The sequence below is a fragment of the Neofelis nebulosa genome, chromosome 12 (genome assembly GCF_028018385.1).
Source record: "Neofelis nebulosa isolate mNeoNeb1 chromosome 12, mNeoNeb1.pri, whole genome shotgun sequence".
In the NCBI taxonomy this organism is placed as follows: Eukaryota; Metazoa; Chordata; class Mammalia; order Carnivora; family Felidae; genus Neofelis; species Neofelis nebulosa.
The window spans coordinates 3,604,009-3,664,956 of NC_080793.1; the positions used below are offsets into that span (position 1 = coordinate 3,604,009).

At 61.7% G+C, this 60,948-nt stretch overlaps 4 protein-coding genes and 1 long non-coding RNA gene across 19 annotated transcripts; 3 read left to right on the plus strand and 2 right to left on the minus strand.

The window, feature by feature from the left end:
- Window positions 1-32,265: 32,265 nt before the first annotated feature.
- On the minus strand, window positions 32,266-32,587 carry LOC131491123 (uncharacterized). Its single transcript, XR_009251317.1, has 2 exons — window positions 32,446-32,587; window positions 32,266-32,401 (listed from the first exon to the last, which is right to left on the minus strand). It is a non-coding gene; the product is annotated as an uncharacterized LOC131491123 (long non-coding RNA).
- Window positions 32,588-32,990: 403 nt separating this feature from the next.
- PPP1R26 (protein phosphatase 1 regulatory subunit 26) lies at window positions 32,991-41,296 on the plus strand. Of its 12 annotated transcripts, XM_058693642.1 has the most exons (5): window positions 34,128-34,609; window positions 34,995-35,115; window positions 35,213-35,295; window positions 35,839-35,975; window positions 36,630-41,296. In XM_058693642.1, exon 5 carries the CDS (start codon window positions 37,135-37,137, stop codon window positions 40,633-40,635), a length of 3,501 nt encoding a protein of 1,166 aa, XP_058549625.1. In that variant the 5' UTR covers window positions 34,128-34,609; window positions 34,995-35,115; window positions 35,213-35,295; window positions 35,839-35,975; window positions 36,630-37,134; the 3' UTR covers window positions 40,636-41,296. The 12 variants fall into 12 exon arrangements, with proteins under 12 accessions (XP_058549624.1, XP_058549630.1, XP_058549632.1 ...); XM_058693641.1 differs by lacking the exons at window positions 35,213-35,295; window positions 35,839-35,975 and adding an exon at window positions 32,991-33,736 and having other exon boundaries at window positions 34,562-34,609; XM_058693643.1 differs by lacking the exons at window positions 35,213-35,295; window positions 35,839-35,975 and adding an exon at window positions 33,983-34,117 and having other exon boundaries at window positions 34,562-34,609.
- Window positions 41,297-44,403: 3,107 nt separating this feature from the next.
- On the minus strand, window positions 44,404-49,108 carry PIERCE1 (piercer of microtubule wall 1). 2 transcript variants are annotated; one of them, XM_058693657.1, is made up of 4 exons: window positions 48,951-49,108; window positions 48,056-48,134; window positions 45,463-45,654; window positions 44,404-44,704 (listed from the first exon to the last, which is right to left on the minus strand). In XM_058693657.1, the coding sequence occupies exons 1-3, from the start codon at window positions 49,106-49,108 to the stop codon at window positions 45,466-45,468; spliced, it is 426 nt and encodes a 141-aa protein (XP_058549640.1). In that variant the 3' UTR covers window positions 44,404-44,704; window positions 45,463-45,465. The 2 variants fall into 2 exon arrangements, with proteins under 2 accessions (XP_058549640.1, XP_058549639.1); XM_058693656.1 differs by lacking the exon at window positions 44,404-44,704 and having other exon boundaries at window positions 45,232-45,654.
- A 230-nt stretch (window positions 49,109-49,338) lies between these two features.
- On the plus strand, window positions 49,339-52,696 carry MRPS2 (mitochondrial ribosomal protein S2). Of its 2 annotated transcripts, none has more exons than XM_058693651.1 (4): window positions 49,339-49,459; window positions 50,102-50,227; window positions 50,884-51,013; window positions 51,589-52,696. In XM_058693651.1, the coding sequence occupies exons 1-4, from the start codon at window positions 49,399-49,401 to the stop codon at window positions 52,229-52,231; spliced, it is 960 nt and encodes a 319-aa protein (XP_058549634.1). In that variant the 5' UTR covers window positions 49,339-49,398; the 3' UTR covers window positions 52,232-52,696. The 2 variants fall into 2 exon arrangements, with proteins under 2 accessions (XP_058549634.1, XP_058549636.1); XM_058693653.1 differs by lacking the exon at window positions 49,339-49,459 and adding an exon at window positions 49,741-49,838.
- A 112-nt stretch (window positions 52,697-52,808) lies between these two features.
- LOC131491125 (ral guanine nucleotide dissociation stimulator-like) lies at window positions 52,809-56,527 on the plus strand. 2 transcript variants are annotated; one of them, XM_058693654.1, is made up of 4 exons: window positions 52,809-53,115; window positions 54,677-54,861; window positions 55,315-55,410; window positions 56,290-56,527. In XM_058693654.1, the coding sequence occupies exons 1-4, from the start codon at window positions 53,065-53,067 to the stop codon at window positions 56,525-56,527; spliced, it is 570 nt and encodes a 189-aa protein (XP_058549637.1). In that variant the 5' UTR covers window positions 52,809-53,064. The 2 variants fall into 2 exon arrangements, with proteins under 2 accessions (XP_058549637.1, XP_058549638.1); XM_058693655.1 differs by having other exon boundaries at window positions 55,351-55,410.
- Window positions 56,528-60,948: the final 4,421 nt, after the last annotated feature.

Genomic DNA, 60,948 nt, shown 5'->3' on the forward strand with positions numbered 1-60,948 from the left:
ACACACAGTCATCAGGGAGCCACGGGAGGTGCGGGACAGAGTCTGAGCATCAGGCGGGGGTGGGGGAGGGACGGAGGCAGAGCGTGGGACTCCTGGCAGGCGGCCGTGAGGGCAGGAATGGGGCGTCGGGGCCACAGTGGACGGCAAGAGCCGGGTGGCGGGGCCGGGTTCAAATCGGACTCGCCTCCGTGCCAGCAGTGTGACCGTAGCAGGAGGCCTCCCCTCTGACCTGGGGGTGCTGGGGGACTAGGGCCTCACGCAGGGGTTGAGTACGTGGGACCAGCTCCGCGGGACCCCGATTCTGAGCCCCTTCAAAGGGCGAGGGCCTCCCGGGCTGCCCGAACCCCTCTGCACATTCTGCTGGTGCCGTGTGAAGCATGGCCTCCCAGAGACCCCAGACCCCTGCCAGCCTCCAGGAGACACGCACCGCCCGCCGCCCAAGCAAAGCCCTCCCCTTGTGGCCCAGAGAGGCCCCTGCAGACGTGCTGGGCGCCAGCCTCTCCCTCCGGCAGCTTCCGAAGCGGGCAGCCCCCCTCCAGAGGCACCGGGCCAGATACTATGTTTTCCCTCCGCCGTGGATTCTTTAATGAGACCCAGACGGCCCGGTCCCGCCCGGAGTCACCCTCAAAGACTCACAGTCCAACAGCCAAAAGTATGTAATAAAACAAATTCTGGCCTTTCTTTATGCTGCTTAGAAAAGATTGAACTGGGGCGCCTGGCTGGCTCAGTCGGCTGAGCGTCCAGCTTCCGCTCAGGTCATGATCTCGCGGTTCGTGGGTTCGAGCCCCGCGTCGGGCTCCGTGCTGACAGCTCGGAGCCTGAAGTCTGTTTTAGATTCTGTGTGTCTCCCTCTCTCTCTGCCCCTCCTCCACTCACGCTCTGTCTCTCTCTCTCTCAAAAATAAATAAACATTAAAAAAAAAAAAAAAAGCTAAAAAAAAGAAAAGAAGAGGTTGAACGACCCCAATCAGAAGGCACAGACAGCCTTCAGCACGTCCTGTTACTTCTTTTTTTTTCTCCCACGACCCACGGGGCTCCAGAGCTCGGTGCCCTGAACACGTGGCCTCCCCGAGTCCAGAGCCCCCCACCCTCCTCCTGGCCCCTTGACCGCCCCGCCTGGTCGCCTGGATCCATTGTGGTGCCGCCACAGAGGCACGGGGGCCCGGGACGTCTCCGGGACCCGCAGCCCAGCCTCCAACAGGTTCCTTCTCCCACGGCCCTGCACTTCTCTCCCCGAGGGGGTGGGCGCCGCGTCCCCGCACCCCTCCACGCTCCCCAGCACAGAAGAGCCACGTGTCAAGGTGCCACGGGGGCCCGGCGGACCAGCCTGCCCGCGGCCCTCCCACCGTGGCCGCGTCCCTCACCCGGGGGCAGCCAGCGACTAATTATGCTCCCCGGGGAGGGCCTTTCTGTCTTGTGTCCTTTTTAATGAGGCTCTGGGTCTGAGCCTCCAATCACCGCCTTCCGTGGTCTGTGGGCTGTCAGGCTGCTGTCCTCTGCCCTGCGGGAGGGGGCAGGCACATCTGAGGGCAGAGGGCGAGGCTGGCAGGAGAGGGAAAGGGCAAACCCCCGCCCTCTAGATGGAGGGTCCCTCCATGTGCGGGATGCCTGACACCCGGGCGCTCCTCCTGGCCTCCCCAGCTCAGCCGAGGCTCCCATCTCCTCCCAGATGCCCGGCACACAGTCTCCAGGCCCCCCTCCCCGCCATCCACAGACCGCAGGTCCGACGACACAGGGGCCTCCTCTTGCCCTTCCCGCCACCTCTCTGCGACCCAAACCCAGCGTTCTCTTCCCCATCTCCCCCACGGGCCATGAGCTCCATGCGGGCAGGGGGGTTCTGCTGTGCCCACTGTCGGCAGACCGGCGTTTCTCCAGGGGGACCCTTCCCGCCCCAGGGGACGCTCAGCAAGGTCTACAGACATTCTGGCTGTCACAAGTGGGGACGTGTCCCTGGCATCTAGCGGGCAGGGGCCAAGGATGCTGCTCCACACCTCCCAGGGCACAGGCCAGTTCCAAGACAAAGAATGGCCCAGCCCCAGGGGGCAGCGGAGCCGAGGGGCAGACATCGGCAAGGGACAGGGCACCCAGCACCACAAGCCCATGGTAGGGGCTCAACCACCGTGTGAGGGCAAATGACTGAAAAATGAATCTGTTGATAGCAAGTGAGTGATGAGTGATTCCCTCCCGCCTACACCTCTGCACTCCTCGCCCCTCCCCCAAGCCCCACCCCCAAGTCCAAGCCCCGCCCCCCCAGGCCAGGCCTTCCATGGGGCAGCCTTCCCTCCAGCCTCTCCATTCCCCCGTCCACACCAGCACAGATCACACGTCCCACCGAGGAGAAGGCTCAGCCTTCTGAGCCTTGGGGCCCTGTGCCAGAGACAAGCCACCAACTCCCTTGATCCTCAGTTTCCACTTCTATGAGGCGGCAAGCCTCCGGGGACTGTCACAGAAACGGGCCTCCTATACTGTAAAGTGCTGCGCCTCCTGGAGGAGCGTCGCCACCCACCCCCACCCCCACCCCCGGTCTCCACCAGGGCGAGAGACCCCCCCCCCCCTCCGGGTGCCAGGGCCCACGTGTGCAGCCGGCAACTGTGCCGGGAGCCGGGCAGCCCACGGGCTCCAGCGCGCTCGCTCGCGGAAGGAAAGAGGCAGATGGCTCGTGGGCAGGCTGGTGGCGCCGCCCGCGCGGGCGGTCGACGCAGACTTTTCTGTGCGGCCGCCTCCGCACGCATCGGGAGACGCCACGGGGACAGCCGGCTTGGCCAGGGGACGGGCCTCCAGAACCTCAGCTGTGTCCTCCGGGAAGCCCTCCCGGATCAGGCACCGCCCTCGTCCCTCCCCCCCCCCCCCCCCCCCCCGTGTCCCCGGATGCAGCCGCTCAGCGGACTTCTCCCCTGTGGGCCCCCCCCCACCCATCCCCACCCTGAAGTGGCATCGTGACTTGCCCGAGAGGACATTTATAGAATGAGGCAGGCAGGGACAGGTGCACGGGGATTGGTGGACGGAGGGTGGGTGGCTGAGGGGGTGGAGGCATGGCCGGATGAAGACATCCGTGCCCGGAGAGTGGGCGGGCCGAACGACAGACGGAAAAACGGACAGAAGGACGAGTGGCTGATGGGTGGACACGTGGCCAGGTAAGGTTGCCTGGACCAGCGGATGGACGGACGCACGCGTGGACAGACCAGTTCGGCACGTAGGTGGAGGGATAATCCCGGTGCAGAAAAGCCGGAGGAGAGGCAGGGCCCAGGCGGGGAGCCAAGCCCCCAGAGGCAGCGCCAGGAGCCGGGAGGAGCGGAGCCTGTGTGCGCAGCCCCGCAGCCCCAGCAGCGCCGTCTCCGTTAAGGTGCTGTTGAGGAAGATGTCATCCGAGGCAGAACGGCGGTGTGAGCTGCTCCCCGTGCTCCCGGGCAGCCTCCCGACGACGACGAGGCGTCTCTCATTCACAGTCCCTCCGGAGCCCCGGGCAACCCCCCGCCCCGAGCGCACCCCGCCGATGTGCCCCGCGACGTGCAGACTGGAGGTGAGGCCGCGGTCGAGGCCTCTTTGGGCTCCAGGGGCAGAGAGCTCTGTTCCCGAGCTGCCCTCGGCTCCCCGAAGCCCGAGTGTTTCTGGAAACCTCCGCGCACGGGACCGGGCGTCCAGAGGGTCAGCCCCGCGGGAACCTTCAGTGTGCTAAAAAGAACGAGGGCCATTTTATGGGAAAGAATTGTGGGTTTGAGCCGGCCGAGGGCTTCTTTGCTTGGTGACCCAGTTTCCCCGGGTGCGGGGTGGAGTGGGGGTGTGTCCAGTTAGAACAAATTAAAACGCATGTGTCCTTCCATTCGGAAGGAATCCAGCCCAGCGGGGAAGCGAGGGGCGGTCTCGTCCCAGCATGCCCAGCGCCAAGTCAGCCTGCAGAGAGCAGCAGCTTCTGGCTCGACGACAGAGGCTGTGGCCGATCAGGGCCGGGCACCCTCAGCCCTGCCTCAGCGCCTCTCGGGAGCCTGGTCCGCGCTCCGTCCAGGGCCACGGTGGCCCACGCTTTAGGACGGCCCTCCCTGCTTCCTTGGGGTGCCTCCTCCCGAGATGACAGCCCAGCGAGTTGCTGGCACAGGGTGGGCACTCCCAGCTCGGGCAGTGGTCCCAGCTGGCGCGCGTGGTGGGAGAGGTGACCGTGGCGGAGGCCACGCTGCTGAGCGCCGTGTGTCAGACGCTGCGGGGAGCCCGCACCCGGATCCTGGGGCGGGCCTCACGGGAAAGGCCGTTCTCAGCTCCGCAGGTGGGGACACTGAGGCTCACACAGGACAGACCACGTCAGGAGCGTTTCCATGCATTCATCCGCGGGGGCGGGGCTTGGGTGGGGCAGACGGTCCCCACCCTGCCGGGCTGCATCGGGGGACAGGCTGCATCGGGGGACAGGCGGCACGGCAAATGCACACGCGGCTCTGTAATTACATCGAGGCCACAGGGAGAAAACCGGGTGTTGGCAAAGCAGATGGGCCTGGATCTAAGCCCATCGTGGGGCCGGGATAGTGCCCTGGGGTGGGGGGCGGGGGGACGGACAGAGAGCACGAGCCCCAAAGGCTGGAGAGGCCAGCAGGCATGGGGACACGGAGAGACACGGAAATGGGGCAGGTGGATGCTGGGCGGTGGCAGCCGGGCTCAGGGGGCCCCAGGGCCAGGAAGGGGAGTCCTGGCGGCTGCTGCAGCAGGAAGGGACCGGCTGTGGGGGAAAGGGACACCCTTGACCTGGGCTGGGGTGTCGGTGTCACCAGAGACACAATCCTGGACCCCCCCACTCGGAGACGATGGTGGGCCCTCCCCCGCTGCTCACCCGGCCACATGCTGAGTGCCCCACCCACAGTCCGCCACGGGCCTCCTGCAGGGGGAGGGCCCTGAGCTGCCCAGAGACTGGGACCCAGGCCCCTCTCCTGGGTGCCCTCTCATCTGCCTCCCAGCAAGCCCCCTGCCCACCCCGGGCCCCCTCCCTCATGTGGGAGAAGAGGTCTCCTCTGGACCCCTCCTACTGAGGTTTTCTTTGCTCCTGGAGGACTTTAGACCCAACTTAGGAAAGATGCCCCACAGGCACGTGGACTCGTTCCCCCCCCCCCCCCCCAACCACCAACCACCACCTCCCAGCGGCACCTCCCTGGCCTGGGCCACCTCCAGGCACTGCTGTCTGTGTCCCATCGCAGCCACCTCGAACCCCGAACCCGCGCCCTGGCCCCCTGCAGGGAAAACAGATGGCAGAGGGGCCACAGAGGCAGGGGACCTCTGTGAGTGGCCCCAAGGCTTCCCAGACAAGCCCCACACACAGATGCAGGTGCCTTGGGGCCCGGGAACTGGCGTTTTCACCCAGCACCCAGGTCATGCCCATGAGTGCTGGGGCTGAGGCAGAACCCGGGGAACGCTCGCCCACGCCCACGCCCACGCCCACGGAGGCTGGCAGGGTCCCAGCCTGAAACCACGCAGAGGGCAGGGCCGAGCTGGAGGCCTGCCCTGGGCCTGGGCCCCTCCTGACCAGCACCCATCGAGGACCCCCTGGGCTGCCCTGGCCCACCGCCCTGCAGGCACAGTGCCCCCAGGCCCCCAGATCCGTGTAGACATGCGCCCGCCTGCCACGTGCGCGTGCTCACCCCCCTCCCCGCCCGCTCCCCAGGCCACTCAGCGGCCGTGGGTGGGCTCTCGGCGCCCTCTTGTGGACAATCCCAGGCTGGCCGGTCCCCAGCCGTCCGGGGCAGTGCCAGGACAGCACTCCCCGGTCACCCCACACAAGGGATGGGGACCCAAAGAAGACCCGAGGGCAGGAGGGCGGGCAGGAGGCCCGCGGCAGGGGCGGGGTGGAGTGGCCTCGCGGGTGGTGGAGGGTGGGAGTCTCGAGTTGGGGGTGGTCCCCACGGCCCCCACCCACGGCAGGTGATTCTGGCGTTTCAGGGCCCAGGGGCCACAGGATCATCGTTCACATATTCATCCAAGCCGTGTCTTCCTGGGTGCCCACTGTGCCAAGGATGCCCGCCACCAGGGCCCGGGCTTGGGGGCTCTGCTCGTGGAGTGCCAGTCTGGGGCAGATGTGTGAACCGAGCCATGCGGTCATCCCGGCTGAGACGCTCACGGGGTCCCATGGGAGCCCCAAGGAGGATTGCATCCCATCCGGGGCAGGTCTGTGGGGTGGGCTGCAAGGATTGGAGTCAGGACACGTGGTCCAGCATCACGGGAGTGAGCAGGGAAAGGTCAGTAAGATTCACTCTGGGGGCTTGGGCATGGGGGGCCACGGAGTCCTGAGCAGAGGTGGACGAGGCCAGACTGATGAGTTAGGGAGACGACTGTGGGGGCCTGGGGGAGGGGGCCGTCACAGCAGCCCGGGCTGGTGGGGGGTGACCTGGGGCAATAGGGTGGGCACAGCAAGCCTGGTGACTGGGCGGGTGTGGGGTGAGGGTGGGAGCTCCTGGAGAGCTTTCTAGAAGGGGAAGGGAGCAGTGGGTGGGGCTGGGGCCATTCAGGCGGCTCTAGGGTCTCAGGTGGGCTGGTAGAGGCACCCAGAGCCCTGGGGCCACCGCTTGGGGCCACCGTGGCCTCACAGCCCCACCTCGTGCCGTTGTCACTCTCCCTCTCCGACCCCAAGGAGAGCCCCGAGGGCGACGGCTCTGCTCTGCCTTCCACGCTGTGGCCCCAGCACCTGCCTCCGCGTGGCACACCTGGGAGGGAGGTGGAGGCGTCTTGCAGGGACCCAGGAAGAAGAGGGGGTCTGGAGAACTTGCTCCCGCAGGGGCCCAGCTGTGGCAGCTGAGGCCCCCCAGCAGGTGCGGTCCGATTTCCCTGTTTTCCACGGTGAGGGCAGACGTGGGGCTCCGTCCCCGAGAACCAGCAAGTAGAGGGGGGCCTTCCTACAATCCCTGAGCAGGAGCAGAGTCACTGCGGAAAGCTGGGGGGCCCGGGACCCTGACGAAGGGAAGCCTGTGCTCCTGGTGGCCACAGGACAGAACCAGCAAGGGGACAGAGGTGGCTCAGCTGCCCTTCTCGCTGGATGACTTGGGTCCGCGTGCAGTGGCTTGGAGACGGCACTTCTGTGACCGACGTGGGGCTGAGCACTTCTCAGGTGCCAAGTCACTAAACCCCAGTGACTGTCTGTGGTCCAGGGTCCCACTGTCTGGACAGTGCCTTTTTACGGAAACATCTGAGGTGGGAACAAGGACACGTCTGAGCCCAGAAGCTGGCCGTGTTCCCCAGAAAGGGGTGGCCACCGGACAGGGGAGCAGTCGCAGGGAAGGGGGGCAGCCACGGGGAAGGAGAGCCACTGGGGACCAGGCCAACTCTCCCTCACCCTCACTCGGGCCCCCGCCCTCAGCCTGCACCAGACCAGCCCCCCAAGGGGCCCAGGACCGGGTTGGGGCACGTCACTGCTCTTATTCACAGCACCTCCCCCTGGATCTGTGTTCACTCTTCTCCAGGGTGGGCCCTACGTGCTTTTGGCCTCATGTGACCCCCCTCTCCCAGCCCCGTCGGGCACTAGATGGGACGACCCCTGCCCTCGGGTCTGCTCAGCCCCAGGCCCAGAGAACTTGGTCCCGATGTTGGGACTTGCCAGCCGGGGCCACGGACGAGTGCCCCGGGCTGCTCTTGGCCAGACCCAGGACGCTGAGCCCAGAAGCGAGGCGGCCTCACCACAAGCAGGGCGGGCCAGGCACCCGGGGAGATGGTCCCCACCACACGACAGGCAGGGTACCGGACCCCTCACCCATCCCCTCAGCAGGACACTCCAGCCACCTCCCAAACCACTGCCCCGGAGGCCGCTGAACAGGTTCCGGGGGCCGTGTTGGAAGCACAGAGGCCGCCAGGCTTTGCTAGGATCCATGCAGGTGACAGGCTGTCCTGAGCCCTGCGCCCAGGCTTCAGCTTCCTGTCCCCAGAGGAGCCACACCCAGCTGTCAGCGCTCCGCACAGCCATGCAGGGAGCTCCTCGGAGGGACACACACTGTTGCTGGCGGCTGACGGGCAGAAGACCCTACTCTGTGCTTGGCCAAGTGCCCGGCGGGCTCCCTGCAGGCCCCAGGGTCCGGACCACTGCCATGTCCCTACACACTGGGAAGCCGGTAACCCAAACGGGGTCCGAACTCTGGACATCGGGTTTGCATCAAGTCCAGCAAGTGGAAAAGTGTGGAGTTTGGAGCTGGGTAGAACCGACCCCCTTCCGCGGCCACTCCCTGCGTGACTGTCACAGACTTGGAGTGACCCCGCCTGGCCCCAGCCTGGGCCCCCGTGCCCCCTCCGAAGACCAGGGCAGTGACGTCGCCCACCACGGCGGTGGAGACTGGAGCTCGCTTCCCTGGGGCGTGCCCAAAACCCGGTGGGAGAGGTGACCGAGGGGACAGCCCAGGGCAGGGGTGCCCGGAGCAACCCTGCCAGGAACCCTCTGAGAACATTCGCCATCGTGTGGTGGACCGCACGCCCCGGTCCCCTGGGCCACGCCAGCTGCTGCTCCCCTCCCCCTTCCTCAGGGAGGTGGGGTCCCATCACGATGGATGACCACCTTCTAGAGGCGGACGGTGGACAGGGACCCCCCTGGGTGGTATTTCCAGAGTGCGTTCCTTCCGGCGTCTTCCCATGAAACACCCCCGGGGGCAAACACACCGAGGAGGTCCGTGCTCGGCCCCCACAGCAGCTACAAAGTGCAGGGGTGTACGACTGGCCAGAAAGCATTGGGGACCTCAACCCTTCATCCAGAACCACGTCCCCAAATTTATTTGGCTGGAATTCTTTTCTCCACGCCTCATCTACCAGCATCCCCGGAGTGGGTGTTCTGAGCAGGACACTAGGGAATTTCTGCCACAAAGGGTCTTGGAACAAGTCAAAGAGTCACCCAGAGCTGTTCTGTGACACCCTTGTCCCCACCCCCCCACCCCCAGCTCAGCTCAGCGCGGGAAAGAGCCCAACACTGGCATGTCCACGTGCGGAATCTCCAGCCCGCTCAGGGACAGGAAATCTTTAAGCTAATGAAGCTGCTCATATCCGTGTCCACAAGTGGGTCAGAACCAGACGCTCCCCAAAATGGATTTCCGGAGACAGAGATCGACTGTCTTCCCACAAGCTGGGATGGCCGGGGGGACACAGAGCACGGATTCATGCCGACAGACGGGAGGCTCCGGGGCCCCTGACTTCCCCTCTCAGACTGAGGGACGCCCGTGCAAAGCCTGTCCGTTGTGCAAGCGGGTGTCTGCAGGGGGAAGGCGGGGACCCGCCGGCACTGCCCCCAGGTCACCCTGTGGCCTCGGGCCAGCCCTTCCCTGCCGTGAGCTGGTCCTTGGCCATGGACGCCCAGCTGGACCCTGGGAAAACCTGGAAAAGACAGGCATAAACAAGAGACCAAGCTATGGGGCAGCCGGTGTTTCCTTCTGTGTCAGTTGTAACCCTGAGCAGGTAGGTTTGCGGGGGTGGCACTCGTGTCCGTGTGCCATCTGGACTCGAGGCTCAGACGCGATGAAGCATACTCTCCGGGGAGAACTTGGCCGGAACCCAAGGCCGGAGAGGACAGCGGACGAGCTGCATCCGGGCAGAGGGCCAGGGGAGGACAGCGGAGGACTGACCTACCCCATTGTTGTGACCTGCGTGCCACCAGGCCCAGAATCTGCCCACCCCCAGGAGAAGCAGATGGGCGACGTGGAAGGAGTGGCCCCGATGTCTCCCAAAAGGGGCCGGGAAAAATCCTGAAGGGACACGGTCCCCGTGAACTAACGAGATCAAGTTTCCCTCCACGGGTGGGAAGGGGGGCTTCTGAGCCCCGTTTGTTCACCGGGAAAAGATGTTCTGCCTTTCCCTGCTCCGCTTCGGGGCCCGGGTGCCTGGGAAGGGCGTGCGTGGCCCCAAGGTCCTCCGCACGGTTACCACTATGGCCGATGCTGTCGCGGAAGGAGGGGTTTGTACAGACACTTGGGAGGACTCTGCTGGGTGTCAGAGGCCGATGGGAGTCTGGGCCCCTGTGTGGGGACACGCTCCGTCTGTGGCAGCCTGAGTGCTGCTGACCGAGCTCCCCACATACATGGGGGCCCGGGAGGCGGTGGCGGGGGGGCTGGTGCCGCGAGGCCAGGCACACCAGCACCCTGAGGCCCGGGCTGATCCTGGCCACAGGCCCTGCAGCCAGGACGGGAGGTCCAAGGACTCGATCAAACCCGCAACGCACAGCCCTCCTTCCCCAGACCCGAGGCAGCTCGGGTCTGCCCGGGCTATGCTGTCGGAGACTCACAAGCCTCCTGTGCTCCCCCTGCACCACGGGGCGCGGGACCAGCTTCCAGGGGCTCAGGGCCCAGGAAGACGGTCATCAACCAGGATGACCAACGAGGCACAGGACACAGACGCACACAGGGACGACCGAGTGCAGACACGGGGAGAGCACGGCCGAGCAGAAGCCCGAGAGGGAGGCCCCAGAAGGAACCAGCCCTGCCAGGCCTCTGCCTCGGACTCACTCCAGCCTCCGTGGCGTGAGGACACCTTCGTGCTGTTGTCTGAGCCGCCTTCTGTGTGACGGCCGCCCCGGCAGTCAGAAAACCTTCCCAGTCAGCCTCTCCTCCAGCTGCTTTCTGGGGACCCAGGTGCCCTGAGAGGTCTCCACAAAGCCGCTGGCATTTCTCCCCATTGCAGAGAATATTCTGGAAACGGGCCCCGGGGTCAAACAAGGCAGGTCCTTTGGGACCCGATGCTCCTCTCTGGGGCAGAGCAGGCTGCCAGGCCCTGATGGAAGTATTTCTGCCCCACGGTGCCTGGGACAGTGCCCTCCTGGTGGGGACGCCCAGTGCTCGGTGCTCCCCTCCTCGGGGGCTCCCCCACAGCGGAGCGGGGCCCTGGCTCGTCCCAAACCCCTGAAGGCCAGGAGGACACCACTGCAGGCCACCCTGTCTCCAGCCCCTGCATCGCCTCCTCCCCAGGATTTCTTGCCCCCAAACCTGCCCCCGGGGGCTGCAGAGCTGGGAGGGAATGAGCTTTGTCGGCCCAGGTGCAGACGGCGGGGAGGGGGGGGGGGGCTCTGGGGTTCTGGGCAGGGTCTGGGAGGGACAAGGCAGAGGGACCCAGAGAGAGGAGCCCACGCAGGCTTCCCCGTGGCTGAAAGGTCCCACGGGGGCACCCGCTGCCCATGGTCACCCCCCCCCCACGGCTCTGACTGCCTCCCCCAGGAAACCCACCCTCCCCATCATGTCACCCAAGGCCCCAGCTGTCTAGCTGCGGCTCCCCGCCAGGACTGAGGATTGAAAGAGGTGTTGGCAGCGAAGGCTGCCCGGGTGTGGCACATCCCAAGCGTGCCCGAGGTGTTAGCCGAAATAGAAATCCCCCTGGGGACTCCGGCCCCAGCCTTGCTGAGCCCGGGACCCCTCTCTCCCAGCTCACCTCACTACCTGGGAGCCCCGCTTCCTGCCCCCCCCCACCTCAGAGCTCCCTTTGGGCACCCCAGTCTGTGAATCACGTGGCTTCTGGACTGGGTCAGGTGCCCGCTCTCCAACCCCTACCGCCTTTCCCCACCGGAGGGCTGCCTGGAGGGGGCAGAGGTCAAAGATCCGGTTCTGGGATCTGCCTCCACCCCGGGGGAACACATCCAGACGTCTTGTCCCCAAGTGCCCGCTGCTCGGGGATGGGCCACCCCCACGGGGTCTCCCCGACTCCGCGAGGCAGACAGAACACAGCCGTGGGGGGGGGGGGGGCACTATCCACGCAGCGCTGTCCTACGGAAGTGGAAGGGAGCCCCATCCACTCAGCCACAGCATCCAAGCGGTTGTCGGTGCCAGCGTGTGACCGCTACACACGGGACTCAGGCGCGGCTTTGCAGTCCCTCTGCTAGGCGGGTAGAGGGACACGTCCAGGCGCGTTGCGGGCTCAGTCGCCACGGGGGGAGGGGGCGCTGCATTGGATGCGCAGAGCAGCGGGAAGGGCCCAGGAACCCCCACCTCGCCCGCGTGGACACGAATACGAAAAACCGTGAAGCCACTTTTCTGAAAAGAGGAGCGTGGGGCCATCGCCGGGAAGCGGGGGTCTCCGCTCCACTTGGAGCCGGCATCTCTTCCAGCGCTGGGCGCCCGGCTCGTGACTGCCCCCTGCTGGACGCGCCCCTCCCTGCGCCCGCACCGCTGCCTGCAGAGGGTCCTGGGGTCCCAGAGCCCTGACTTCTGCGGTTGGTGGCAGCTCCCGAGGTTGGGGGGGGGGGGGGGGGGGGCGGCGCCCTCGGGTGAAGGCGATCAGAGGGACACGCCTAGGACAGTCGAGCCCTGGGGATGAGACGGGCTCCGTTAATCAGACTGGGTTGCGTATTTGAAAGCTGCTGAGAGACGTAAATCTTGGCACTCCTCGTCACAAGAGAACAGATTCTAGAACTGTGGGAAATGACAGATGGTAATAGACGTAGTGTGGTGGTCATTTTGCAATACATACTAATATTGAGTCATTGCATGTTGGGCGCCTGGGTGGCTCAGTCGGGTAAGTGTCCGACTTTGGCTCAGGTCATGATCGCGCATTTGTGGGTTCGAGCCCCACATCGGGCTCTGTGCTGATGGCTCACAGCCCGGAGCCCGCTTCGGATTCTGTGTCTCCCTCTCTCTCTGCCCTTCCCCTGCTCGTGCTCTGTCTCTCTCTGTCTCTCTCTCTCAAAAAAAAGAAAAAGTTAAAAAAAATAAAATAAAAAAACGAATCATTGCGTGTGTATACTTGAAGTCAATATAATGTGACATGTCAATTATGCCTCAATTTTTTTTTAATTTTTTTTAACATTTATTTACTTTTGAGAGTTAGAGCACGAGCAAGGGAGGGGCAGAGAGAGAGAGAGAGAGAGATGGAACCGTGAGGACATGACCAGAGCCAAAATCAAGAGTCAGAGGCTTAACTGACTGAGCCACCCAGGCGCCCCATAATTTTTAAATCAGTAGTCAGTGCAAAAAAAACATCCATGATGGGCAAAATATCCAACGGTAAATAAATATGGGATCGGACCCTTGCTTCCCCCTCGCCCAGCCCTGGTGGTGACTGAGGTCCTTCTCACCTCAGGGAAATAAACCCGGGTGGCCCGGGGCTCTCCCAGCCCTCAGAGATTTTTCTGGAAGAAGATGGTGTATTAACCTGTTTGAGCGGCCATAAAAGACACCACAGACGGGGCAGGGGTGGGGTGGGGGGGGGTTGCTGAAACTACAGAACTTGATTTTCTTACAGTTCTAGAGGCCAGAAGTCCCAGATCAGGGGGCTGGCCACTGTGGGCTCTTCCTGGCACACAGAGGATACCTCCCGGCCACGTCCTCGCATGGCCCTTCCTGGGTGCACACACGCAGAGGTGGGGTCCCCTGTCTCTCCCTCTTCTCGTGAGGACACCAGCCCTGTTGGATCACCCTCACGACCCCCTTGAGGCTTCAGTGCCCCCTAAAGGCCCAATATCCCAAAGCAGTCACCCGGGGGTAAGGTGACTTCAACTTAGGAATGCAGACCAGCAGCCGGACCCCAGAACCTGCCCGGACCCACCACCGCCTGGCAAAGGCGTGGGTCAAATGTGGGCCCAGTAACCCACCTGCCTGCACGATCTTCAACAGCCCCGCAGCTCAGGCCAGGCTCCCCTGCCTCTCTTCAGCAGCCAGGCCTCAGGGCCACCGGCCTGGCCATGTCCCACCCCACAGGGTCTCCCGGATTCCAGGCCGGCAGCTGGCCTCTCCCCACGACAGCTCTTTCTGCGCCCACAAGGATCCCAATGGTGGCCTCTGAGCTGCTGGACATTTGATTTCCGTGACCACCCCCCCCCCCCCCCCCCCCCCCCCATGGAGGAGCCTGCGGTCACCCAGGGCCCGTGGTCATCCTGGGTATACACCCAGGGGTAAAGGCGGGACAGCCCAGATCACACAGACCTGCTGCCTCTGTCCGGGCCCAGCTCGCCCTGCCCTGCGGGCCCAGCTCACTGCAGAGATGGGAGACCGGCCTCGGTTTCTCCGGGTGCCTCCAGCCAAACCGAGCTGACTTCTTGGGAGCTTCTGCAAGACTTTCCAGCTGCATCTTGTTACAAAAGTGGCCTGGCCTGGGGTGCAAGGAGCATTCAGCTTAAAGCTTTCTCTCTGGAGGCACAGCCGAGGGAGGGAGCATCTCTCTCTCTCTCTCTCTCTCTCTCTCTCTCTGTCTCGTGCTTTCCTTAATAATTGAAGACAGACACTCATCCAAACACTTTTATACAAACGTTCAGAGCGGCCCTATTCACAGCGGCCAAAATACGAAAACAACCCCCAACGTCCCTCAGCAGGCGGAAAGATCACCAAAACGGGCCCGTCCACACAGCAAAGAACCACTTCAGCGTGTGAAGTTCTAACACACGGCGCGGCATGGACAAACCTCAAAACGCGACGCTGGTGGAAAGACGTGAACCGGAAAGGCCGCATGCCACATGACCCCCTTTGCACGAGGGGGTGCAGAACAAGCCAATCCCTAGAGACAATTGATGGGTGGTTCCCGGGGAGGGGAGGTGCCACCATAGATGTTCCAGAACCTGAGACAGAAGGTAGTTGCCCAACATCGTGAACGTGTTACACGTCACCAAATCGTGTCCTCTAAAGTGGTTCCTTTTATGTTACGTGACCTTAACCTCAATTTTCTTGAGAGTGCTGTCACCCTTGCAGGGTGCTCTGAGTGGCAGCAGGGACCCAGCTTCGCAGGCTGGGGCGGTTTAAACATCTGGAAAGTTCCAGATTTTCTGGGATACCTTGGATGTCGCCATTCATTCCTAGAGCTCCAGAGCGGGTCCTTCCTGTCCCCCAGACACAGAGGACAGAGGCGTGTGTTCCTTCCTTAGGAATTTTCGCACGACGCTAACATTCCAGGCTTGGAGAGGTCTTAGGGACTCATGTGTGGCAGTGATAAAACATGGCCTCCAAGTTTGCGACTCTCTTTCCTTTGAGTGATGGGGTCTCTGTCCCTCTCCCCGAGGAGGGGTGGGGCTGTGGCTTGCTTCCTCTAGCACAGGAGGGGCAGAGGGGCCACAAGACCCGGGCAGCACTCACCAGCGCTCTGCAATGCCAGCTCCCTGGGCCGGCTCAGTGGGGAGGCTCCCTCTCGGAGCCTGGCCACGGCCGGGAGAGCCCCAAGCCACACGGAGGGGCCGAGAACAGGTGCTCACCCACAGTGTGAGGGTGCAGCCTTGGGACTCCTCCCGTGCCGGCCCGCTCCCGGCAGGGCCCCAGACGACACCCGACAGGGGCAAAGCCACCCCAGATTCTGGCCCTGCGGGCCCCATGGGCGAGGCTAAACTGTGTCACACAACAAAGGCCGGAGTGATACGCCTCACAGGACAGACGGCCACATCCTCCGCACGGTCCTTTACTGACTGACGGCTGTCTTATGGCTTCCCATTTGAACGACCTGCAGCTGGTTTGCTCTCTTTTTTTAAAAGAGTTTATTTTTATTTATTTTTGAGAAAGATACAGAGGGCAAGCAGGTGAGGGGCAGAGAGAGAGGGAGAGACAGAATCCCAAACAGGCTCCACGCCATCGGCTCGAACTCATCAACCGCGGGATCATGACCCGAGTCGTAATCAGCAGCCAGACGGCTGAGCCGGCCAGGCGCCCCTGGTTCTCTTTCTATCTAAAAACTCACGTCTTGCGAATGTCTGAGCTCAGGCGTGTAAAGACTTGGTGAACAGCAGTTTGCTCAGGAAGCACAGACCTTGCTAGAAGCCCTACAGGTCAGAACTTTCCATTGCAAGGAGCAGAAACTCGACCCAAACCAACTTGCCCCAGGAAGGAAGCTTCTGGCAGGGCGGAGGCAGCCTCAGCCTGGGCCCAGAGACCAAGCAGAGGCATGAGGCGTTTCTGCCTCCCTCCCTCCCTCCTTCTGTAAATGAGCCTTCTCCACGTGGCCACAGGGTTCCAGGATGACACCGTCCCACATCAGCCACCTGGAAGGGGATGGTCTCCCGCTTCACGTGTGCACACACATGCACACGGGCTCACGTGTGCACACACATGCACACGGGCTCACGTGTGCGCGCACACACACACACACACACACCCTGGGTTTCACCACCTTCCCATACTCGAGACTTGGCCATCTACCCTAAGGACCACTTCTGTCAGGAAGGACGACAGACCTTTTTAGAAAGACACCTAAGGGAGGGAAACGCCTGCACCGAAATACAAAACTTCCTGCCCCAGAGGACATTTTTCATTTTCGCTCTGCAGTCGGCTGGTGTGGAGCCTGGAGAGGGTTCGTCTCAAACGCCCCGTGCTCCTGGGGGAGGGTCCCTGTGGGCCGGCACCCCGGGGTGCGGACAAGGGAACGCCACAGCCCAGCCGCGACAGCAGGGACGCGGTTCCCGCTGGCAGTTCGGGTCCCGCCCCTGCCTCTTCCCCGAGGCTCCGGGACCCCCTCCTCCATTTATCCTGCAAGTATTTATTGAGCGCCTTCTACATGGGACGTGTGCCGATGCATCAACTGAAACGTGCCTTCAGGTTGCAACGTTTAGGCCAATTAATTCTCCTGTTGCCTTAAATCAATCAGGATAGACCAGCAACCATGACTTCCAAGTTCCGGGAGGCTCCGAGAGACGGTGGGGAGCGCTTTCCTTTATAATAAAGATATTTTTACACAACATTATAAAGCTTCATATAGTTCTCTTGCCCAAATTCAGGCTGCCCATCTGCTTTTCCTAAAAGACGCCCCAAGAGTGGGTCCCCACTTCACCGCGGGGCTGAGTGACTTCCTGCCTCAGGGTCCCTGGGCACTGGATGCTGGAGGTGGGCGGCCACAGTGTCCGTCCCCAGACATGGCCACGAGTCCCCGGGGGGGGGGGCCCACCTCCCTCGAGAACCACAGGTACAGAGGGCACGCCTTTCTTAGATCTTGGCTCTGTTTTTGAGCCCGGTGAGAGGGACACACGTCCGGGCCATGCGGTGGGTCTTTGTAGGTCACTGGACCGAGCACATCTTCGGGGAGAAGTCCCACGGAATGGGACGCTGTCACAAGGCAATGACGAATGCCAACCTTGGCAGCCGTCTCCCCAGCACATTTATGCGCTCATTCTCCCTCATTCTCTCCGTCAGTACTGGGAGAACTCTTCACGTCCCCGTTTGGGGCGAGGTTTGTCATTGCTGACACATTTTCGACAGCTTCTTCCACCAAAGATGGTTTGAATGAATTTGCTGCGAGGGACATTCCAAGCCGGGCCTTTCGTGTGGAATATAATCACCAAGGAGCGTTCCTATCCGAGAGGGTCCCTGGGAGCAAAGATCGATCAAAGATCGCCCCGACTTGAGGGGGCCCGGGGCCTGGGCCTGAGCCGTGGGGAGGGGGGGGGTCACACCTGACAAGGCTGCCCTGGCTTGAGGTCTCCTGAGTCCGGGGGTCCTTCTGGAGTTCAGCCCCCCTGAGGGAGCTGCCCTCCCCACCTCCCCTCTCCATCCGGGCGGAATTTCTCACCTCCAATTCCACGGGGTCCCAGGGGCCATCCAGAGCCAGGGGCCCACATCTGTCTGCAGACCTCGATGATCTTTTAGCCCTTTTCGTCTGAGAAGTGTCAGCACGGAAAAATCATTGGTTTTCCCTCAAGGCTTTTACACAAACAAGCGTAATACCAAGCAGCAGGAAACGAGAAGTCCTTGGTTCTTTTTTCTTTTTGAAAATAAGAATCTAGTAAAATTTGCCCTCTTAGTTCACTCTACTGGGTGGGTTTGTTCAGATTATTTGTACTTAGGGGCGCCTGGGTAGTGCCCAGTCAGTTGGGCATCCAATTTCAGTTCAGGTCATGATCTCACAGTTCATGGGTTCGAGCCCCGCGTCGGGCTCTGTGCGGACAGCTTAGACCCTGGAGCCAGCTTCGGATTCTGTGTCTCCCTCTCTCTCTGCCCCTCCCCAACTCGTGCTCTGTCTCTCTGTGTCTCTCAAAAATAAATAAACATTAAAAAATTTTTAATAAGCTATTTGTACTTAATAAATAAACTTAATAATTGCTCAAAGTAAATAAGAATCAATGTAGAATTATAACGGGATGGGGCGGAGGTGGGAAACTACATCGTGCTTAAGGGAAATTTGCCCCAGACACAAGCATCCGGAAAGATTGAAGGTACAAGAACAGGGAAAAGATAGCACAAAATGCTAACTGAAGGAAAGCTGCTGTAGCCAGAGTAACATCAGAAAAATAAACTTCAAAACAAAAAGCATTACTAGAGATAAAGAGAAACAGTTTGTGCCTGACAAAACAACCCATTTATCAGGAATATGTAACAATTCCAAATTTTACGTACCTAATAAAATAGCTTCAAAATACATAAAGCAAAACCTTTCAAAGAAACAAAGAAAAATAGCCAAACCTATGACCAAATGGGAGATTTTAACATATTCTCTCCCAATAAAAAGAACAACGAGACAGAAAATCAGTACGGATATCAATCAACGTGACGAACACAATTGACTGAGATTTTGTTACTTCGTACGAGCCCAGAGCACACGTCCCTCTCAAATGCTCCCAGAGCATTTACAAAAATTGATCATCAAGTCTCGAAGAAAAGCAAAAGGGCTGATAGCTCGCACAGTATATTTTCCGACCGCAATGAGCGCAACAGACTGTATTTTCCAAAAATGGCTGCAACGGTATTTCTGTTCCAGGGTTTTTCCAGAACCTTGGCCTTTCCCATTAAGAGAAGAACTCTGAACCTGGAGGGTCTTTGTGGCTGCTTCAAGGACAGGAGCCCAGTGGACCCGATGCCAGGAGACACCCAAGGTGGACACCACTTCTGGTGGGCTCTCTCTCAGAAAGGTCTGGCCCGTAAAACCGGCCAGGATGCCGCGAGGAAGCTGAGGGCACACGCAGGGGTCCTGGGAAGGTGTCCCACCCCCAGAGCCCCCAGCGGCTGTCCCATCAGGCGCTAGACATGTGGCTGGGCGGGCCCTCCGGTGATTCGACCTCAACTTTGGGTCCCGCCCACAGAGCTCCAGCCAAACTTCACCAGCAAAATCAATGCCCTTGTTGTTGTCGTCGTCACTTGAGTTCACTGTTTGGGGGTAGTTTTTCAAAAGTAACGTGTAACCAAACCAATGAAACTAAGCTGGAAATCTTTTTTTTTTTTTTTTAATTTCACAAATGTCCATACTTGGAAGTTACTATCAAATTACTACAAAAATATTTTTAACTGGAGGTGCCTGGGTGGCTCGGTCGGTTAAGCATCTGACTTGGGCTCAGGTCATGATCTCGCGGTTCGTGGGTTCGAGCCCCGCGTCAGGCTCTGTGCTGACAGCTCGGAGCCTGGAGCCTGCTTCGGATTCTGTCTCCCTCTGTCTCTGCCCCTCCCCTGCTTGCACTCTGTCCTTCTCTCTGTCTCAAGTATAAATAAATGTTAAAAATGTTTTTTAAAAAGTTGGGCACCAGGGGCACCTGGGTGGCTCGGTCAGTTGAGCGTCCGACTTCGGCTCAGGTCATGATCTCGTGGCTCGTGGGTTCGAGCCCCGCGTCGGGCTCTGCGCTGACGGCTCAGAGCCTGGACCCTGCCTCGGATTCTGTGTCTCCTCTCGCTCTGCCCCTCCCCTGTTCACACTCTGCTCGCTCTCTCTCAAAAATAAATAAACATTTCAAAAACCTGAAGAAAAAATTTGTTAATTTTAAAATTGGGGAAAAGGTTCACTCCAGAGGACACGTGGCCACAAATAAGCAACAAATCGAGACTCGGCATCTTTGTCATTAGGAGACGCAGACAGAAGCCACGGCAAGACGCCACCACCTACCGCGGTGCATCGTGACCAACACCCGCACACGCGTGCTCACGGCCCCGGGGCAGAGGACGGGGCGGGCAGACTGGAGCCGCCACTCACTGCTGGGAGGAACGCCCACCACTTGGCGGCCCCGTGAAAACTTACCCTGTGACCCAATCATCTCACGAGCCAGCCGTGGTCCATCCAACCACTGGTTCCGCCACGCTGAAAAGGAACGAGGCACCGGCAAATGCAGAATCGCGGGTGGGTTCCTAGCGCATCATGCCACACTCAAATGGCTGCGTAATCGCCCCAAATTAGCATGTCCATCAACTGCCGAATGAATGGCGAAGACAGCAATTAAGCAACTGAGACAACGGGGTTGGCAATAGAATAGGGAGCCCAGAAGCAAATCTTCCTAAGTGGGTACTTGATTGATGACAAAGCCGGCCCTACAGAGCCCTGAGGAAGGAAGCGTTTCTTCAGTTAGTGGCTCTGGGCAGAGAAGCGTTCGTGTTTTTAAAAATATATGTAATCCATAATTCATACCCCGTGCGAACGCGAAAGGCAAAAACACACCGATTTTAAAGGATCCTAGAAAAGAACAGCTTCGACCCCGGAACAGGCAAAGGAGAAAAGGGTCAATCGTGAAGGGAAATACTGAACATTTCACCTGCGCTGAAACTGAGAGCTTCTGTTCGCGAAAGGACGCCCCGCGGGCAAGGAAGAAACAGGCGAGGGAGATACAAACAGTTGCAATGTCTGCGACCGGGATCAGCCACTCCCCGGTTACTTAAAGAAATTTTATAAATCAGTGAGGAAAAGACCATCAGCACGATGAAAACGGGGACAAGAGACTTGAGCGGGGCCTGAATCCAGGGGAGCATCCGACGGCCACAGACCACGCGGGAGAACACCGCCCGCCTCGGGGATCGCAGGGGTGGGGGGACGAAAGCCACCGTAACGCCTCGCGGCAGGCGGAGGGCCTCCGGTAACAAGCGTCAGCAAGAACGCAGGTCAGCTGGGACCCTTGCGGCGCTGGGGGGTGTGAGTGGCGTGGCCCGTTTGTGCAGAAACACCTGCCGTGTTTGCCCCAAAGGTGTGCGAGCGAGCATGCCTACTGGGGGGCGGGTACCAGAATATTCGCGTTCGCCCCATAGGAGAAGCATGAATGTGGTGTTCACAAGACGGAACGCGACCGGGGGCACCCGGGGGGGCTCAGTCGGTGGAGCGTCCGGCTTCAGCTCAGGTCACGATCTCCCGGTTCGTGGGTTCGAGCCCCGCGTCGGGCTCTGCGCTGACAGCTCGGAGCCTGGAGCCTGCTTCGGATTCTGGGTCTCCCTCTCTCTCTGCCCCCTGCCCTGCTCACACTGTCTCTGTCTCTCAAAAAGGGAATAAACGTTAAAAAGATAATAATAAATACATTTGGTAATGGCGGGAGAGGACCGTACAAGTACGACAGGCAACTGCTGGAGGCTGACCATGAGACGTCACTACCCTAAAGCACTAGGGCTGTTTCCTGCTCCGACTCTCCCACCACCCCCCTGCCGTCTGCCCTACTCCCGGGACCCCTCAGCCTCCTCAGCTTCTCCCTACGCATGTCTCCCCTGGTCAGGTGTGCGTTCACCCTGGGAGAAGTCAGCCAGCATCGCGCTTAGTGAGAAGATACTCGGAGGTGGGCGCTTCCTCGAGGGTCATCTCAGGAAGCACTCGTGGAGGTGGGGACAGGCGGGGAGAGGCGGGAAGTCAAGAGAGTGTGTTTCCCTGAGCGGGGTGGGCTGCAGCCCCCTCTGTGCTCCAGAACTCTACCCTCCGGGGGGTCCCTATTTCCATAAGCAATGCTCCTTGGCAGCTGACTGGCCTTCCCAGTCTGGTTTCTGCACAGAGGAAGCTGGGCCCCCAGAACCTTGCCCGCAGCTCGAGCCGTCTCAGGCCACACGGTGGTGCTTCTGACAATACAACTGCCTTTAAAGACGTGTGCATTTCCTACGAATCTGACTTCAGTCCTTCCCATTCAACAGTGGTCCTGCCTTCAGTTCGTTTCTAGACAGGCCCCTCTCCAGCTGGGGTGGGATGTGAAGGTCCCACGGGCAATAGCCTGAAGATTCTTAGACTCTCTCTCACCTGCCGGGGAGGGTCCACTGGCCACTGCCTGCAGTCCTCCCCGAGGTCCTAGCAAAGGGCTTAAGCTCCCTGTTTGATTTGACCCTGACCCCGTGCTCATTTCTTCCACTCATCACCCTCCACCAGGTCCCACCTTCTGAGTTACCACGGACGGCGGTTGGCCAGCCGTTGAGTTCCTGTGCGACCACTTTGCTGCCAGCCACAGTGCTCTCTACTGCCTTTCCCAACGCCCCTGATAGTTCTGCCATCTTCCCAGGCTTTGCCAGTAGTCGCCTTGGCACTTTCCCGTGTGCTGCCTGCCGCCCGGTCCCCAAACCAATGCCACGGGCTTGAGGTTTGTGAACATCAGCCCCCCGTCTCTGGATTCCCCTTCGTGTTTCAGTCGGCTAGTGCTGCATAACAAAGGATCCCAAAAGTAGCGGCTGCAAAATGTGTACCTCATGTACCTGCACGGTCAGCCCTTGGGCTCCGTTCAGGAGAGAGCCTTGCACCCTGAACAAACTCCCCGTCATCGGAGCCCGAGCCATTTGGGCTGGGCTGGGCTGTTCTGTAGGTCTCAGCTGCTCTCTTGCACCTGTGGTCCGTTGGCGGGCTGGCTGGTGGCCAGACGATCGTGGTGAGGGCCTCGGCTGGGACAGGTCCCTCCAGGGTCTGTCACCCTCAATCCCTGCCAGCCTGGGCTTCCTGCCACAGGGGTCTCGGGGCTCCAACATCAGCAAGAACGGCAAGCCCCAACGTGCAAAGGCATTCAAGCCTCTTCTTACGTCCTGTTTCCAGATGCCCATCAGCCCAAGAGAGCCACATGGGCAAAGTCACCAGCGAAGGAGCAGGTGTATGAGATAGAAGCAGCCGCGGCCCTTGCTTGCGATCCACCACCCTGGGGTTCTGGCTTAAGCGGCCGTGTAGACGTGGGCGGGCGTACCTCAACGGGAATGGTAAATGGTAGACTGGAGCTGGTCCAGTCGGGGGCATTTTCAGTCCCAGGTACTTGCTGGGCATCTAATGCTGGACCTACTCCCCATTCCCAAGTGGCTTGCCCTTTATTCCTTCCAGGGATTGGCCTCTCCCTGCCCCCACCCAAGCCCCTCAGCCCTCTAGGCAGAGCTGATTTGGGTAAACACCTGACCCAAGGACAACCAACCCACAGAGTGGTCTGTGACCTGTGGCTGGGCGTCTGGGTTGGAAAGATGACCCCTGCCAGACAGACTCCCTCCCTAGGGTCTGAGCTCGAGCACCAGAGACAGAGCTGTTGGCTGTGGGGGAGCCGGGGGCCAAACGTTTGGGGTGCAGCAAAGGCACGTGGTCGGGTGAGCCATGCCGGACAGGTGCCCTCGAGAGAAGCTGGTCAAAGTGAGCGATGACCTGGGACGCTGGCCCAGAGAGGGCGCAAGAGCTGCCTTAGGATAAAGCCCAAGCTCCTGTGGGCCTCAGCCCTCTGTCCCTGTGGGGTCAGCCCTTGGGCTCCGCACCCTAAAGGAACAAACTCCCCGTCACTGGAACCTGTCTGAACAACGCGGTGTTCCTTCTTTCCCCTCCTCCTCCTGGAAGACAGGGGTGGTCTCCCAGCGGTCCCGGACCTCACGGCCATCACCCAAACTCGTTATCCAAGCAGCCAGCCAGCTGACCTTTCTAGAACACAAACAAGAACCTGCCATCTCCCTCCCCAAACACTCCTATGTCCATAGACCTCATCGGGCATCTGATGCTGGACCACCGTGCTGGAAATTTCCTCTCCACGGTCTGTGTCCACCGTCCTCCCTCCCCAGCCTGGGGTTCCAGGCTCCCTGCCCTCGTTTGGGCTCCACCAGGGGGGCTGGAAGTGGGTGATTCACTGCTCCTCCCCAGTCTCCACACCCCTGTCACTAATTGAAGGTTTACTACTAAAGCGATGTCACACGGTTGTCTCGGTGACCGAGGGTGGTAGGGACTCGTTGCCCTAGGGCACCCACTGGCCATCGCCCATGGCCCCACAGCCACAGACCAGCTGTCTGGGGAGGCCGGGCCAGTCTCGGGGGGTGGGGGCACACTCTTGTCCTGTGTCCCCACAGCCCAGCCCTGTCCTGCAGGGGCTTTCTCCCGACTTCCAACTGACCCTTCCATGGCAGAGTAGATGAGAAATGGTTGCCCATTGTAGGTGCTTTTAAGCCTCTTTTTAACAGACCTGCTACCTCTCAGATTTTCCACCAGAAGCCCCCATTACTTTTTGGCAATGCAATACAAATATTTTAGCAGACTAGACGTTAAATCGTTTCCCCCCCAAGAAAGATGCTCACTCCGGACCATGGCCTTCTGGGCCCGTGAGAGACCCCACAGGGCACACGGCCACGCTGTCCAGATGGATTTCACTTTTGCGAATACAAACAGTAATCCAGGGGGATTTACTTTTCGGGAATTACTTTTGGGAGAATGGTGTGAGTCACCAGGCAGGCTGTGGGTGTCAGCTTGAATGCAGGGCTTGGCAAAATCACCCGGGACTGGTTTCCCCGAGGGGGCCGTGACGGCTGCTGGGCGTTGTGGGAATGGGAGCCAGGGGCCTCCAATGCAGCCTGCTGAGTAAGCGGGGTCTGGTCTGCAGGACAGGGACTCACAACAGATCATCTCCAGCGCCGTGGGGTCGTTTCACGTAGCTGCAAGGGCGGGTGAGCATTTGGGAGGCTGGCTGCACCCCCAGCTCGTCTGTGCGCCTTGGGTGTCCAGGCGGCGAAGGGGTCCTCTGCACAAAAGAAAGGCATGGCTCGGACAGCGATCCGGAAGGGTGGGTGGCTCTGTCCCTGCTTCTGACCCCAGGGCCATCCTGTAAACCTGCAGGGGAAGCCATTCCTCACCTGGTTGGTGCCTCCGATCTTAGAAATCAAACCCCGCCTGTCTCCCCACCGTGGGAAGGGCACCGACTTCCCTTGGATAGTAACAGCCCTTTGTCCTGTTTTGCTGCCACCTGCAGCCCCAGGGCCTCAACCAGGAGCCCACAAGCCAGGTTGTCAGTAGAGCCGGCCCCTTGCTCTCCCAGAGGCCACAAGGCACTCTGGAACATCAGGAGCCAATCCAGCCTTGCCTGAAGCTGGAGCAGCCTTGCTCAGAGGAGGCCCGGTCCCCTGGGGCCAGCTCCTAGCCTGGAGCCCCACAGCTGGAGGGTCTCACCCTGGTCGAGCATCAGAAACCACTGGGAAGCCCTGAGCCCCTCGCCCAGAGCTTCTGATCTGATTGACCTGTTATGGGTCAGGCTGGCCAAGGGCAGAGCCTACCGTGGGGGAGATTCCCAAACAGGTCTGCACACGGGAACCCGGGGGGACAGCAGTGATATGTGGGGCTCGTGGCCCCCCCCAAACCTGAATGTCCCTGCCCCTCTGCCCCGGGGCCCCAGTGGGGCTGCTGGAGCCAGAGCTCAAAGGAGGGAGGGAGGGAAGGAGGGACTTTAGAACTTCCTAGATGTTTTGGGGACTTTAGCCTCGGCTCCTTTCTTACTGTCCCTGTGACTTCATTGCCCTGTGGGCCTGTAAGTTCTTCATAACTTGGGGGTGGGGGGGGGCAGGGTGTCTCTCCTTTAGCGGCCCGAACACCACTCTGCCAGCCCCAAAGAAGCCCCAGGAAGGGGGACCCCAGCGTCTCTCCCTGAGGGGTCTGCCCAGCACACGGGGGACCCTCTGGCCCCCCCAGCCTGAGGACACAGGGCTCGTGTGCCCCCACCGGGACCACTTTGGGAAACAGCTGGGCAGTGTCTTCTAAAGCTAACATACCGTATACAATTCCACCCCAGGCGTGCACGGCTTACAACAGCCCAGACGGAAAACAGCCCGTCTACCGGCAGCCGAGCCGGTTATAAAAACGGTGGCATTTCCATGCGCTGGAAAAGACACAGCACAGAAAGGAACCCACTTGTGACACGCGCAACGTGGGTGGGTCCCCAAAACATCACACCAAGTGAAAGGAGCCAGGAGTAAGAGAATAGCACCGTGAGATCCTATTTATACGACCTTCTAGAACCTGCAGAATGACAAAAGGCGGCCGGCGGCTGTCTCTAAGAAAGTACCCACCGGTTTTCAGCATCGCGCGTTCCCACGGGCGGCGGCTGAGGGTCGCGGTGGCTCCAAGTCTCTGCCAGCCCCTGTGTCACCTCTGTCCTCGAGCGTAGCTGACCCCGGCTGTATAGAGCAGTGTCGCCCTGAGGTTCACGGGGATCTTTTTTACAAATCTGCATCTAATTGTGGCCCTCCTTCATCAAAACTCTCCAAAATCCTTCTGGCCAACTCGGGGACAATTTGAATAACGACAACAAAACTGACAGTAACTCAGTATGACACGTAAAATAGGAGTCACGAGTCCAGGGGCGCCTGGGGGGCTCCGTCGGTTGAGGGACGGACTTCGGCTCAGGTCATGATCTCGCGGTCCGTGAGTTCGAGCCCCGCGTCGGGCTCTGTGCTGATGGCTCAGAGCCTGGGGCCTGTTTCAGATTCTGTGTCTCGCTCTCTCTCTGTGCCTCCCCCGCTCATGCTCTGTCTCTCTCTGTCTCAAAAATAAGTAAACATTAAAAAAAAAAAAAAAAAAAAAGAGTCACGAGTCCCTACTTGCAGAGTCACGTCGAAGGGAAAGACTTCCTCCTGCAGAACGAAAAGTGGTAAAGACAGACGACGGGATAGACAACCGCCGTCTGACCAACGTCACGGTCTAGTTTCTTCCTGGCGAGAATCATCAACGGATGCCAACACCGGTGGGCAAAATTACGATGAGAAGCAGGATGTTTACGTCGTCCCGAAGTTCGGCGTCTCCCGCTCCCTGAGACTTGCTCGCGGCGAAAGGGAAAACTACGATTCGCGCCTGACGCCTCCCTGCCCGAGCGGTCGGCAGGGACTGGACAGATCGACACCTGTGTCTGCTACGGTGCAAGCCCGCTTCTGTGATGCTTCTGATCACAAGGACGCGCCCGAAAGAGGAAACAATCCAGGGCTTGCCAGGAACTGACCTCTTCAGAACCGTCAAGGTCACAAAGACAGAAAGCAAGAAAGGAACGGAACCAAAGTGAGCCGGAGAGGCGTGCAGTTAAGGCAACGAGTGGCCTCAGGGCGTCCGGGGCCACAAGAGCCTCTCCTGTTTGTTGCCAAGGACATCGCGGTGACAGCGGCTGTGGTGCCATGGTGAATTAGCCTTCCTTGTTCAGTGAGCAACCTACATACCTGTACGTGGCCACCCTGCCCAGTTCAGCAGCCCAGGAAGGGAGAGGAACTCTGATCCTGCCCCTCTACCGCTGGAAGCTCCTCGGCAGCTTCTCACTGCATTCCGATGTGCCCGGATGTGCCCGGCTCCGAGCTCCCCCAGCCTTAGCCACACTGTACTGGCCAATGTCACCTCACCGATTCCCCATCCACTGTGGCTCTTGGGGAGCAGGGCTGGACTCTTACTTTTGCCGCATTGCCAGGCTGTGGCACCCGGGAGACACCAAACAATGCTTCCTGAGTCCATTTTCACTTTCTGCTAGTACCTGCTGGGTTCCCAGGGACAGCCTCCACTCGATGGGGCATCAGGGAATCACGCACACAGACGAGTGCCGTCTGTGCTGGGATGGAAGGTGCCGGGCCGCAGGGAAGCCTTCCCCCGGGACAAACCACTGAACTGAGGAGACACTGGAGCCATGTCTCTGCTCCTTAGGGAGTGCCTGGTGCCACCTCGGGGCTCCCTGCCACCGCCCCCCCCCACACACACACACACACGCACCCAGCGCTTTGTGCACAGGCCAGGGAAGGTGTGGGGATCCCGCCCAGCCTTTTCTGAGACCCCACGTCCACGGGCCAGCACCCGAGCCCCCCACTCCCCCCAGCCCCTGGCCGCCACCACCCTACGTTTGGGCTCTAAGACGTCCCTGAAGATGACGGGCTGCTCACTTGAATGAGTTCCCTGGCTCTGCTGTGCTCAGCCCGGGGCTCCTGGGTGGAGGTGGGGAACGTCCCCTCGAAGCCCGCGTGCCCCCTTCCCTGCAGCCCTGTGCGGAGCGCAGAGGAGCAGGTTTTCATTCCAGATCCCAGCTGAGGGCGAAGGGGGAGCTGACACCTGCTGGGCATGTCCTTGCAGGACTCCTGACTGCTGTCCATCAACCCAGCCTCGGGGGTCACTTTGGGGGAGAGTGTAAGGCACTGGGCCGCGTGAGCTTGCCCTGGCCCGGCCCCCCAGGACACACGGGTCGAGCCTCCGGAACTTTGATTTTTTTTTTTAATGTTTATTTCTGAGACAGAGAGAGACAGAGCATGGACAGGGGATGGTCAGAGAGAGAGGGAGACACAGAATCTAAAACAGGCTCCGGGCTCCAAGCTGTCAGCACAGAGCCCAACGCGGGGCTCGAACCCACGAACCGTGAGATCGTGACCTGAGCCGAAGTCAGATGCTTACCCGACTGAGCCACCCAGGTGCCCCCAAAATAAATTTTAAATCTGACATTTCCTATGCTGCCCGGACCCCCTGTGGGCCGAGCCACAGCCCGAGGGACACTCCCTGCCCGTGGTCACCCCCTGCCCAGAGGTGACCCACGAGCAGTGGCCTCTGTGCATCAGTGTAGAGGCCGGGCCTCTCGCCTCCACTGGGCCGATCCCCGCTGCGTTCGCAGCACAGCCCCACCGCGCGGTCTCGGGAGCCCGTCCCGGAGTCCCCCGCACATCCTTCTCCTGTCCCAGGGCTCGTCGGGTCGGAGGCGTCAGCCTGCCGCTGGCCTTTGTCCCTTTCCCTTTTCTCAGTATGTTTTTCCTGCCCGGAAGTCGGGGGGACCCATCCTGGCCCTGAGCCCCCCGGTGCCAGCGGGCCCTCTGAGGAGAGGACAGGAGAAAACTCCCCAACACCGCCTGGTCAAGGTCTTCATCCACTTTATTTTCTGCCAAGAACCAGAGCAAGAACACCATTTTTTCTCTCGAATCCAGAATTGGAAACTATCCTGCTCTGCCTTGAATGAATCGGAGGTGACGTGTCCTCGTTTCCCACTTAGAATGTACACCGGGTCCTGTGGAATAATTGCGTCCCGGGAGGCTTACCTTGTGCCTTCACTTAGGCCGTCACCGTATAAACAGGCGGTCTTAGAGTCGCGCTGGTCTCTGCGATGGTGATTAGCAAATGGGGGAAAATTCACGCCAGGACCATCCTAAGCACCTGACAGCCAAGCGATAAACTTGAAAGAAGCCACTAAAAGCCATTTCTCAGGTAAAAGACTTTTACGGTTGTTTGGAAGAAACAGAATTGCCACAGACGGGACCAGGCGGGCTCTGGGTGGAGCGCGTACAGCCTCACCTGTGGACGTGAGCATTCACCCCCTGCGTTAAATGTCCTAAGTTCTGCACGCGTGAGAGCAAAATTGCTCACGACTTAAAGATGAAACGAGCGTGGAAGAACTTGGCAGGAATAATCCAAGCCGCCGCAGCCCAAGCGTATGAGTCTGTATCCAGCCACCTGGTACGCCGTCACCCGGAGGCGGACGCACCTTGACCCGCTCTGGGGGGGTGCAAGGGCAGACCTCCTTCCCTCCCAGTGACCCTGCTGCTGGTCCTCGAGGCTCTTTTGCTTTGATGAGCCAAGAATAGTCTTTGTAGAGACCCGCCTGTAGGAACCGTGTGAGCCCGACCTCAGGCCAGAGTGTCAAAGTGGGGCCGATGCATTTTCCGTTTCACGCAGGGCAGGGACACAGCAGCACTCGGGCCCACCACCTGGGTCTACGCCTGCATCCCCAGGGCCTCCGGGGACTGTCAAATGTCCTTGAGTTGGGGCGGGGTGGGGGGGGGGTGCCTCCTTCCACATGAGTTCCTTTATGAGACCATCATTAACTCTTGAAAGGAAAACAGCTGAATAAAGGACCCCGGCTTCTCTACCAGCACCGACCCTGGTCTCCGGGGTCCCCAGCCGTCTCCCTGGAGGTGTATGGAGAGTAACAAGAAGTTTCCTAGAGATTCTCTGCTCCCTTCACAGAAGGGCAAATGGAGGACCAGAGGAGAGCGGTGACGCGCGTGGACCCCAGGGCCTGACCAGACGCCCCGCCACCGCTGTCCCCGTTCCCACCGTGGCCCACCTAGAGGAGAGCACAGCTACTGACTGTCCTTCCAGAAGCGCTGGGCCAGGGCTGAGCAAAGCTGCCAGCGGCCCCTCCTCCCCTGGGGGGACAATGGGGGGGGGCCTGCTATTGCAAGAACACTGGGGAGGCAGCCCGTGGGCTGATACCGGGGGACCCAAACCTGCACAGTCAGGAGCCTGTCTAGAGGGGTAATTCGAGTCCCCAACACCGAAGCCCACACCTCTCATGACAGGAGAGTTCTGGTAAACACAGATGTCTCTCTTCTCATTCCTCCCATGGAGACCTGACGATTTGCAAGAGGTTAAGCTTCCCAAAGTTAAGAACATGTGTGTGTGCATGCATGTTTGTGCGTGTGTGTGCATGTGTGTGAGCATGCATGTATGTGCATGTGTGCATGCCTTGTGTGCATGTGTGCGTGCGTGTGCATGCCTCATGTACATGTGTGTGCGTGTCCGTGCCTCGTGTGCATGTGTGTGTGCATGTGCGTGCCTCATGTGCATATGTGTGTGCGTGCCTCGTGTGCATGTGTGCGTGCCTCGTGTGCATGTGTGCGTGCCTCGTGTGCATGTGTGTGTGCATGCCTCATGTGCATGTGTGTGCGTGTGCATACCTTGAGTGCATGTCTGTGCGTGTGCATGCCTCGTGTGCATGTGTGCGTGCATGCCTCGTGTGCATGTGCATGCCTCATGTGCATGTGTGTGCGTGTGCATGCCTCGTGTAGGTGTCTGTGCATGCCTCATGTGCATGTGCGTGCGTGCCTCATGTGCATGTGTGTACGTGTGCATGCCTTGTGTGCATGTGTGTGCGTGCCTCATGTGCATGTGTGTGCATGTGCATACCTCGCGTGCATGTCTGTGCGTGTGCATGCTTCGTGTACATGTGTGTGCGTGTGCATGCCTCATGCGCATGTGTGTGCATGCCTCGTGTGCATGTGTGCGTGTACATGCCTCGTGTACATGTGTGTGCATGCCTCATGTGCATGTGTGTGCATGTCTCGTGTGCATGTGTGTGCACATACATGTGTGTGCACGTATGCATGCCTGTGTGCATGCCTCTGTGTGTGTGCATATGTGTGCGGATCCATGTTTCTGAAGGTCATGCCTTTGGACAGAAGTGCAGAAAGTACTTTCCCTTTCAAGAGGCCGCTTCTTCCCCATCATACACTTCAGCCTCTCCTTTCCACAGAAGGCCTTGACTCACGCCCCCCCCCCCATGTCGTAAACAGTTCTCTTATTTTGAAATGTATCTATTAAACTGGTGAACCCCTAGGAAATCTTACCCTGGTAAGAGCTAGCCTAGGCCTCATCCCAAAGGCAGAACCCAGTCAGGAAGTGATAGATTTGGCTGCATACACATTTAAAAATCTGTGCATCACAAACAAAAAGTGAATTCCAAAGGTAAAAAGACAAACTGAAAAACCGATGTGATGCACACTAGCACAGGGTAGACACGGGCTAAAAGCCTTATTGTAAAAGAGCTCTAGAAGAAGAAAGAGACACACAGCCCAAACAAAACAAAAATGTGCAAGAGCACACACAGGCAACACTCTAAACGGCCAATAACAGCATCAAAAGATGCTCAACGTCGCCAGCAAAGAAATCCAAATCCAAGCAACAAAAGGCCTATTCCCCAAGCCTGCCCGAGAGGAAACGGAATGTGCAGGGTGGCCAGCGGCCAGCAGGAGACAGAGGGCCATTTGCCCCCCCGTGGCGGACACGGCATCGCCGATTCCTCTGGAATGCATCCTGCCAAAATGCGAGGTAGTCTTTGTCCCAGCCCAGCGGCGTCTATTCTAGGAAACCACCCCGAGTAGATACTCAGGCCACTTCCTACACAGCAGCTCCCCCAGCTCAGCTACCCCGCAGTCGTCAGGGTCCAGGAGCAGATGACCCTCCTTCTGACGGATCCTCAGGTCACCGGCAGCCTCCCGCTGCGCCACATGCCTGGGCCATTCGCCTCCTTCATCCAACCCTCTGACATCACAAGAAGGGCGAGCACAGTAATAATAATAATAATAATAACTTATTATTAGTTATTATTGTTACTCTCTTTTTGCGCCTAGTTCATAAGCTAATTGGTCACACGTATAAGAGAAAACACAGTCTGTGTAGGGATCAGTACCACCCCTGATTTCAGGCATCCACCGGGTCTCTGAACGGACTCCCCACGGATAAGGGGTGGGGGACCACTCTGTCACCAAAGATGTTCATCACGGCACATATTTAAAAACCGTGGAGAGGGGCGCCTGGGTGGCTCAGTCGGGTAAGCGTCCGACTTCGGCTCAGGTCATGATCTCGCGGTTCGTGAGTTCGAGCCCCGCGTTGGGCTCTGTGCTGACAGTTCGGAGCCTGGAGCCTGCTTCTGCTTCTGTGTCTCCCGCTCTCTCTGCCCCTCCCCCGCTCGCTCTCTGTCTCTGTCTCTCAGAAATGAATAAACGTTAAAAAAATTAAAAAAGAAAAAAAGAAAAAAGTTTATTAAAACAACTCACCAAAGCATTAAACAATGTTTTAATGGGTTTCTTGACACTTGGTCCCCGAATTCCCCAGACTGGAAAGACTAGAAATGCCCCCCCCCCCCCCCCCCCCCGCTTCTTCCCTGTCAGAAAAAGCCTCTGGTTTTCGTCCTGTCAACCCCCTGGAACTTACTAGACAGAAAACGATCCCCAGTTCACCCCAGAGGCAAGGAGTGCCCCAGGGGGGACCTGCACACACATGGTAACTGTGTCTTCCTTCCCTTCCCGGGGTTCCACCCGCCCCCCCCCCCCCCCCCCCCGTCCCCGGCCTCACCTGAGCAGCACCTGGAACACCAATGGCCTTGAGCAAGGACTCAAACATCAGCCCAAACCGCAGGGGTACAAGGTCCCATGGCCCGAGCAGAGCGCAGAAACAGAACTTGACTTAACCGTGGGGCTCTTGGGGCTGGCTCCCCTCCCCTCCCCCAACAGGCCACCAGGAACACCTTTCACCCCGTGTGTGTGTGTGTGTGTGTGTGTGTGTGTGTGTGAGCCCGCAGGAGGAACGGGGCTGCTGGTGTCCACTCCGCCCCCCACCCCACCCCACCCCACAGAACCCCAACCCGGGAGGCCAGGCCCAGGGCCCACACTCCCAGGCGCCCAGACCTGAGTGACTGAGCCACGCGTGCCTGGTGGGCTCCTACCTGCCTCTTCTCCCTGGGAGGGGTATCTGCCTCTCCTCAGCCTCCTGGGGCTCCTGATCTGTTAGCTGGGGGGAAGGAGTAAGCGCGCACTGCGAGGAGGCCACGGCCCAAACTAAAGGCGCAGGCAGCTGGCGGCCTGGGCAGCTTTCCCGGACAGGAAGCCGGCCCCGGAGCAGGCAGCCTGGGGGGCCCTGGGGCCGGGCGGCCGGACGTCGGGCTCAACCGTCGCGCGCGGGAAGACGACGAGGACCGCGCCGCGGACCGGGCGCCAGGGACACGATGGACGCTCGTGGAGGAACTTCTAGCAACGCTGCAGCCGGTCACCACGGCCCCGACGTCAGGACGGAGGAGCCAGCGAGCGCCGGCCTCCGGCCCGCCCCTTCGGCTGCCAACCTTCCAGCGTTTACGGAGCGCGCGCCCCCCGCGCCGGCACCCCGGGGACAGGGCGGCCCCCAGCGCCGGCCCCGCCTCCGGCAGGGCGGGCGTGGGGGGGGGGGGGGTCACACGTCAGCCACCCCGAATTCCCCGGCGCGGGGGGCGCCCCGGGCCGGAGCGAGCCCGGGCGCGCGGGGCGGGGCGCGGGCGGCGCGGCCGGACGCCGGGCGGGGGGCGCGGGAGTGGGTGTGGGGGCGCCCCGCAGCCGGCCGGCAGGTGGGCGCGCGCTAGCGGGCGGGGGTCCGGCGGGCCGCGCGCCTCCCCCGGAACTCGGCCGTGCCATTCCCATGATGCCCAGCCACCGGGCACGGCTTCCGGAGCGCGGCCGCCGGTAGGTCCGGGGAGGGGGCGCTGCCGCCGCCCGCGCCCGCCCCGCCCCGCCCCGCCCCCGGCGCGCCCGCCCCCCGGCCCCGCGCGGGCACGCCGCCTCCCCCGCCCTGCCCTCCAGTCCCCTCCCCTCCCCTTCCCTCCCCTCCCCTCCCCTCCCCTCCCCTCTCCTCCCTCGCTCCCCGGGGCGCGCGCGCGCGGGCGGCGGGCCGGGGGGCGGCGAGGCCGGGGCGGGGCGAGCGCGGCCGGGCCGGGGGGTTGGGGGGGTGGGGAGGGGGGCGGGCGCCGGGCTGCCGCCTGGCCTGGGTCGGGGAGCGCGTCCCCGAGGCGGCCCGGCGGCCCTCGGAGGCGGCGGCGCGCGGCGGGCGGGCCCAGGTGCGCGCAGGTGAGGCCCCGCGGCGGGCGCTTCCGGCCTGGCCGGGCTCCCCGCCCCGAGCACGGCCGCGGGCCCGGCCCTCGGGCGGAAAGGCGACCCCGCCCCGCGCCCCGCGCCCGGCCGCGGCTTCCGGGAGGGTCGCGGGGCCTCGGCGGGGCCTCGGGCCGCCAGCGCATCCCCGGCGCAGACCTGGGCGGAGGCCGGCCCCGCCCCGCGGGAGGTGCCCGGGCTCCCCTGGCCGAGCGCCCCGGGGCCGGGCCCGCTGGGAGGGTCTCGGCCGCTGCGCCCCCGGACACAGGCGGTGGCCCGGCAGCTTCGCGGGAGAAGAGGTCGTGGCGACCCTGTGGACCCTCCTCTCCTGGCAGGCCCACGCCCACTTGCCCCCCCCCCCCCCCCGCCCCAGGCCCTCCTTCTGGGCCTGGTACCCTGACCCTCACCATCCTCCCCCACGAGGGGAAGCTGCCACCTGAGCGGGAAGGACAGGAGCTGAACCACTCTTTGGTGAGCCGAGAAATGTGCTTGGGGGCATTTGGTGCAGGGAACCAGACTGTTCAGAGGATAAGCCAGGTTCTGTCTTCCGCGCCCCCCTGGGGTCTGGCATCCACACTGAGATGCCCGGGTGCCCCCCCCCCCAACGCGCTTCCAGCTTTGGCACTGCGTGGCTTTGGGGTGCAGGGCTGGGTGGCCCCACTGGCCACCCTCCAGGCCTGGTTTGGGGCTCTCGGGGTACAGGGTGGCTATTTGACAAAGCTTCGGCTCACAGTTCTCTCCAAGTATAGTTTTGGGGAGTTTTTCCGAATGATTCATCTTATGTAGTTGATTGTTTTAAATACGCAAGCTGTCGCTGGAGATTCGCTGTGAGTTTTTTACCTCATTCTCGCACTAGGTGATTTGACAGTTCAGAAGCCTCCTCACTGGGAGTCTGAGCTCTCTACAGCCGTGCAACCACGGGAACACGGTGAACACGGGGAGACCAGTGTCTGTCCTTCCCCCAGCTATGCTACGTGGTATGGAAATCACTGCAGCCCAGTGCCTTTGGGTCCGTTGCTGCGCCCGCTTTTAAAAATTGTATTGCGGCTTAAGTAGTTAACATTCTTGATATAGACTCTTCAGAGCCCGAGGCTGACGCGAACATCTCATGATCTCTGTCATTTTGCTGAGGCAGCTGGAATAACCCCCACTGCAAGGTGGGCACAGACTCCCCTAGCCAGTGAAAGAGCCCTCTCCCCACCCTGTCGTCCCCACCGGTCTGTGACCCCGGGAGCCTTCCGGGAGGGTGATGTTACGAGAGAGATTTGGGGCCGCAGTGGGATGCCGGGGCCTGAGAACTGGCAGATAGCTTCACATACTTCCTCTGGTACCAGATCTGTAGCCCAGGATAGTTGTGAATTAGCTGTGATTAACTGTCTTTGGTCTCAGGGTTAAGTTTTTCCAAAATTCAATTTCAAGCCCTTAAATTAATGCTCTTTCTAAAAAAAAAAAAAAAAAAAAAAAAAAAAAAAATCTGTACTAGCTGAAGTTTCGGCATCTGAATTAGATGTTTCTGATTTTCTTTACCCTGTGGCAGTCAAAAGTCTATTTTAAAAGTCGGTAAAGGAATGGGAAGGGGGGAGGGGAGGGGAGGAAGACCTAACCCCTGAAATGCTTTACAAACATTGGCTCCTGTGTTATCCCACCGAACCTGGCCTTGAGAATTTCAAGTGATTGCAATAAATGCTTTTACGTAATAGTTTCACTTTGGGGACACACGAATCAGTGACAGTGAACGGCTTGCTTCCGAAGCTGTTGTGCCCTCTGGTTAAGTTGCACCTGTTTGGGCAAGTCTGTGCCTAGGTTGCCGGCCACGCTTTTCTTGGAAAGGACTGTGGTGTGTAAATACAAGATGATGTGCTCGTCGGGACGGAGGCTCCTGGTAGAGAAGGGTCCATGTTAAAAGCAAAGCAGATACACAGGCCGGTTCCGGTCTGTCCACTGGGGTTCAAAGGCGGTGACAGCCGTGCCCGGCACTATCCTGGGGCGGAACTCAGTTTCCCTGTTGCTGTAAATGCTGCAAAGCTGTCTTGCATCACAGATGTTTTGCATTCTAATTGGGGGGGGGGGGTGGTCAGAAATCAGGGATCAGAAAAACAGGTTAGGAATGACCAGTTAGGTGACGTGTCTTGTATTTTCTAAGCGACTCTCTACGGTGCCCGTCACATCCCCCTCTGCAGCGGTCCCTGACCTTTAGCGGAAGGGTGCTTTGCAAAGAGGTCCTCAGAACCGCTCCCAGGACCAGCCCAGCGGTTCCGCTGACGCAGCCACCCTTGGTCCGAGATGTGGGAACCGGAGTAACCACGCAGGATGAGAAAGGGCGCGTGACAGCGTGTGGGACGGCTTCTCTGCCGATTAGCAAAGAATGATATCAGCCCATGAGACTGCCTGGCAGTTTTTAAACAAAAAGGCTGTAGGCTCTGTGGCTCTTTAAAGACTGTCTGGGGAATTCGTTTTTTCATTGCTCACGGCACATAACTTTTTATTTCAGGGGCTTGTTTTCCACATGGAGAAGGAAACTATCCGCGAAGTCACCCTGAGCTTACTTTCACACAGTCATTCTTTTTAACCTGCGGAGACGCATACGCGCACCTGATCCCGTCGGCACCTGTTGGCAGCCTTTTGCGGCAAATAACACCTCGCCTCCCGCGCAGAGAAGACGGAAGGCCGAAGCAGGAACGCAGGACGGGAAGAGACGCTTGCGGGGGCCTCGGTGTGAGCCCGGTGCCCATGGCTCGGGGGCGGGTCCTTCCGCGCCTCCCCCTGCAGCTGCGCGGACCGAGGCCCAGGAAGCATGAGTGACCTCCCCCCCGCGCCCCCGGCTCACCCGGCACCGGATTCTGAGCCGCCTCTCTGGACTCCAGCCTGGCGTGCCGTTTCTCCGTGGCCGCGTGCGCCAACAGAGTTGCGATGACCCCCCCTCTTTCCTCCCAGGATGTGAAACGGGCAGAAAAATAAAGAGTCGCCTTTCCGCACGTCCCTCCCCGCCTGCTAGAATGTTTCTCATGAACGCCCCTCCTGTGGTTGCTCTCCAGTCGAAATGGGAGGCCTTTGGCACACCCGGGGGCTTTAGGTTTCCCGGGGGCTTCGCAGAGCCGCACGAGGGCGTCGCGAGGGCTTCGGTGAGTGCCCGAGTGCGGATGGTCATTAGCACGCTGCAGAGCCACGAGGCCGCTCTGGGCATGAGCAATGAGCTTGCCCTGCAGAGAAGCCAGAGGGCAGAGAGAGGCCGGGACGCCAGGCTGGCCACCAACCCCGCGTTTGCCGCCTGTGGGCTTGCTGCCGATTTTGCCCCCTCCAGGGAGGAGGAAGCTGCAGCCTTTGGCCCCCTGGTGCTGGATTCGGACAGCGACGATTCCGTGGACCGGGACATCGAGGAAGCCATCCAGGAGTACCTAAAGGCCAAGGGCGGGGCCGCCCAGCCGTCCGGGGCCGCGGACGCGGACGGGGGGAGGCGGTGCAGACCAGAGGTTCCCCGGAGTAGCGCCCCGACGGCCCCGTGTCCCCCGAAGCTGGCACCCAGCTCAGGGGGCGCCCCTGGCAGCCGCGGGCGCGCCGGCCGGGACCGGGGCTCCGCCTCCCCGGCGAGCGTTAGCAGCGATGACTCCTTCGAGCACAGCATCCAGGCAGAGATAGAGCAGTTTCTGAACGAGAAGAGACAACACGAGACCCCAAGAGGTGACGTTTCCGTGGACACAAAACCAGAGCCCGGCGATAATCCGGCCAGACCGGCGTTTAGGTCCAGCAAAGAGCTGGCGGTCAGGGCACACCGTGCACCGGGTGTGACTGGAGCCTGCAGGGATTTTCTCTTCCGGAAACCCCCCAGGCTGTCGAGGGTGAGCACACGGCCCCGAGGCCTCGGGTCTAAGGCGGCCGGGGAGCCCGCGGAAGCGGCCCGGAATAAAGGTACCGTCAGGAGGAGCGCGGGCCCCGGGAGGAGGGCGAAGCGACCCAAGAGCACGGCCCCGGTGCCCGAGGCGTCCGGCTCCAGCAGTGACGATGGCATCGAGGAGGCCATCCAGCTGTACCAGCTGGAGAAGAGGAAGGAGGCGAGCGGAGACCCGCCGCAGAGAGCGCCCTTCGCGGAGGGGAGGGGGCCCGACCCTCCCCCGCGCGGCACAAGCCACTCCACAAAAAGTGCCTCGCCCGAAACCCACAGGAAAACACCAAGCAGGAAGAAGCCGGCGGCCCCGAAGGCCGTGGACCTCCGCCCAGGCGGCCCTGCCCCTGACCCCCCCTCCAGGCCCCCCAGGGAACCCAGAGCTGCCGAAGACGAGCTTGCCGAACGGCCGCCGTGCGGGGCAGAAACATCCGCCGAGCTGATGTGCGCGGAAGCGATCCTGGACATTTCCAAAACGATCCTGCCAGCCCCCGTGGGGGGCGGCGAGAGCCCCCCGCCTGCCAGCCCGCTCTCCTACCCCCTAGCCCTGCCTGCCCGCTCCGACGGGGACAGCAGCTCCGTGGACAGCAATGACAGCATCGAGCAGGAGATCCGGACGTTCCTGGCTCTGAAGGCTCAGTCGGGGGGTTGGCTGGCCACAACGGAGAGCCGCCCACAGTCCACACAGAGCCCACCACCGTCGCCTGGCCCCGGGGTCCCTGTCTCCAAAACGCTGGGCCTGTCGCTGAGCTGCAGAAGGAAACGCAGGGGAGGCAGCAATGCTGTGCGGCCGTCCACACCCAAGAAAACAAGAGAGACGGTGCAGGAGGGGGCCCAGGCCGCAGACCACGGCCCCGGGAACGCGCAGCCCGGCCGGGCCCCCAGGACGGAGGGCGAGACCAGGGGCCAGCCCCTCTCCTGCAGGCCACTGGAGCTGGGCGAGCAGCACGGTGGCCCGGACGCGAGGGGCGGCGGGTGGCCCGGCCACGGGAAGGCGGCCGCGGTGAGGAGCACCGGGGGGAAGGGGAGCTCGGAGGACAAGAGCAGCTCACTGGACAGCGACGAGGACCTGGACACCGCCATCAAGGACCTGCTTCGGTCCAGGCGCAGGCTCAGGAGGAGGTGGAAGGACCCCAGGGCCGCGTGCAAGAGGAAGGTCAGGTTCAGCACCACTGAGACCCAGTGCGTGGATAAACTCGGGGGCTGCCAGAAGGACTGGAAAGACAAGAGCCCTCCTCTGTTGAAGAGTTGCCTCTCCAAACCCAAAAAAGACAGCAGAGAGAATCAGGTGAAAACAACTTTGAGCGTCTCCTGCAGGGAAACGGAGAGAACGCGGGCAGATGGCACGGGGACCGCGGACGCGCCTCCGGTCCTCCAGTCAAGGAGAAAAGCGTCCGAAGGGAACTCGTTCTGCGGTGACGCAGAAGCCTGTGAACTTCAAGGTGCGGGCCCCAGCCCTGGGCCCCCGCCCGATGACAGCAGCTCTGTGGACAGTGATGACAGCATCGAGCTGGAGATTAGAAGGTTTTTGGCCGAAAAGGCCAAGGAGTCCGGGAGCGGTTCAGAGGCCCTAGGAGGGGGCCCCGCCGCCCCGGGCACACGGAGCATGCCCAGGCCCGAGCTGCCGTGCCAGAAGGTGTCCACTCCCGCCCTGGCCCTTCAGCCCGGTGTGTGCACACAGAGCCAGCGGGGCAGGGGTGGCCCTGGGGGCACGGGGAGGGCCTTCCTTCCAGGCGGGAGGAGCGGCCCCCTGGCGGAGCAGGCCTGCCTCCCTGCGGCCCTGGCCAGGCGCACCGGTACAGCCGGGGCCCTGTCCGCCAGAGGGTCGGCTGCCGGTCGGAGACTCGTTTGCACTCACAGAGATCAGAGCCCGCGAGGGGCCGGGGGTGCCAGAGAGCGTGCTCTTGGCCCGCCGCCCACTCACGTCGAAGCTGGCGTCCGGATGGAAAGCCCTGGTGCGGCCTTTGCTGTGACCACACGGGGCCGGAGCCCGCGGACTCACAAGCCGGGAGCGGATGGCCTGGGGGGCCCCCAGACCGGCCTCGCCCTCCCGTGGGCCGACTTCGCCCACCAGAGTCGGCTGCAGAGCGCGTGGGCGCTGAGCCCAGAGGGCAGAGAGGCCGTGTGGAGAGGGGGCCTCGGGGGCCAGAGAGACCAGGGGCCGGAGGGCCAGGACCCCAAGAAAGGCCTACCCTTCGCAGGCTTCTCCTCACTGCTGTCCACACAGTTATTCCACTTCGGGAAGAGTGTCTCCTGGGGGGGGAAGCAGGCGGGAGTCTTTAGCCCGCCCCTGAGTCTGCCCCTGCAGGGCCCGTCCTTCTCGGCCTTCAGAGACACGCCGGCTGGCCACAGCCCCGTGTCCGGAGGCTCGCGCCTGCTCACGAAGAAGGAAGGCGGACGCTGGCCCAGCCAGAAGTCACAGGCTGCGTGCACCCTGCACGCCAGGAGGAACTCGGGCTCTGAGGACGACGGTTTGGACCTGAGGTACAGGCGGGGGGCCGTCGGTGGAGAGGACGAGGCCCGGGAGGCCGTGGGCAGCGACTCGAGCGAGCTCAGTGACACGTCCGTGGAGGAGGGCGGCGGCCCGGCGGCCAAGGGCAAAGCCCTCCAGCCCTGAGGACGCGTGCTGGCTCTGTGTCCTTGTGGGAAGCGCGTCTGTGTGTGCCCGCTGCTCGCGAGCCTGGGCCCGGAACGGGAAGGCCCCCTGCGCAGCCCCGTAGACGGGTAGGCCCGCCGGGAGCGGTGGTGTTATTTAACAGATGTGTCCTGGAAAATAGGGTTTTTGTAGCCTTTTTGTAAATTATTTAAAGTGCTGTAAAAAGTATTTTTGGAAAATGCTGTTGTTTGGTTTTGTAGGGCATTCCTAACTGCCGCTTTCTGTGGTCTGTGTGCAAGGCTTAGATTAGCGGCCACTTGGCTTGGCCGTCACAGCCAGGGCTCAGGTGACCCTGACCGCCAGTGTGGCCGCTGGAAGGGTCTGGCCGTGCCTGGGAAGGCAGCGGTGGACGCCCGCCCTGAGCATCCCAGAAGCGCCCCCGGAGGCTTCCGTCGGGAAGCTACTGGACAGCTCTCGTGACCTGAAGGCCGCCGGTCCCGCGAGGCCAGGGCGAGTCCTCTGAGCGCTGCGGTCACCGCCTCCACGGGAGAACATTTCAAAGCACAACGGCCAGCAGGCGGGCGGACCGGCACCCGAGCCTGTGTTGTTTAACGTCCAGCCCTGTTCAATTCCTGTGTGATTCTAACAGCCCAATAAAGCCCTTTTCGTATGGGAGCCACTATTCCTCGTCGTCAGTCACGGTCTGGGAAGGTGACGTCCCCTGAGAGTGCCCTCCTCCCCGTCGGCACTCGGGAACACACGAGGCCAGGGCCGCTTTCCTTGTTGTGGTGCCCAGACGTCTGGAGAGCCCAGGATGAGGCCCAGCACCCTCCAGGGACCGGGGCCTCGCCAGGGCGTGCCCACACACTCACTCATTCACACTCACACACACTCACACACACGCACTCAGCAGGTGTGCCAGGCGGCTTCCCCAGGGCCCGCCTCCCCGAGGCACGATGGGCCGTTGCCTGCGCTGTTGCGAGTGGGGGGGAGGCCTTGCGGAGGGGGGAGAGTGTGGCTTTCCGTGCCTTCTGCTCAGAGGGTGCCAGGGAGATAGGAGGGGCTGCTGTCGCGTGGGGTGGACGCTCAGCGGTCACGACGTTGACGTGCAAAACGTCCGGCAAACGTTTTTGTCTGCGGCCCTGAGTTTTACGACTCACTGTTGCATTCAGCTGACGGACCTGGACAAGGTTTGCTTTGCAGCTGAGTTTAGTATTCAGACGTGCAAGTGAATTTTCTACAGGCTTGTGCACCCTGGGGTTTAGCGACGGCCCCTTCTGCACCCATAGGCTGGGGAGCACCCGTGGGCCCTCAGCCTGCAGCCCGCCCTCCGGCCCGCCCGACACCTGCAGGGGTCCGTCCGCCAGCCCCGTGGCCGGCTCTTAACTCGCTTTGGTGCCCCCCCGGAGAAACAGTTCGTGTGATCCATGCTTTACATTTAATTTTGAAGAAGTGCTTTTAACACTTGGAAACGAAAATCAGCTTGTTTTGTATATAGGAACTGGGTTTTTTTTTTTTTTAATGCAAATGAGTCCAGCCCTGTTTGTAAATCTGCTTAAGCAGCTCGTCTTACCCAGAGTGGCCTTTGTGGGACGGGATGGTGACTAGAGGACCCTCCTGTGCACTTAGCTCTGAGTACCCCCTGCCCCTGCTGCTTGCTGTCTCCTCCAGGCCCGGCACCCTTCACGCATGCCTCCTTCCTGCCCCCGGGTTCCCGCGGCCTCTGCGACACTGACCCCCATTCTGCGTGGGGCACCACTGTTCACACACGCCTTGTTCTCACACACACCAGGCACAAGCCTGCTTGGGCTGGTCCCTCCCAGGGACCCCGTGCCCTAGGTCAACTCTAGCGCACGCTGGGGCCCAGGCCAGAGGTTCCCCCCGCACCATCTCTGGGAAGGGGGCCGTGGTGGGGTGAGTGTGCGGGACCTGACGCCACAGCCGTGAGTAGCAGTGTCCGGGGAGCTGCCGCACGGGGTGCCGAATGTGCACCCACCTCTGCGGGCAGGGGGACCGTGTGTTCCCAAATCAAGCCTCGCTTCCAGGGGAAGGAGGGGTCTGTGTGCCTGGGGCCAAAGGTTCACTCATTTAATGCAAAGAAGGAGAGAGGCCTAATGGGCACAGTGGGAAGAGAGGTAGGGAGGGGAGGGAGGGTCCCGGGGGTTCAGACGTGAGGTCCATCAGGAGAGGGAGGGTCTCCTACAGCCAAGGCTCACTCCCTCCTTTTATGGCTCAACATCTGAATTCTCGGCAGGTTTCTGGAGCTGAGACACAGTCGCCTCGGGAAATCGGGCCCTAAGTTTAAGTTCTAGCGCCTTCTCTGCTCATATAAAAAGATGAAAAGTATTGCGCCCTTGCTCCCCGCCCCCACCGCCCTCCGAACTAATTTCAGGGCCTGTTTAAGGGACCCAACATCCACCCTGCAAGCCACCACCGGGTTCGCTCCAGGGAAGGCGGACCCGGAGCGGGAAATAGTCTGTTATTTGCAGAGTCTTTGGGTTTCTGCCATTCGGTGCCCTGGACAGACGTTCCGCCCAGCGTGGACGCATTTCCTGTGTGTTTGGAACCCTGTGTTCTCACCAACTGCGACCGAGAGACAAAGAGTTACTGATGCGCATGGAAATACGTGTTCAGAGCGCGAAGCCGCTGCCCTTCACCCCACCCGGCAGCCAAGCAGCGGGGGCCTAGTGACGCCCCGGTTCTCTGCGTCGCGTCTCGTGGTGGAAGGAAACAGCCCGACCCGGCCAGGCCTCCTCGTGGGTCAAGACAGGCTTTCCTGACATCACAGTCAGGAAACTCAGAGATGCTGTGCTGGCCTCTTCCCTAACTGTTCTGACGCGGAGTGAGGACTTTGAGAGATGTCAGGATCGCGGCCAGGGAGGGACGGGGTCCTTCCCGTGATTCGGGCACCCGGCCCCCGCGCGTCCCCGCGGCCTTCCGTGAGACCGTCCACCTAAACGCTCTGCGTCTGCCCTCAACACATGAAGATTCCTGGTGGAAGACGTGCCAAAAGAGAAGTTTATAGGCACTGGAGTCCCCGTAAGACTTGTGTGCAGCGTCGGGGCCAGGGCTGCGGGGTCCCCTGCCGACGGCCACGCCTCCCCAGACGCACCCAAGGCGGGCTCCGCGTCGGGCAGGCCTGGGACTCGCCCCAGGTGATGACGTCAAGGTCCTCCGAGAACCCAAGCCAGCAGACAGGGGTGCACCAGGACGAGGACGCGGGGAGCCTGAGCTGGAGACGCTCCCGCTCTCGCGGGAAGACGGGCACATATGTTCTATCAAAGTTATTTCTGGTTTCCATCTTCCCAGATATTCATTCTGCTTACAATGCACGTAGAGTGTAGCTTTACCTCACTAGCATCTCTGACAGAGCAGTTTATCGGCCGTGACGCGTCGAAGCACCCAGCACCTGTTAGGATGCCCAGGTCTGGCGATGTCGGCTCCCCTGGCACCCCCAGCCGGCCGCAGGGGCGGCCTCTCCGAGCGTGGCACTCACCAGCTCCGACCAGGAGGAAAAACGGCTATCTTGCCAGCTAACTTTGCCCTTCCCCGGAGTCCCCAACCTGCTTTTCATAGCTGCCGAGGCAGGAGTTTGTTCTTTTCGGGGAGTTTAGAAACTTGTTAAAAAGGCATTCTTTGTCTTGTGTTTATTTCAACAGGGGCTCAGCACAGAAGCGTCCCCAGGATTTGGGTATTTTTTAGTGAAGGGTCGTGGAAAGTAATTTTTGGCCTGATGCCTGGAGAGCCCACTGGTTTTGTGGCTCAGAAAGATAACGCACAGACCCTGGCTTCAGGCTCAGCTTCGCATCTTTTTATTAAGAATATCGACTTTCTCTGGAAACCACTTCCGTTCCAAATGGGACATTAAGCCTGTGGCCAAAATGTCTACTTCTGTGTATTAATAATCAAAAGGTTTTAATGAAGAAATAACCAGTCATGGCGTTTCATTCCTTCCCACTCTGACGGGACCACGATTTTTGTAAAGGAGATAGCATCCGTGGAACGTAACCGTGGCCTCTGTCTAGAGTGAGTGCCTTCTGGATTTCCCATGATGAACACGTCCTGCTCTCATACCTCAATCGATCGAGGACTGCAGAGAAATCAACGTGCACGCACTGTCATTGCTACCCCACCCAGAAAATGCGTTATTCCCTGCCTGCCGGGATTTTTCTTAACGTTTTACTGAACATTGGAAATGAACACAAAGGGACAAGTCACACGGACACATCACCCCCTCCAACCGCGAGAGGCGCTGGCCAGGCCCGTTCCACTGATCTGGCCTCCCGGCCCTGCCCCTCTCGGTGGCCGCAGGATGTTCCCGGGGACTCCACGCCGGCCAGCATGCATCAGGGACAGGGGGCTGTGTTCCTGCCCTTCTTCCCCGCATGGCCCCTGTCCGCCCTCCAGGCAGGGCATCCCACCCTCCCGATTTCCACCAAGGCGCTTTAGAACAGGAAACCCACTCCGGGATCTGTCTGGAGTGTGAAACGGCTGCCGAGAAAGACACGGGGGACAGGGGAGGGGGGTGGGGGTTACCCAGGCCTTCCTCGTGCCAGGCCAAAACTTGGGTCCCAGGACGCCCATGGTCCTGTTCCCTGATTACAGGTGAGTCCAGAATTCAGAATGCTGCGACTTTTTTAATGGAAAGTCAAGCCACTAACATCCTTCCCAGCTCAGAAGTAAAACGAGCACATAGGACGTTACTGCCCCGTCCGCATGTTTTCCTAATGTAAAGAGCAAACATTGTCAGGGAAAGCAGTGAAGTCTGCACCTTCACGATTGGGCAAGTTACGGGAGACGGGGGGCAATGTGTCAGGTCATTGCTGCTGGTGTCAGGGGACCCCTGACCTCTCAATCGCAGATGGAGGGCCTGTTGACGTTGTAGCTGGGGTGGAAGTTGAAGCGGTCGTAGGAGGTGATGTAGTTGTCGGGACCCGTCACAACGCTCTTCTCCACGCAGACGTTGAAAGTGTTGTTCCGGAACATCCCACCGGCTGCAAGTTGTCTGGAAAACTTGCCCAAATTTGGGTAAAATACTTTCTGGAAGTGGCAAGGGGACATAAGAATTAATGGGGTGTGCAGCTGGTCATTGGGCATTTCTGGAAGAAGAGCAAGAATTTGTAAGAAAATGTCGTCTCCGCCCCCAGGAAGCAGCGACGTCAGGGTGGGCAGAATGGCCCAGGCCGTCCCTGTTTACTTTTTTTTTTTTTTCCAATAATTTTATTGATTTATTTTGAGAGACAGAGAGTACACGCTCAGGAGGCGAGGGAGTGGGAAAGAATCCCAAGCAGGCTCAGCGCTGGGCCCGACTCGAGGCTCCGTCCTGTGAACCGGGAGATGGCGACCTGAGCCGAGATCGAGAGTCGGACGCATCAGCGACTGAGCCACCCGGGAGCCCCCAGACCATCCCAATTTATAGGTGACGTCTGGGAACACTTACTAATAGCTCGCTACGCACAGACTGAAGGACCGCTTACGGGCCACCTGGGCGTAGCACAGCCACTGCTGGCCCCAAGCCACCCCAGTTCTGCTCGGACCAACCGTGCCACCAGATACGCATCTGGACCTCTCTGAATGTCAGTTTCCTCTTCTGCAGAGAAGAGACAAAGTCGACACGCGTGGGTTTCAGCCCTGAGTGCGTACGTGAATCCCCTGTAGAGCTGTAACACGCTTCTGATGCCCACGCCCCACCAGTGCAGGGGTGCGGGGGGGCACTGCCTTAGTGGGGTGAGGGTGTGGTGAGGACCACCCCCAGACAAGCCCGAGCTCCCGTGTGCAGGCGCTAGGGTGGTGGGGATTAGTCCAACAGCACAGCATCATCGGGTGACCCTGGGGCGCCCGGGCCTGGGGCTCTGGCAGATGGCTCACCCTGGACAGGTGAGCTGTTCTTTAGCTAGCCTCCTGTCAAGATCGCTGGCTGTTGTGTCTCCTTGGCAGGAAGCGGGGACAAAGAGAAATGGCTTCCGTGCATGTTTTTAATAGACTGTCTTTTCTCGGGGCAGAGGCTGTGGGCTCCAGACAAATTGAGTGTGGAGCGCGGAGTTCCCAGATAGCCATCACGGCCCCCTCCCCCCCCCCCCAGGGCACAGACGGCCGCCCTGAGCGTCACTGTGCCACGTTTCTGACAGCTGAGCCGACGTCCACACATCCACACGTCACTGAAGTCCACAGCGTTCAGTTCATCAGCGTTCACTTTTCGTGTTGTATGCTTCAGCGGGATACCGTTACAGTATCGCAGAGAACAGTTTCCTCGCGGTATCATTTTTCTTTTCAATTTTTTTCCAATGTTTATTTTTGAGAGAGAGACAGAGCGTGAACAGGGGAGGGGCAGAGAGAGAGGGAGACACAGGATCCGAAGCAGGCTCCAGGATCTGAGCTGTGATCACAGCGCCGGACGCGGGGCTCGATCTCACAAACCACGAGACCGTGACCTGAGCCGAAGTCAACCCTCAACCGACTGAGCCACCCAGGCGCCCCAAATGTTTATTTATTTTTGAGACAGTGAGAGAGAGACAGAGTGCGAGCAGGGTGGGGGCAGAGAGAGAGGGAGACACAGAATCCAAAGCAGGCTCCAGGCTCCCAGCTGTCAACACAGAGCCAGACGTGGGGCTCGAACCCATGAATCGGGAGGTCGTGACCTGAGCCAAAGTCGAATACTTCACCGACTGAGCCACCCAGGCGCCCCTCTGGAAACTTTCTAGACACATGATCTCCCAAGAGCTCTATACCCCATGTAAAACACGTAAATAAGCGATATAACCAGACCTTTTAAAATGATGACTATTTTGAAGGAAAAAACCACACTGTCACCCCAAAATGGGTGGCCCTACTGTCCTGGGTATCCAGGGGATGCTTATGCTGGTGCATCTGACCCCTCACCTGGGCCCAGGAGGGACTTCAGGGGAGTTTTAGAAGGCAGTTCTAGACCTCCAGACTGTGAAGTCAACCTCAAAAAGGGGGTGGGGGGGTGCCCAAAAGTACACGGATCCCCAGATCCACCAATGTGCCTTGTCCCGTTGCAACCTGTGGTTTTTCGCCGGCACTGCCTCTTAAGGTCACGAGTTCATTAACATCAGGCATTATTACAAAAAGGAAGCAGCCGATCCCTTATTTGCTTCCAAACTCACTGCCTGAAGGTGCCGGGTGGGGGGGGGGGGGAGGGGGTGGTGTCTATGTAAGAGGAGCCAGCCTTTGGGGACGTCTTAAGCCACTCTACGTGCACTGTTCTCATCTTTAAAACACTTCGTTGCCAAATTCACTTAGTTATTCCTACCCGGCCCTGTTTCAAAAAGATTTGAGGTGCCCCCTCCCCCTTTGTGATGTTGGAACTTTGGGCCCCTCTGGACGGCCCCCCCATGTGTTGCCCTTTTGAGAAATCCAGGGTTGCAGCCTCCTCCTGGAGATGCCCCCCGCCCCCCACATACACGTGCTTCCCGCTTACCGGCATCTCATGCACAGTGGGGGCCCTGCTCCCGTAAGCTTGGTTACTGGTCCTGTACACGGAGACAGGCTCCTTGGTCCTGGCAGATGAGAAACACACTCTATTTTCCGTGCATTTATTCTAATTCTGCCCAAGCTGCGGCCTTAAAACATCTGCTTGATGGAGCTCTGTCGGGAACGCCCCAGGCTGGCAATGCAGCCGTGAGCGTGGGCTCCCTTGGCCCGCAGGTTCACCCTCCCCGCCTCCTCTGCTCACCTCTGCCCTTACTCTCCCCCAAGGCAGGCCAAAGCCCTAAAGGCAACCCTCGCAGGGTCTTGGCACCTGCCGTCACTTCCTGGACAGGCAGGGAGGTCAGGAGCTGCGGCTCAGCTGCCACACCCCCGCTGGGGGGGACGGGGGGTTGGGGGTCGTCCACTCCCGGGTCTCTGAGAGAAAACACGCCTAGGGTCTCTGATGCTGACCCTGAGTTGAACTGAGTGGCTGGGTTCGGACATCAGCTCTGTCTCATGCCTCCAGAGCTTGAGCGAGATACCACCTTTCTGCACCCCAGTTGTCTGTCCTGGGACAGGATAACAGCCCCCGGTCCACGGGACGGCAGGGGAGACTAGGTGAGGGAGGGCAGGGGTCTACCAACGTCCCAGGGTTAGCCATGAGCAGCTCAGGCGTGCCGGTGGCAGCGCCGCCCAGCCCGGAGAGGTAGGACTTATCCCGGCCACCCCGGCCCCTCCTGCACTGCCTGCAGGCCCCTCGCTTGTGCTTTCGGAGGACTTTCTCGCCCATTTGGTGGTAACAGCTGGGCGCGGGGCCAGGCCGCGGACTCGTGTGTGCGGGCCTAGTGAGCGGAGCCGCCACCCAGCCCCAGCGCGTGCCCGGTGGCCCGTGACTCCGTCCTCACCCGTAGCCCCGAAACCACTCCGGGTTGTTGAACCTGACCGGCAGATCCCCGTCTATGCGGTAGTAGTCGCTGGTTCTCTTCGGGGGCGCGGGGGCCGGGGCCTCGGGGGCCGGGGGCTCCACAGCCTCCGCGCACTCTCGAGGGTTCGCCTCGGACATGAGCCTGACCTCCGCGGCGTCGGTGGGAGAGCGCGGGCGTCCGCGCGGCTTCCCGTTGCCAGGCGACGGCCGGGTCACCTGACTGGGCGGTCGGGCCTTAAAGGCGCCGCGCCCACGGCCTTCCCAGCCGCTCCCTTACTGGCCGGGGGACCCCAGGTCTCGGCCTTCACCCGCAGAAGGCCCGCTTCCAGCTCCACACGCCGTTTTACCGCGTGCCTGGGTGTCCCCGGCCCCGGACGTCAGGCCCCGCCCCCTCCGCCCCGTACCCGGCCTCTAAATGCAGACTCCAGATGCGCCTAATCTTATGGGAGTCCCCCTGGGAGACGACGGGTTGTGTTGGACTGGCCCGAGGTGAGGAGGGCCCCCACGGGGACGGCGGCTCGTGCGGGGTGCAGGGGGCGAACTGGGGGGACAGGGCCGGGGGACGCGCTCCCCTACACCCCGCGCTCACCCCGACCCCGCCGGGCCGCTCCATCCTCCCGTGTCCGTGGCGTCCGGGCGGGCGGCGGGCCGAAGTCGAGCCCGGGGCTCACGCGTCGCTGGCCTGCGCGGCCTGACCCCGAGCCGAGCGGCGGGGAGCGCAGAGGCACCTCCGGGCCGGCAGGCGGCGCTGCGGCCGGGGCGCTGGCGGCGGCGGCGGAAGGAGCGCCGCTCCCAGGGCTCGTCCCTGCCCCGTCCGCCCTCCGCGCCATGGCGCCCGCCGCGTCCGTGTCCCGCCTGCTCGGCGCGGGTGAGCGTGCGCGGGGGCCGGGGGGCGCGGGCGGGGGGCTCCGGGGGGGTGCGGAGCACAGGGCGCGGGCGGGATCCCCGGGGACGCGGCGGGACGGGTCCGGGCCGGAGGGCAGGGGCGCGGGGTGCGGGCGGGGGGTGGGGACGGGGGGCGGCGCGACGCCTCCCAGGCCTGCGGGTCACGCAGCGCCCGCCGCGCGGGGACCCAGGCCCCCGCAGGGACAGCAGCCGGGCGCGCGCGCCACCAGCCTGCTCTCTCCCCAGGAGTCTGCGCCGGGCCGCTGCGGCCGCGTCTGCTCCAGAGCGCCACCCCGGGGCGGGCCCGGCCGAGCGGCAGGACCCTGGCCAGCGCTGCGACCCCCGCCGTCAGGGAGCCCGAAGGCAGCATCGGTAAGGTCGGCTCCTCTGCGAGCCTAGGGTGTTGAGGGGACCGCGCCTGGCCTCCCCCGTTTGGGGTTGAAATCGTCTGCCACGAGGAGTTCTGAGTGCCCTGCCATTAGGTGTGAAGGCCCGGAGGGGTGCGGACCCAGGAAGGAAGGGGCAGCCTGCCTCCGTCTCCTGCCCCCGGCAGCCCCGTGTGCTGGGTGCACCCGCACGTGCACTTTCAGTGGCCTGAGCTCGTGCCTCGCTGCCCTGCCCTATCATCCGCTCTCATCTGAGGATGGGGCTAAGGCCACTGTCCTCCCCGGGTGGGGGGAGGGAGAGCGAATGGTGGCCCATGTGGCTTGGCCCCTTGGGAGGTGCCCTCTGGACCGCTGAGCCCTCCCTGGACGCCTGATCGGGACCTTCCTCTGGTGACTGGGAGGCACGCCCAGGACCGGCCTGGGCCCCTCCCCTTTCTGGGTATAGACTTGACCAGGATTACCCAGGAGCAAAGCCAGGGTCAGAGCCTGGCTGCAGCCCCAATCTCCTGGAAGGGACCCCGTGGCCTCCGGCACTTTGGTCAGCTGGAATTACCGGCCCTCCCCCTCTCCGGCCGTGTTGCCTCCCTTCCGGTTGGGAGCAGGGGGGCCGCAAGCCACAGCACCCTCTCCTCCCCACCCCAGATCTCAACGACAGGATCCTCAACGAGCCCCTCAAGCATTCTGACTTCTTCAACGTCAAGGAGTTGTTTTCCGTGAGAAGCCTCTTCGATGCCCGGGTGCACCTGGGGCACAAAGCAGGCTGTCGGCACAGGTGACAGACACGGGGCCCGGTGTGGTGGTGCCTGCGGGGCCCGGGGACCCTCCTGCCTTGGGATCCTTGGAGTCCAAGGCCCTTTTTGCACTGGCGCGTTTCGTCCTCTTCCAGACGGGGCCACTGAGCCCCGGGGAGGAGCAGGGGTTTATTCTCAGACTCCGCTTTGGCCCCCATGCTGGACTGTGTGCTCAGGGGCACAGGGTGGAGGCTGGCGAGGGAGACAGCGGTGGTGCATTCACACGTTCAGATGCGTGTGCGGCGTTCCTTCCGGTGGCATCCCCACGTGATGGCGTGTGGGTGCGGGGAGACTTGCCCGAGGCTTGCTGTAGCCCAGGCCTGTCCTGGTCACCCCAAACCCCACCCCACCCCCACTGCCTCCCGGCCATCACTCGCCAGACAGGGGCCCCCACTGCCGTCGTGGTTGCGGGTTGCAGACTGCGCCGTCCCCGGGGACGGTTGCCCCAGAGGGTCCTCCACGGAGGGCCCTGGCGGGTGGTGGGCATTCAGACCAGAAGGCGCCCAATTGGCCAAATGGACTTTGCTCACCCTTGCCTTTGTGGGGTCTCTGGCAGGTTTATGGAGCCGTACATTTTTGGGAGTCGCCTGGACCAGGACATCATTGACCTGGAACAGACGGCCGCGCACCTGCGGCTGGCGTTGAATTTCACGGCCCACGTGGCCTATCGCAAGGGCATCATCTTGTTTGTGGGCCGCAACAGGCAGTTCTCACACCTGATCGAGACCACGGCCCGGGACTGCGGCGAATACGCCCACACCCGCTACTTCAAGGGCGGCCTGCTGACCAACGCCCCGCTCCTCTTGGGACCCAAGGTCCGCCTGCCAGACCTCATCATCTTCCTGCACACGCTCAACAACGTCTTTGAGCCCCACGTGGCTGTGAGAGACGCAGCCAAGATGCAGATCCCCACCGTGGGCATCGTGGACACCAACTGCAACCCGTGTCTCATCACCTACCCCGTCCCCGGCAACGACGACTCTCCCCCGTCCGTCCACCTCTTCTGCAGGCTCTTCCAGACGATCATCAACCGGGCCAAGCAGAAGCGGAGGCATATGGAGGCCCTGTATCGACTGCAGGGCCAGGAGGGGCCGGAGGCCCGGGGCGGGGGCCCGGCTCACCCGCCCTCCCTGGGAGCACATCCCGGCGACAGGTCCTCTCCCTTGCCCGAGGAGAGCGGCAGCCACGCCTGTCCCTGAGCCAGGAGCCCCTTGCCTTCCCCAGCCGCGGTCCTTAGCGGGTCCTGCGGCTCTTGACCCCGAATTGACCTCTTGACCCTGCTGCTAGTAACGGCTCCTGGCAGCCGCCCCCCCCCCCCCCCCCCCCCGCTCCGCCCGGGGCTCCACTCGAGACCCATGGGTCCCAGCGGGTGCACAGAGGGCCAGCAGCCAGCAGTCCGGAAGACACGCTCGTCCTGGAGTCCGGAAAGCCTCGCTTACACCCTAAATTCAGTCCCTTGTGTGTCGGGAGGCCCTCCCACCGAGTCGCCCTTCATCGTCTCCCAGACTGTGCCGAGGTTGGGCTGTGTCCTCCACGGTTTCTGGGGCTGTTCTGGAACCGGAGGCCGCAGGGCCAGCCACCTAGAGCATCCCATCTGGCAGGGGGCGGGCCGGGCAAAGCAGACAGCAGGATCCCAACGGAAATAAAGCTTTCACTTGGACGGATGCGGCTTTGGGGCCTGTGGGTTGCACAGTGCGGTTTATGTGCCTCTGCTCACCAGCGTGGCGTCCGTCAGACCGCCGTGGGCTCCACGGAGCTCACGGTACTCTCAAGCTTCACGTGGATGTGAGGGGTGGAGAGGGCTCAGCCCCTGGGGACCCGCCCATCAGTGAGTCCGCCCCGCGGCGCACACGCTCTCTTGTGCACGGACACCTGCCCGCCTGTGCTAGCCCGCGTCGCGCAGAAACACACGAGGGCAAGAAGAGGGGGCCTGGTGTCCACCCGGCCTCTTCCAGGGTTGGGGCAGGGGTGCGTGGTGGAGGTCCCTGCTGTTTTCCGTTTTCCACGCTTCGTGATTTACAAGGTGCGGGGAATGGGGCGCCCGCTTGCCCACCTGAAGTACGAAAATGCAATTTATGGGAAGGTAAGTGCAGGGGTCCCCCTGGGGCTTTCACCAGCAAGTACTTCCTACTGAGTTCTGACAGAAGTGCTTGCCCGCCCCCCCCCCCCATCCCTTGGAGCTCCAGAGAGGCCAGCTGTGGGGACACAAGACCCTCAAAAGTGAGCACCATATAGAACTATGCGGTGAACAGGGCCTTCCTGGGGCCTGTGTGGGGCCCCTGTGAGGCCTGCCGGTGGCAGAGAGCCCATGCCAGCCTCCAGAAACAGGCCACGGGGGGGTGGGGTGCAGCTTGGGTCGGCGCAGGACCGTGAGGGACACGGGAGGCGGCATTGGCCCCTTTTCTGTCCCGGGTTTAGGGGCTGAATGGAGGGCACTGGTCGCCACCCCGCCGTGCCATGGGAACTGCGCCAGCGGCCTGCCTGGCCCAGCCATCCTCTGTCCCCTGAGGGTCCCCTGGAACCTGTACAGTGAGGACCAACAGGGCTACCAGGAGTTGGGTTTTGGTTTTTGTTTTTGATTTTTTGGACTGTTTATTTTTGGGGGAGAGCGTGAGCAGAGGAGGGGCAGAGAGAGAAGGGGGGGCAGAGGGTCCGAAGCAGGTTCCACGCTGCCAGCACAGAGGCCGACCTGGGGCTCGAACCCACAAACCACGAGATCATGACCTGAGCCGAAGTTGGACGCTCAACCGACTGAGCCACCCAGGCGCCCCCTGGGGTAACAGGAGTTATGACTGGCCACCGCAATGCTCCCCGTACTGGGAGTGCTGGGGGGTATGGGGCAGGCAGGGTGCCCCCTCCTGAGTGGATGCCTCAGGGGACACGCAGACCCAAATCATCAGGGCACCTTCAGGGCAATGAGGACCCAAAGAAAAGGCTCGGGCTTCTAGGACAGCAGGGGTGGGGGATTGAGGGCCGCTTCTAAACTGACATAAAGGTGACCCTGGCAGGAGGGCACCTCCACGTTTGCCACCCTGGAGACGAACCCCAAGAGAGCCCAGGAGCGGCCAAAGGAGACAGTGAGTGTACTCGAGGCCGAGAGAGCTGGGGGACCGGCTCCTGAGTCAGGAGAGGAGGGGTCGCCCCCAGCCCTTCCCCCCTGCCGCTGCGCTGGCTGACATGCCCACCGGACCTGACACGGGGTCGTGCCCCGACCAGCGGGGGTCTCGAGGGAGCTGACCACGGGGACCAGAGCAAAGGCCTGGGAGAGCCGGGCTCAGGGTGGGTTTGGGACCAAGGTGAGGGTAAGTGCCATGCCACCAGTGAGGGCCAGGAGCTCGGGGTGAGTGTGGGTACGGAGGGGGCTCCACAACCAGGCCCGGAGGCGGCCACGGAAGGCCACCTGCCCAGAAGCCAACCAGGTGACTCCCCATGGTCCCGCCCACGGCTTGCGCCTTGAGGGGCCATAGTCCCCACCCAAGGAGTCTGGGCTCCTCCCTACCCCCACCCCCACCGTCCAGTCCCAGCCTTGGCCAGGTGGGAGTCACCCTTCACGTGTTTGTAAGATTAGCGAAGCCACTTCAGGACGTGGACAGGATTATTTTTACACTGTATTTTGAACTGTCCCTCCTTTGTCCAAAACCTAGCCCAGTTGTGAAAATGATCCAGCCCTGCCCCTGGATGAGACCCAGAGGGTGTGGACGGCCAGTGCAGACACCCTGAGGCAGCTGGGGGACCCAGGGCAGTGCTCTCTCCTATGTCCCCGTCTCCCTGCGCACCTCCCAAAGGAACGCCACCACCCAAGAGGCCCGAGACCTGCCGCTCAGAAAGGGTGAGCACGGCCCCCGCGCAGCACAGCGGCTCCCCGCCCCCTCCTGGCACCTTTTTGAGTCTCAGGTGTCTCGTGGGAACCCTGGGTGTCAGGAGGACCATCCCACATGGGGTCGTGTCCCGCTGTTGGGACACGTCCCCCACCCGGTGCCCGGCCCGTGGAGGGGGTTGCCTGGGGCTGCCGTGCTTCCTCTCTGCCTCCGGCCTGGGTGTCCCGTGCCTGGGGCGAAGCTGCTCTCGCCCTCGATTCCATACGGGGGACCCATCCTGGGGGTGGCCAGGGAGGGGTCCCCGACCCCCTCGGATGTCTGTAAGGTGCTGGCTGGGCTTCGTTCACTCAACAAGTGGGCACGGAGCCCCTTCTAGACGTTTCGCATACCCCAGACCAGACTCTACCCTCCTGGGCTTCCGTTCTCGTCCAGAAGTCAGCCAGTAACCCTAGACATCATAGCAGGTACGGTAGATGTGATGCCCTCATGGCCTCCTCTAGATACAGATGCATCCTTCCTTATTCTGACGAGGACGGCGGACCCCAGGACCAACTGAAAAAGTGAGCGGACTTGGGAGCTGATGGGAGGGCCCCCGTCTCCAAGGTGGGGGACATCGGGGGCGGGGGCGGGGGCGCTGGGCAGAGCCGTGGCTCCCACACGAGCTGTGATTCCTGCTGGAGGGCCGAGGGGTGGGGGCCTCTCCTGCAGGAGGAAAGGAGTCAGACAGCCGTGGCTGGGGTCCTGGGCCCTGGGGAGCAGAAGAGAGGCCGGGGGCTGAGGTTGGCCCCTGAGAGAGTGGGTCCCCCCCACAGCCCACCCCAGCCCTTCCTGCCCGGCCCCGACCCGGGGTCCCATACGGAGGCGTGGGGGCCACCTGCTCACCCATCGACCTCACACGTCAGTCCCCTGAGTCCAGCTGCCTGGACTGAGAATAGTGTTCCTGAGAATAGTGTCTGTGGGGAGAGGAGACCCCCAGGCGCCTCGAAGGCAGTACGGCAGCCATGGGTGCAGGAGCTGGGGACGAGGGGCCATGAGAGCCCACGCAGGCTGGGCGGGAGGATGGGGCCTGTTCTCTCCTCCTCACACACTTACGCAGCACCTACTGTGTGCGGCCTGGGCAGGGACAGGGCAGACACGGCAGCCCTCCGCCGTCCTGGAGTTTACGCCGTAGCCAGGAGGCCCCCGGACAGACAGAGGGGAGGGGCAGGCCTCCCTGAGGAAGGCAGGGGTGCCCACACCGTCGATGGAGGGCTCCCTCCCGTGGGGACGGCCAGGCCCCCGCCTCCTGACCGGACCTGCCTCTGCCTGGACGGCCAGTGGCGGTGGGGGGGGGGGGGTGCTCAGGTGGGCCTGGCCTCTGGATGGAGGACCCGCAGGGGGCCATGCGGAAGGAAAGGCCGGGCCGCTGACTCTGCTGCCTGCCCCCCCCCTCCCTCCAGTGCCATCTCCCCCATTCTGGGCACCTGGCTGGACCCGTACTTGGAGGACTTCTGTCAGCCCCCAGACGGGTCTGTGTCCCATCTGGAAGCAGCAGGGGGTGAAGGCAGAACGTTGAAGACGGCCGGGCAGGGCTGTGATGCGTCCGGGCCGGCTGCCGGTCGCTGTCTTTGCAGAGCAAACTCAGGAGATCGGCAGAAAGCTGGTCAGCGGGGACGCCTACTCCCTCTTCTCGACTGAGGGGCAGGTGCATGAAACCACCAGCGTGGGCCAGTGTGGGCTCAGGACGAGGGCAGCCACCGAGGGGTTTCCAGATCCAGGGACTGGAGATGGCCAGGAAAGTCGTCCTGTCCAGATGCCACCCAGGCCGCCCCCAAAGCCCTCGTTCTCCAGACTCGGCCTGAGGAGCCGGAGTCCACGGAGGCCGAGCTGAGGGCCGGAAGGCTGGCGGTGGATGCAGATGAGTGTGTGGGGCCGGGTGCTGCTGGGCCAGGCAGAGAGGAGCCCCCAGAGGCTGGTGTGGGACCAGGAGCGAAGACCGGCCCCTGAGCACCCAGTGGGGGACCGCGGTCCGGAAGAGGTCCAGGTGTGGGTTCCTGGGCAAGAGCTTCTGGAAAAGGCAGCAGGATATTCCTTTCTTCGGGAACGCCTGTCTGGAAGGCAGGCATGTTGATCTCCTCTTGCGTCGTCTCTGGAGCGAGCGGCAGTTCCGGCCCCGGATCCTCTCCGATCGGAAGATGGAGATTCAGCTGCAGAAGCAGTAACGGAACTGAAGCCGCATCCAGAGCCGGCGGCATTTCCATCAAGAGCAGGAGTCCCTCCTCCAGACCAGGAGCCGCCTGCACCCAGCGGCGCCCGCCTTCTGCTGCGGCTCCAGGAGAACCCGAGCCAGGGCCCCACCCGCTGGGAACGTAGACCCGACCTCTGCGCTCGATCTTGCAGAAGACCTGGAGCCAGCTGGGCACCCAGCAGCCCTGCAGGGAGAGCCTGCCCCTGGCCCCCTCCGTCCCTGCCCCTGCAAGATCCTGGAGCCAGCTGGGCACCCAGCAGCCCTGCAGGGAGAGCCTGCCCCTGGCCCCCTCCGTCCCTGCCCCTGCAAGATCCTGGAGCCAGCTGGGCACCCAGCAGCCCTGCAGGGAGAGCCTGCCCCTGCCCCCCTCCGTCCCTGCCCCTGCAAGATCCTGGAGCCAGCTGGGCACCCAGCAGCCCTGCAGGGAGAGCCTGCCCCTGGCCCCCTCCGTCCCTGCCCCTGCAAGATCCTGGAGCCAGCTGGGCACCCAGCAGCCCTGCAGGGAGAGCCTGCCCCTGGCCCCCTCCGTCCCTGCCCCTGCAAGATCCTGGAGCCAGCTGGGCACCCAGCAGCCCTGCAGGGAGAGCCTGCCCCTGGCCCCCTCCGTCCCTGCCCCTGCAAGATCCTGGAGCCAGCTGGGCACCCAGCAGCCCTGCAGGGAGAGCCTGCCCCTGGCCCCCTCCGTCCCTGCCCCTGCAAGATCCTGGAGCCAGCTGGGCACCCAGCAGCCCTGCAGGGAGAGCCTGCCCCTGGCCCCCTCCGTCCCTGCCCCTGCAAGATCCTGGAGCCAGCTGGGCACCCAGCAGCCCTGCAGGGAGAGCCTGCCCCTGGCCCCCTCCGTCCCTGCCCCTGCAAGATCCTGGAGCCAGCTGGGCACCCAGCAGCCCTGCAGGGAGAGCCTGCCCCTGGCCCCCTCCGTCCCTGCCCCTGCAAGATCCTGGAGCCAGCTGGGCACCCAGCAGCCCTGCAGGGAGAGCCTGCCCCTGGCCCCCTCCGTCCCTGCCCCTGCAAGATCCTGGAGCCAGCTGGGCACCCAGCAGCCCTGCAGGGAGAGCCTGCCCCTGCCCCCCTCCGTCCCTGCCCCTGCAAGATCCTGGAGCCAGCTGGGCACCCAGCAGCCCTGCAGGGAGAGCCTGCCCCTGCCCCCCTCCGTCCCTGCCCCTGCAAGATCCTGGAGCCAGCTGGGCACCCAGCAGCCCTGCAGGGAGAGCCTGCCCCTGCCCCCCTCCGTCCCTGCCCCTGCAAGATCCTGGAGCCAGCTGGGCACCCAGCAGCCCTGCAGGGAGAGCCTGCCCCTGCCCCCCTCCGTCCCTGCCCCTGCAAGATCCTGGAGCCAGCTGGGCACCCAGCAGCCCTCAGGGGAGCTCCAGCTGTAGAACTACCCTCAGTGCCAATGCCTGATACACATTTTCAGCCCGATGCCCCTCCAAACACTCCTTCCTCTCCCCTGTTACGGTTTCTGTTTTGTGTTTGTTTTGTCTATTTTTGTCTTATGCTGTTTTCTACTTTAGACTTTAAATAAAATCACTTCTTTTAAATTGTGCAATTCCTGAGCACTGAGTCCACTCACAACACTGTGCGAACACCACAGAATATCGTTGCAGAATATGTCAGTCCCCAAAGGACACCATGTACCTGGAGCCCTCACTCCCCGTTCATCCCCTCACCCAGCCCCCGGGAAGCCCTAATCTGCTTTCTCTCCCTGTTTCATTCCTTACCCTGGATGCTTCCTATAAGTGGAATCTCACAACAGGTGCCTTGTCTTGAATGAAATAACATTTTTGTTATTTGAAAGGGAAATTCCCCTATGGATTAAAGATTAGATGTAAAACTGGGTCCATTTTAGTAAAAATGGGGACAATCTTGGAGACCCCTTTTTGTGCTGTGACACCACAGCCTGACGCCAGCTGGGACACAGCTGTTCCTCCCGTGGCCCAAACAGAAACCAGGAGATGCAGAAGGCTAGACGGTCACACTGCAGCGGGGAGAGCATCCCTCACAACCCAGGGCCAGAAAAGCTCACAGGCCTCTGGACCAAACAATGCACCAAAGCCAGTGCGTTCCCCGGGATGGAGACCAGACCTGTCCCAGTCCAACGGGAGGCGACCCCCATGGGAACAGGCATCAGAGATGCAGGGCGTCCTGGGGTGGGACTCTGGCAAGTGAGACCCAAGGGAGGCAGTGGTGGTCACCTTCAGACGGGCAGGTTTCTGGTCTGGGGACCAGCAGCCCAGGTGACAATGTGAGGAAGCAGAGACCCCAGCCAATCCCCAGCGAGAAGTCCTCATCCTGCAGGGAACCAGCTAGCCCAGTACTGGGAGAGCCCACAGAGCCCCGGTGGGCCTTTCCCTAGCCCCATGTGGGGCCCCAGGCAGGTTGGTCAGCTCTGCTCCCCTGAGTTCAGGGGGAGCCCTCAGCGGGTGGTGGGGTCCCCCAGGAAGAGGGATCCTGAACCCCAGGATGCCAAGATGCAGGCCCGCGGGTAGGACAATCCAAAGTCAAGGAGATGGGCTTCCTGACCCAGCTCGTCTTACTTGTGACCCAGGTTGTGCTATTAGCCTCGGTGTCCCCATCTGTGACATGGGGACGTAACGGGCCTTCTAGATGGGTTGGCACATTCCCTGAGAGATGAGGTGGAATCGTGGCCTGGTGCCTGGAGGACATAAAGGGCCACCTGGAAGGCTGTCCCAGAGTCCCCCAGGGCACTGGATTCCGGAAGCCCCTCCTTGGCCCCTGCTCGCTGTCCCCCTTCTGGGAACACTCAGCGTTGTTTGCGGAGGAGGTAGAAATGATCCAGGAGGTCAGCAGATCCCACGTGGAGGAAGGTCAGCGCTGGAGGGACAGAAGGACGTGTCCCGTGCCCCCTTCCAGGGCCCGAGCTGTGACACCCTCTGACCTGACCTGGTGTGGACCCCGCTTCTGTGGTTTCACTCCCTCCCTCCTTCCCTCCCTCCTTGCCTAAATCACCCGGCGATCTCAGGTCCTTGCCGTGTGCTGAGCACCGTGACCTCTTCAGTGAGCACGACCGATAGGTCCCCCACGTGGCATCTTCCTTTGCAGGGTCTGAATGTTCCTGGCCGTGTCCCCTCTGGCAAGTCTGGGAGGGAGGCCTCTGCTCACGTTCCCGACAAGGAAGCACGCGTCCAGAAGGTCCAGACGACCTGCCTCAAGTGCCAGCGTGTGGAGCCTGGACACAGGGTGGTCCCTGAGCAGAGGAGGACTTGGACCCACGCAGCCCGGAGAAGGAGGGGGAGCACCGTGGCGGCCTGGCGCTCAAGTCCGCTGGGAGACGGTGTCCTACCCGGACCGGCCCTGTCCCCAGGGCATTCGGGGTACCTGCGCTCCCAGGAGGCAGGCTGGCCCCGGCGGGCAGGAGAGGAGGCGCCCCTGGGGCAGGACAGAGCCCTCAGGCAGAGCGGAGGGTCGCAGGTGCTCCCCCAGGGGCAGGTGGACTCGGGCGCCCTGAGGGGGGCGTCACCGGGACAGCTGTGCCTTGGCAGCCCCAGTTCCCCAAATCCAAGCACAAGACCTAAGAGCCTCTGCCCCACCCCCCAGAGCAGAAACCGCTTCTGTCCTTGTCCCTTTGTGGATGCGTCCTTGCCTGCCCTCAGCACCCTGTCTGCTCCCCGCTGTGCGCACGCACCTGGATCCCAAAAGCGAGCCCCGGACCCCACCCAGGGGCCCTGGGCCACAGCCAGCAAGGGGGAGCGCCGTCCCCATTGGCCTCCTCACCGTAAGAAGACACGTAAGCCATATTCACAAAGGTTTTTAACCATCGTACACACACACACACACACACACACACACACGCACACACACATAGAGCGAAGGGTGGGGGCCCTGGAGGACCCGCACACGTATGTCTCCGGCA

Excerpts from the sequence above, each read along its gene's own strand:
- PPP1R26 (XM_058693641.1), top strand. The coding sequence starts at position 37,135 with ATGTTTCTCATGAACGCCCCTCCTGTGGTTGCTCTCCAGTCGAAATGG.
- LOC131491125 (XM_058693654.1), top strand. The coding sequence starts at position 53,065 with ATGGGGCGCCCGCTTGCCCACCTGAAGTACGAAAATGCAATTTATGGG. Across the intron at positions 53,116-54,676 it reads AAAATGCAATTTATGGGAAG|CCCAGTTGTGAAAATGATCC; the intron begins GTAAGTGCAGGG and ends TCCAAAACCTAG. Across the intron at positions 54,862-55,314 it reads AGACCTGCCGCTCAGAAAGG|GTACGGTAGATGTGATGCCC; the intron begins GTGAGCACGGCC and ends ACATCATAGCAG.
- MRPS2 (XM_058693651.1), top strand. The coding sequence starts at position 49,399 with ATGCGCCTAATCTTATGGGAGTCCCCCTGGGAGACGACGGGTTGTGTT. Across the intron at positions 49,460-50,101 it reads TTGTGTTGGACTGGCCCGAG|GAGTCTGCGCCGGGCCGCTG; the intron begins GTGAGGAGGGCC and ends CTCTCTCCCCAG. Across the intron at positions 50,228-50,883 it reads GGAGCCCGAAGGCAGCATCG|ATCTCAACGACAGGATCCTC; the intron begins GTAAGGTCGGCT and ends TCCCCACCCCAG.
- PIERCE1 (XM_058693657.1), bottom strand. The coding sequence starts at position 49,108 with ATGTCCGAGGCGAACCCTCGAGAGTGCGCGGAGGCTGTGGAGCCCCCG. Across the intron at positions 48,135-48,950 it reads GAGTGGTTTCGGGGCTACGG|GACCAAGGAGCCTGTCTCCG; the intron begins GTGAGGACGGAG and ends CTCATCTGCCAG. Across the intron at positions 45,655-48,055 it reads CCACTGTGCATGAGATGCCG|AAAGTATTTTACCCAAATTT; the intron begins GTAAGCGGGAAG and ends TGCCACTTCCAG.